The sequence below is a fragment of the Chlorocebus sabaeus genome, chromosome 2 (assembly GCF_047675955.1).
Source record: "Chlorocebus sabaeus isolate Y175 chromosome 2, mChlSab1.0.hap1, whole genome shotgun sequence".
Classification (NCBI taxonomy): domain Eukaryota; kingdom Metazoa; phylum Chordata; class Mammalia; order Primates; family Cercopithecidae; genus Chlorocebus; species Chlorocebus sabaeus.
Window position 1 is genome coordinate 6,556,697 of NC_132905.1, and position 70,859 is coordinate 6,627,555.

Consider the following 70,859-nt stretch of genomic DNA (forward strand, 5'->3'; position numbering starts at 1 on the left):
AATTTGCTCCAGGAGTTGGAAATGATTTTCTGAAACCACCAACCTGCTCGCAGATGCAATTCTACGTTCTCATTCCAGCTGCTCTCCTCCTCTCTGGGTGACCTCAGACAGGACTCCTCACTTGTGGGATTTTACCAGCCAACCAAAAGCGGATGCTTAGAGCAGGAAGAAGAGTCTACAGAGGGACTCAAGGGCATTTTGGCTTTGAATGGCAGAAGCCTAGCTCCCCAGGCTCAGACACAATGGTGAATATATTTGCTCATGCAACTGGGGAATCAAGGGACACTCATGTTCAGAAATGCTTGGATCCAGAGGCTTAAGCCTTCCTTTCAGGTTCTTTCTCTCTATCCCTCTGATGAGGCTCTCTCCACAGGGCCCCAGCCACCAAAGGCTCACGGTCTGCCAATGTGGAAACCCTGGGAGAAAAAGCCGTCCTCAAACCAAATGCTGCTGGGAGTATGTTGCAAGGAGGATTCAGATTGGCTGTGCATGGGTCATATGCTGATCCTTGAACCAATCAGGAAGAATGCAGTTCCCTGATTGACTACTGTGGGGTCCAATGTGCTCTCTCATGGTAGAGGAGGGTGAGTTCCTCCATGTGGGATGTGTTCCCCAAGAAAGAGTGGTTCTGGGGTCAGAAAAGGGAAGCAGTGCTGTACCCACAAAAACCAAGTGTCTACTTCAGGGAATGGGGTATGTATGGGTGCTACTTTTCAGAATTCTTCAAACACAGAAAGTCTTTCTTTAGAGAAAGAAAGACAAAACATCCCTTCATTTGAAGGACAATTGTGATGTTGAGGAACTTCACAGATTAAAGGCTCTTCCAAGGTTCCTACAATGAGTGAGTGTCAGGCTCCCACCATCTTCCTTGGCTACAGGCTGGATGCATGGGATGGACAGTGGCCTTACACAGAGATGGCAGACGCCAGGGACAGGTGCAGCCCAGAGGATGGGTTCTGGTCTAGGTGCTGCCCAGCCCTCCTTGTGCCAGGGGCCCATCATTTGACCCTCCCTGTACGTCTGTCCCTACTTTGTGCAACACCAAGAATTTCTTCTCTGCCTCCCTCACAAAATGTGGGGGCAAGATGCAATTAACGGTCATGGTGGCTTTCACTTTGGAAGTGTGCAAGGTGGGGTGGACTGAGGGGTCACTAGTAGCCTGTTAGTTCCAGAAAACCCTACTCAAATGAACTTCTTTATGTAAAAAGGTGTTTTCGCAAGACATTTGAAGAAAGTTTTTAATATGAAGGTCAGACAAAAGCAAGCAAACATACAAGAGAAATTAGGAGGAAGAAGAGAAAATGCAGTGAACAGAAGAAAACATCAAAGCTCAGTCACTAACACCCTCCAAGGGAGGCGAGGTTATCACAACCAGAAAGCAAGAGTGATTTGTTGAATAAAGGACGTTTAGGAGAACCAGGACATGCTCCTTGACATTGGAAGCATGAAAGCTGAAAAAATGTTAAAAAGGAATAGTATGGTGGTTGGAAAAAAAAAGTTGAAAAAAAGCTTCCCAGATGTAAAGATTTGTTTGTAAGATGGAAAATAACAGGGGAAAAAGGAAATTACTGGATAAATGAAGTAAGTCCTACATTTCATAAGTAGAAAGTATGAGGAAAGTGGGAAGTATATATTATCTTAAAAATACAAAAGTCCTAAAATGAAAGACCATGAATTTCAAGATGGAAAGGCCCTCCTAATAGTTGGCACAATGAATACAAAAGCCCCAATCAAGGCATCCGTTATGAGGAAATTTTAGAAAACTAGAAATAAAGAGAAGATTCTAAAAGCCTTTGGAGACAAGATAAAAATGGCCACACACCAGGAAAAACTATTGGAACTTAAATGGCATAAGATGGCTCAGTGGCAACATGGTGGGTGGAGGAAAATGCCTTCGGAATCCTCAGGGAGATGCCTCCACCCTGGCTTTGCTATCCCCCTGCAAAGTGCTCACTGGGAGAACGGATTGACAAGAATATTATCCAATAAAATGGCTCAAAAACTTTCTGATATGGTTTGGCTGTGTCCCCACCCAATTCTCATTTTGAATTGCAGTTCCCATAATCCCTATGTGTCGTGGGAGGGACCTGATGGGAGGTAATTGAATCGTGGGGGTGGTTACCCCCATGCTGCTGTTCTCATGATATTAAGTGAGTTCTCACAAGATCTGATAGTTTTATAAGGGGCTTTTCCCCCTTCTGCTTGGCACTTCTCCTTGCTGCCGCCATGTGAAGGTGGACATGTTTGCTTCCCCTTCCACCATGATTTTAAGTTTCCTGAGGTCTCCCCAGCCATGCTGAACTGGGAGTCAATTAAACCTCTCTCCTTTATGATTACTGAGTCTCAGGTATGTCTTCATTGGCAGCATGAGAATGGACGAATACACTTACCTTCCATGCCCCATTTCTCAGGAAAAGACTGGTGGATGATCTCTCTGAAAAAAAGGAGACATGCCAGGAAAGACCACACAGAAAATCAAACAAACAAAACAAAACAAAAAAACCAACAACCCTGCCTGAGGAGTTGTGAGAATCTGAAGCCTCACACTGCACAGAAAACCTACGAAGCCACTGGGTGTGGCCTGGAATGGAAGGCTGAGTGAATGTGGGAATAAAGTTTCAAGTGGGAAAAATGAAACCAATAAGATTTTTAAAAATACAGTCAGTTACGTATGTGTGGGTTCTGAGGATTGAAAATATCTGAAAAACAAGATGACTGCATCTGTACTAAACACGTGTAGACTTTTTTGGTCATTATTCCCTAAATGATACAGTATAACAACCATTTACATAGCATGTACATTGCTTTAGGTATTATAAGTAATCTGGAGATGATTTAAAGTATACAGGAGGATGTGCACAGGTTATATGCAAATACTATATCATCTCATATCCGGCACTTGAGCATCCATGGATTTTGTATCCACAGGGAGTCCTGGAGCCAATCCCCTGGGATGCCAGGGGATGACTGTATGTTTAGGCATCTGTTAAATATTGTAGGTGGGATATTGCAGACCTATTGGTACTTTTGAATCAAAACCAAGAAGAGTGTTTTTTTTTTTTTTTTTAGTGTGTTTATTGACTCTTGCAAACTATCAGAGTTCAGGAAAGGCCTCATCCAGAAGCTCAAACAATGTGGTTCAGGACCCACCGTCCCGCCACCTCTCTGCATGGCTTCCCACAGACTCAGCTTTTTCAGGCTCCACACCAAGACTTTCCAGCCACTAAGAGTTCCTCCTTGCTGGTGACAAAGTGGCTGCAGTGGTTCCAGACCTCACATTCCCACAGGGGACAAAAGCAATTTCTAAACCGCCCCAGTATTTACCACCTCCAATTGGGCATGGGGATGAGAGTCATTAGCTGTAGCCAATCCAGACTCACCACTGAATTTAGGGGTGCTTAGAATGGTGGGGACCTTCTGTGATGGGGGCATTTTCTAAGCATTCTTTAATCCTACTCTTAAGTACATGATGACACTGGGACCAAGGGAGGCTTGCCCAAAGCCACATGGCTGACAAGTGAGACCCACGTTCAAAATTTCAGATTGAAAACCAGATTTTCCCAGTCCTGGTGGTCAATCCATCACGGAGGAGTTAACACTCCCATCCGCCAGGGTGCTAGCTCCCATGGATGAAAGCAGACTGGCACCCACCCACAGGCAGCCACACCGCCTCAGCTGGGGAGGGGCCAGCAGGACCAGGATTTTGCATTCCATGAAATCCCTCCTTCTGCAAGAGCTCCTGTGAAACAGGGGTTCCTTGGACAGCTGCGGATACGCAGCACGATGCAGCCACCCCTGCATGATTCGCAGGCAGCCCACTCAGGGAGGTTAAACTACTGCCCCAGGACAGAGATAGGATTCAAACCTAGCCATCAGGCAGGCTTGCAAGCCAGTGCTCTTAAACATGTTACTGAAAAAGCTGCCTAGGACATATCACTGCGGCCTGGCTGGTCAGCTCCCCCACTATGTCTCGTTCACCTGCTCCCCCATGCCCACCCCGGGGCACAGTGACCTTTGCCACAATCAGCTGAGTGCCACCAGCTGCTGGAGAAACAGCCCAGCAGGGCCAATGCCAGCAAAGCCCTGAAGGCGGGAGTGTCTGTTGGGGGGCCGGGGGTGGTGGCAGGAGGGGAGGGGTTGTGACGCCCCTGGCTGCAGAGCTCGGGACAGGCCTGGCCCACCCAGCTCTGCCTGCAGGTCGGGGGCGTGGGGGGTGAACTGCGTGGCTGGGAGATCCTGGAGGTGAATCTTGGACCCGCCCTATTTTTGTGACTCCTCTCCGCCCCCAGCACCGGTTTACCGGCTCTGAACCTTCGCCTTTCCCTCTCACCTCCTCCTTCCTCTTAGATGGACCCCTGTGATGACATCAAGGCCACCCTGATAATGCAGGATGACCCCCCACCTCACGATCTTTAACTTAATCACCCCTGCAAAGTCTGTTTCTCCATGTAAGGTAACATGTTCCAGGTTCTGGGATTAGAACACGGGCATTGTCCTCGGAAGCCTCACGCAGCCCGCACTGCTGAGCGTGCTTCAATGTGCAGGGTACCCCATGCCCTTCAATGAGCAGCGCACCCCATGTCCCTCACACAGACGTCCAGCTCAGAGTGCCAGCAGGGCCCAGACTGAGAAGGTCCGTCACAGGCGCTGCTGCTGCTGCTGCTGTTAATATCACCAATATAAAAGAATAAATGGAAAAAAAATAATGGGGCTTGGCATCACAGCCCCTTGTGTGTGTAATCTGACTGTAATCTCAGCCAAGTCCCGCCACCTCCGAGCCTCAGTTTCCTACTCTGTAAAATGGGCAGAAATAGGGACAGACCCTGCCTGGTCGGAGCTCATGCTAAGGATGAAGGGAGTCCTTGCCCAGTGGTTCCCAGACCTGGGGGCTGAAGCCTAGGCCCTCCCAGGGATTGATTGACAGCCGTCTGTACAGGTGGGGTTAGGCCGGGAAATTGTCAAAACTCACTCTGTGACACCCGCCCCGGGCTGAGATGTCTGGGGCGGCTTCCGGCTGGGCACTGGTGGGCTGCTGCCCCAGCTGTGGCCCCAGCGGCCCCATTCGGGCTCCCGGAGGCTTAAGGCCGAGCCAGCCCCCGCCCGCGCCCTCCGCAGGTCTCAGCGCACGGGCGGCCTGGAGGGGAGGAGCGCGGAGCCGGCCTCGCAGGCGCTCGGCGCTTTCACAGCCTTGGCCCGAGCGCCCCCTGCTGGCCGCACGCCGCCGGCCGCCACTCACCAGGCTGGGCTCGGAAACTTCCAAGGCCTGAGGTGGAGTCAGGCGGGGTAGGGGATCCGGTGTGACCCCTCCTGTTCCTTCCCCACAAAGCAGCCAGACACACGCGTTTCCCCGACGGTTCCGGGGTGGTGCACAAGGTCTGCAGCCCGTCCACAGACCCCAGGTGAAGTTCCTGCTCTGCCCTCCCCCGGGGGGGCCTCCTTTCCAGCTGATGCCAGTGCCCCAAATTTGGGGGAAGGAGCACAAACCCAGCACCCTTCAGAGGCTGATTTTCTTCTATCCTGGGGAGCACCCCTGCAACCTGGGTACCCCGCTCAAGTCCCCAGTCCAGCTCCTGCATGACTCCCAAGGACGCTGCCTGCGAGCCCTCCTGTGGCATCGAAGTCCGGACCCCTGCAGGAGCTGATGCTCTCTGGACTCCCGCAGGCAGTCACTCACTTCATCCCTCCACGGACTCCACGAAGAAAGGAATCTTTATCTCGTTTCACATGGAGAAAAACAGGCACAGAGAGGTTAAGCTACTTGCCCAAGGTCACACAGCCAGTGAATGGCCCTCTAGGATTAAACCCAGGGCACAAAATGAGTACAGACAACCTCCAAGTGTGGAAGAAAACCCACATCATCAACCCTCCTGTCTGGGACGTAGGGAGGTGGGGCGGCGCCTCATTTGCAGGACCTGAAGAGAGAGCCCATTTGAGCTCACAGTCGGCCCACAGGCCCCTCTGGCTCACCATGCGGGTGGATGCCTCCCAGGTCTACACAACAGCATAGGGCCAAAGACACAAACTTGGTCCACCCCAGACCCAAGGTTTTGCCCAACCAGTTTCTAGTTGTGTGACCTTGGGCAAGTACCTAGTCCCCCTGTGCCTCCGCTTCCACATGTGCAAAATGGGGTGATCATCTGTGTTCAGGATGAAACTAGCAGGGGCCTGGCTCGTTGAAGTGGCCGCATCAGTGCTGTGGGTGATGTACCTTCACCACGCCGCACCCTGAGCCGCCCCCTCCTCTCCATCCGGCCCCTCCTTCTCTGACTCCTAGTCTAGCCCCTGTTTTGGATCTAACTATGTGCTCAGGTAGGATGGATTCAGAAGCCATATCTGCCCCAAGCCTGGTGGACAGCAGGTTTACCCTCTGTGCTGTGACATGCCCAAGTGACCCACTACCTTGAACCTCAGCACCCCTCCACCAGGATGCACACACACATACACAGCTCAGTGCCCGGGTAGGGCCCAGGCCTCCAGACAGGCTCCCATCTCACACACACAGCACCACAGCCACAATCTGCTGAATGTCACCTCCTCCCACTCTGCCCAGAGGTCCTGGAGTCACTGACTAAGGAGAGAGGCCCCAACAAGACCTCCCCGAGTGGCAGCCAGGCCTGGGCCCCAGAGGCTCCGCCACTGACCAGGTGTGAGGTGTTACAGGTTTCACGGAATCCCTGAGCCCCGGTTTTCCCATCTGCAAAACAGGGGGTTAAATGAGATCATCAGCGGAGAGCCCCAGAACAGGGACATCAGTGGATGTCAGGGGATGTGGCTGTGTTGTCACAGCGCCTGCGGTTCCTGGCACAGCCACAGCCTCATGAATAGCAAAGGGTGATCTAACTCGGTACCCACTAAGTCAGGCCCCACCATGACTCCCAAGGAGGCATTCCAGCCCTTCAGCAGGTGACGAGAACAGGCCCCCATCCCACAGCCAGTGACGAGAACACAGGCCTGGGGGGCCGCAGTGCTCTTGTCCCACACCCTGTGGTCCCTTGGATGGTAACAAAGCTGACAGTTACCAAGGGCTGACCACAGGCTGAGCGCTGCGTGGAGTGCTTTACGAAGACCACCTGGGGAACACAAAACAGCCCTGTGAGGCGTATGATGTGCCTGTGCGTCCACTTCAGGCGGTGTAAACCCTCAGGCTACCAGAGGGGCCAGGGCAGTTCACAGCGTGAGTGGCAGGTGCCCCAATGCTCCCAGCTTCAGACACAGGGAGGCGGCAGGGGTTGGACCCTGGCCCCATGAAGTTTAGCCCCAAATGTGGATTTGTCAAAACCCGTTTTGCACCAGAGAAATGAGGGCTTTGAAGTTCCTATCTTCCCCAAGGGAGTCAAAAACAAAGCGCAAAAACTCCAGAAAACTCACTTTGCTCCAAAGAAATCCAACCTACAGGGGCTCAGTTGGCCTCAGTCACTTTCTGGCCACACCCGAAGGGCGTGCACAGCTGCAGGAATGATGCTGTAAAAGCAGGTTCATTGGCACGAAAGAGAGCCACGATCTAGCGGTGAGTGGGAAACAACTTGGCAGGTTACAGACTCTCTGTGGGGTATGATTCACTTTTTGTATGAAAATGCCTGGATAGATAAAGAAAAGCCTAGAAAGAAATCCGTGCACACGTGAAGAAGGGTTTGTTCTGGGTGCGAAATTCCAGGTGGTTGCTTTCTTTCAGCTTTATCTGGGTTTTCTACTGTATCTTCAAGGTACGCATATTAATTGTGCAACCACAAACATCTACAAAATCAGAAGTGACCTAAAGGGACCGGCCTCCTGAGCCCTGGCCACCCTGGACCCCGGCCTGGGCTGAAGCGGCCACGGCCTCAGCTCTAGCCACCAGGTGGCGCCCCTGATCTGCTTTTGCAAACAAAGCCCGCACTTGAATTCGCAGGGCAGGAGGGCGCGGGGGCGTGGATGCAGCCCTCTGCCTCAATTTGGTTCAGGACCCCTGGGCCAGGGGCTGGTCCCCGAGGTCTCACCCAGGGTCAGAGTTTCTGATTCTGAGACCCCCTACACCCATCCCATCTCTGCAGACCCTCAAATCCCAAGTCAGGCCATTCATCTGCAGAACACAGGTGGTGCCCTGCGCATGACCATCTGCCCAGAGGTGATGGCCTCGATGCATCCGTCAGCGGCTTTGTGTCCAGTCCCTGCAGGGGCTGCCAGCGTCCATCTGTTCTGTTCTGGGGGCTTCCCACCCACTTCTGAGATTTCTCCTCTGGCTCATCTCAAGGAATCGTTTCAAATGGCCCCTCTCCCAGCTCAGGCACTCTCTACTGTGTCCTGGTCTATTTGCCTCTGAGCACCCGGAGGGATCTGCCGTTATTTTATATGCTGTTTCTTTAATTACAGTCTCTGTCCTCTGATGACGCTTCTGTCTCCACCAGGGTAGAGGTCTCATCCATCAGCTCCCCCCGGGCTCCCCAGGGCTGAGAACTATGTCTGGCCCACAGTCGCACTCAGTATGCACCTCTTGAATGAGTGAGGGAATGAACTCCCGCAGGTGACCCTAATGCCCAGTGGGTCTGGAAACCTGGCCGATTAACCTGTCCCTCGGGGCCTTTCAGGGTCTGGTCCGACCCACCCACCTTCCTTCTCTTATATCTTCTTTCTCATTCGCCCCCGGGATCTAATTACTGCAGCCAGGAACACCCCTCTCCAGCTTCCGGGCCTCTGTTTGGGCAGTGCCTTCCGCCTGGACGTCCTGCCTCTTAACTTGGCCCTTTGCCCTCCTCCTCCACCCTGTAGCCCTCCCGGGCCTTTCTCTGAGTTGGAGTTTCTCTCTGTGTCCTGTAAACTCTGTCCCACATCTTATGGGCCCCTTATGCTCTGCTTGAGACGCTTGTGTCTTCTCAAATGAGCAGCACCATTTCGGGGCCAGGCCTGCACTCAGACCCCAGTGTGAGTGGTAGCTGACATCCACCAAGGGACTGGATACAAATCACAGCTCCAAGGCCCCGGCCCCAGGCACTGTGCGGGGAAGTCGGGTGTGACCAGGGGTTCAGCAGCCCCTCCCCAGGAGGCTCCGACACAGGCTGTGGCTGGCAGCCTTGAGGACTCACCTCTTACTTGGCCCAGGTCCTGGCGTGAGATTAAGGACAGAGAAGGGGCAGTTCCTGATCTTGGCCCTTTGTGGGACCGAGGCTGAAGGGTAAATCGAGGCCTCCTGGTCCTCCTTGTTCCGGGGCATGCGCTCTGCCCTGGAGCTGTCTGGGTAGCTGAGCCCTCTCCCAGGCTGCCTGGCTCCGGGCAAGTGCCCACCCACCCTGTGCCTGGTTTCGCATCAGCACTGGCCACAGGGTTATTGTGGGAGTTTTAGGGAGTGGACACTTGTCGCGCTTGGACAGGCCTGACACACAGCAAGTAAGTGTTTGTTGGACAAGAAAAAGTCAGCCTCACGCAGAGAGCAAGCCCCGAGTGAAGCACATTCCCACCCAGAGAGGTGGCGGCTGCAGCAGGCTCCCCCTGCTTCGCATCCCTGCCCTGCCACCTGCCTGCGAGCCACCCTCCCAGCCTGGGTTTCTGCTTTTGTCATGGGGATCCCTCATTCCGCTTGTTCTCCCACAGCACCATGAGCTCCCCAAGGCCCAGTGTCCTCTTCCCTTTGTGCCCTTAGCTGGAGGCCCCTGGATGCCATCTCTTCCCTTCCTTTCTCTGGTCCCTGTGACCAGCCAGGCTGGTCCCATCACCCCAGCCCACTGTGATTCCTGGACCGGGGCCATGGCAGCGAGGATGCATCTCAGATTCCCTGGGGGCCACAGTTGGGCCCAGAAAGATCAAGGTGCCTGGTAAGCCCTATGGCCTCTGAACCCACTTCCTTGGCTGCCACGCACCCCCACGCAGAACCAAGTGCACGATCTCTGGACCTCAGCTGGGGTTTGAATCCCACTAACCAGTGGGGGACTTTGAACAAGGACTTCACTCCAAGCCGGGGTATTTACGAAAACGCAGGTCTGGGTCCAGGTTCCGAGGTGGTGGCCGATGTTCCTCTTGAAGTCACCAGATTAAGCATTGATTTTCTGGCTGATTCCAGTTTCGGACAGGGGATATCTAAGGCCAGGGCTGGAGGTGTCATAGACCATCCAGAGACTTTCTGCCTGAGATGAGGGGCTGCAGGATGGGTCTGGAAGTGCCAAGCTCCCTCCCACCTCCTCTGCTGACTGTCAACGTCCAGACAGAACTGCCTTTCTGCCCCCACCCAAACCCCGAACCTCAATCCCAGCCCGCACATCCAGAGGGGCCTCCCGGCTGGCCCACTCCTTCCCCGCCAGCTTGTCCTCCCCTGGTAGGGGGTGATAAGGCCCAGCACAGCTCCTGTGTCCTCCTTGCCCTTCTCATTGCTCTGAGGGCTTCCAGCTGCTCCTTGGTGAAACGGGAAGAGCCTGTCTCCCCAAAGAGGGGGCAGGAGCCCTCAGAGCAATGAGAAGCGCAACAGGCCCCCTCCTGGCACCCCAGCAGCAGGGTAGGGTCCCCACATCTTCCCTTGGGACTCAGGAAGACCTTCTCTGCTTCTGGTGAAGCCTCCTTGGGGAGGGTCCCATCAAACCCCACTTGTAGAATCTTCCACTCACCCATTCTCCCCAATTCCAAAACCACCTCCAGCCAAGCCACCACATCTCTCTTGGCTACGGAAGGACTCTCTCCACTGGCCTCCCATGTCCCTCTGGCCCCTCCGTCCATTCTCTCAGCATTCAGGAGATCCTGGGAGCTACAACTCCAGTCCTGTTACTCCCTGGCCCTAACCTTCAGTGGCTCCCTATCGCCCCCAGGATCAGAACACTGAACTCCTGAACTCAGCCTTCAGTTCGCCAGACCCAGCCCTCTGCTCCTCCTCCTCCTCCTCCTCCTCCTCCTCCTGCTCCCCAGCCAGAACTCAGCACACCGTACGCACCCATGCAGGCAGTTCCAGGCGCACCTGGCCTGGCCCTTGCCTCTGAGCCCCTCCATAATGCTATTCCCTCTCATGGAGCTCCCTTCCCGCTTCTTCACACACTCGTGCCCTCAGGCCCCCAGGCCTCTTTCAGGTGCCCTGTTCCGGGCAACCTTTGCTCATGGGCCTGTAGTGTAGGCTGCTTTCCTAGGAGAACCACCCCGGCCCCATGAATAGCTGCTCAGTTGGAGGCAGGTGTGTTGGGCAGACGTGGGCCTGGAGCGACAGAGGCTGTGGGTGTCACTGTGAGAGAGGACAGAACAAAACAGAGGGAGAAGCAGAGGAGTCAGTGGGTGCAGCTGCCCACCTGGCTTGGTCCCTGCTGGGCCCTCATGGGGCCACACTGCACCCACTGCCCCAGGTCCCTGCCAGTGACGTCCCCTCCACTCCAGCTGGTGGCGGTAGGTCTGGGTCCTGGCCTTGGGGTCTGTGATCCCAGGATCTAAGAGTTTACAGCCACTCCTACACCACATCATGGGGAACTGGCTGTTGGACCGGGGTCTCTGAGGGGACATGTGGACCTCGCCCCTCTCCACCCAGGCCTGCTCCACACCTGGCTCAGAAGTAGGTCCAGCCTGCTCCGCCATTTCTTACCATGGGGCCTGGGCAAAGGTCTAACCCGATGGAGCCTCAGTGTTCCTCCTGAGAAGTGGATACAGTGACAGTCCTTACTTCTCGCATGGCGGGAGCATTAGACAGGTGGCTCCTGGGCGCTGGGTGTGGTGCCTGGCATGCAGTGTGTGCCCAGTAGGCCTGAGCCTCTCCTTATTGATTTCATGCACCTGTTACCATGCTTCTCTTTTCTTTCTCATGTCTGAATCCGGCATATTCCACTCCGCAAAGTACGCATGGGTGTTTAGGAATACACAGAAGCCTGCTCTGTGGGCTGCAGGAGGGCGTCTCTGCAGCTGTCCAGGGTCAGTTTCCCAGTCCCATTTCTCATCTTATCCCGTCCCACCCCTCTGACTCTGGAAGGAGCATGGTGAAGGAGGTGTGAGCAAGCCCAGGGGAGCACTCCTCCAGCATCACAGCAGGGCCTCCCTTGGCTCTGTCCAGCCACAGGGTGGGCGTTCACTCTCCCCACCCCTGCCCCTGCCCCTGCCCCTTCCCTGGGCAAGTCACCAGAGCACCCCCACTGGAATGTTGGTGCCCGTCCTCATGCTGGGCCCAGGCCATCCTGAGGCCTGAAAACTCTATCCAGGCTGAGTCCCGAATCCACGGAGAATGATTAACGGAGTTGGCTCGGGCTAGATTTCTTGCTGGAAACTTCCAGCTCTCAGAGACTCTGGCTATGGGTTAGTTGGGAGCAGCCCCAGCCCATCTGAGCTCGTCCCCTCTGCTCAGGACTTTGGTCAAGAAAAACAAGGCCTTGCAAAGCCACCTGGGAGGGAGGTGGATGTTGAAGGGAACACACGGGGGACACCCCCACTGCCGGGACAGCAAAATCCCTGGTGCTGGTTGGTGCTCACTGGGGGCAGGGGGCCTGGTATTTTTCTCAGCACACGGGTGTGTTTAAATCTGGAGGCATTTCTGGGGGAGAGGGCTATTTGCAAGCCAGGAGTCCAGCAGGCCAGAGGCTCACAGAGGGCCACCTCCCAGACTTGGTACCTCTTCCCTGGATACCTCCTCTCTCCTGGGGAGCCAGGCCCTGGTCAGAACACAGCCCAGAGCAGAGGGTGGGCAGCAGGGGTGTCCGTGGCACACAGCAGGAGTGGGGCTTGTGAGGAACCTGCTGTGTGCCCAGCGGTGCTAAGAGCCTTACATGCTTGACCTGGAGGCAGTGGGTAGCAAGAAGTTGGGATGGACTGAGAGCCACACTGACTGGGTTCAATCCCAGCTGTGCTATGTGCTCTTCTCTAGTTATCCAACTCTGAGCCGGGTTCAGAGCAGCAGACACAGGCTGGGATCACACAGGTGGCAAGTGGCTGTGCAGGACGCCAGCCCAGGCGGTGAAGCTGTGGGGTCCTTATGCTCCCCATGACACCCTCCGGCCACCAACAGCCTTGAAACTGTGGCCACCTCCAGGTGTGTCCTTGGGGTGTCAGCAGAAACGGTGCAGCCTTTGGGAGCCTGCCTCAGGGGGATCCTGCCTTTCTGCCTGTGAGAAGGAACCAGTAGGGATGGTAGTGTTAAGCCCTCATCCTCTGCTGTTTGAGAGACCTGAATTCAAATTCTGCCTCCCTGTGTGGCCTCAGGCAAAAAGGTCTGGTCTCCCCATCTATACAATGAGAGCACCGACAGCCCTTCCCTAATAGGGCATGCTGGGAAAACACCACTGTCTCCACGTGCACAGCCTCATTTTCATCCTCCTTACTGGTGCCCTGATTCCCTGGACACGTGTTCGGGGTCTGGGCGGCATCCAGCATTCAAGTCCACAAGGAGCATGGGATTAGGGCTCCAGAGGATCAGTCATAAACCCAGCTTGGTCACTTATCCTCTCTGGCTTCAGTTTCCCCATCTGTAAAGTGGGACTCAGGAGAAGCTTGCACCTGTCACAGATTGCCAGTCACAGGGCCCCATGCTAAGCCCTTCACATGTGTTTTCTCATTTAATTCTTACCGTGACCCAAAGAGCCAGCTGTGGGCATGGGAGGTGGCCCCCACCTCCCATGGCTGCAGGGATGAGAGCACGGGCAGAGCTTTCAAGGGCTGGAGATGCAGTATGAGTGGCTCTATCACCACCCTGAAGACAGTGAGGCGGAACCTCCCCCCAGGCCTTCCCAGGACACAGTGGGGTCTGCAGGGCCAGCTTGAGGGTCCAAGCACACTCAGGTGGGTGCCCCTTTTCCATCTTGCTTCCTCTTCACTTCTGCTTAATGTTGGGCAACATCAACCTCAAAAGCCTCCTTAAAAGACCAGGGCTGTTCAGGACAAATCAGGGGAGCCCTGCAGGCTGGTGGGGGCTCTCTCCCTGTCTGTGTCGCTGAGGTGGCGTGTTCTAAGAGGCTGGACTGGGCAGCTCCCTAAGGCAGCAGTTTCACAATGGAAGCCAAATGAGCTCATCCTGGTTGAGCATTTAACACAGTCCCTGGCTCGTAGCACCTGAAACACATTGGTTATTTTTTAGAGATCCCTTCTGGTCCTAAATCGTATGATTCTGTGGTGGCTTTGTATATGTGCATAGCATGAAGAAAGGACACCCAGGTGAGAAAGTGCTGAAGGCTTAGCATTAAGTGAGAGACCAATTAAGAAGTGAGTCTAGATGCTCCCTGGCCCCAGCTGCTTCATTGCTGAGACGTCTGTGGGAGTGTGATGAGATGGAGAAATTCACATTTATCCAATCCCCTCTCAGAGTTAGTGTGTTTATGGTTGCAAGGAATTCCAGGATAAATTACTTGAACTGGAGATGAGACCTCTTTCCTGAAGATGTGCCAGGACAACAGCAGATACCACCTCAGACATCTTCTAAGGAGGTACAGCCATGCCCCAAAGGGCTTTGGTTTGGCTAAGCAAGTTTGGGCTGAGCAGAATTGCCCAGGCCAAGAAAGGAGGCTGAAAATTCTGACAGCTGCCTTCTCCACCCTTGGTCTAAATTTATTCCATGCCTCCTGTGAATTCAGGATACATGCTTAGGATGCCCGAGGAGCAGTCTGCCTGGGGGGCACCCTCCCCTCGGTCTGTCTGAGATTCAGCCCCAAATTGAGAGACCCCTTTCAGTATGGAGAAATATGGCAGAAAAGTAGGTTCCTTGTGGCTAAAGTTCCACCAGCAGCAAGAAAACATATCTTTTCTTTCCAGAAGAATCCACAGGGTAGAGAGTTCACTACCCTCTGCTGAAGCTGCTCACGAGGGCACTGGGGCCACCTGGTGCACCCACAGTGTGTTCCCAGGAGTCCCTGCTCAAGGACAGGCTGAAAGGCACTGGGCTGGCAGTCAGGGCCTGGGACTCTGATCCAGCCCTGTGTGACCTTGGCAGGTCCCTCACCCCATCAGGCCACACCAACACAACATCACGTGATGCTCTCTAAGCTGTCACCCTCGGAGTGTGTGCTCTATGGACAGGGCCATGTCTGTCTGGTTCACCATTGTATCTTCATGCGTACAACTGTGCCTATACGTGGTAGGTGCACAATTAATATATGTTGGATCAGATTGAGTAAAATCAAAGATTTTATCCCCTTCCAGAAACAAGTGTCTGTTTTCCTTCTCTACCTGCCAGCCCTGAGAAATCATACTCCTGTGCTCAGTGAATCCGCACCTGTCTTTCCAGTCAGACCTGCTTCTTTACCTGGCCCATCACAGGTATCTCCTACTGAGCTCAGAGGGCCATCTTGCCAGCTGATGACCAGACACGGTCATTCCCACCACCATCCCTTTCTCTGTGGCAGTCCTCCTGCCTGATATGCCATCTCTTCAGATCCTTTCCATTCTACAGCTCTCCACTGAACTCCATATTTCTGCAAATCCTAAGCATTCCCCTTTCCCCCACCACCCAATCCTTGCCCATGCATCCTTGTGTTGTAATGGAGATTGCTTTTCTGGGCATATGAATACTGCACACAATTAAATGATGAAAATATTTTAAAATGCTGTTTTGAAAGAATTGCCTACTTCTTAAATCAGTTGCTGATGTTAGGATAACTCTGTTCTCCAATGTGACCATTCACAGGGAGCCCACTGATGTCCCAGCCAAAGCCCTTTTTGCACAGCAGGGTGACCTGCCTTGGGGGCTTCCATCTTTGGGTGGCAACCATTGTCTGAAAGCTTTGAAATGCAATGGTGAAATGCGGCTATCTTTTTTTTTCCCTTGAGCTTTAGATGTTTTGGAGTCAGGACATCACAGCTGGGGTGTGGGGTGAGCTAGCCTCTGCCTGATCATCCCTTCCAGGAACAGAGGTTCCTCAGGTACCACAGTTGTTGCTCCCTTCACAGGCCACAGGACTGGACTTTGCAGTGTGTCCTCCTGCACCACCCCTCCCCCCTCACCACCACCCAGTGGCCCCGGCTCCTGCCCCAACCCACTCCTCCCAAAGCTGCTCAGCCAGGCTTGTTCTCAGAGGGAGTCAGATTCCCAGAAAGAGTCTTGCTTCTGGAAAATGCAGGGTTGAGGAGAAGGGCAGCCCCCCTTCAATGCATACCACCCCCTCATTTTCACATGGACCCCTCAGCCCTGGCCAGCCAGCTTCCCCTGGTGTTCCCCACTCTGGGGATGTTGCTGAGATCCATTTGCTGGCAGAAGCCAAACATCTAGGGGTCATGTTTGGTTTTTTCCTCCCCTCACCCCCAACACCCCATCTACCTCCAAGTCTGTCGGCTCAACCCCCAACGTGGCCTGAATCTGACCCCTTTCCACCCCCCTGAACCTCTTCTCTCCCCTGAAGCCTCTCCTCCCTGGGATGGAGACCCCTCTGCTGCTTCCCATTCCTCTCCTGCAGGTCATGTCTACACCACTCTCCTACACCAATGGTTTTCAAACTTGAGCGTGCACCAGAACCTCCTGGGCCCACCTCAAGACCCACAGAATCGAGCTCTGGGGGTGAGCCACCCAAATCACTCTTTCAGACAAATTCCCAGGTGCTGCTGCTGTCGCTAGGGAAGAACCACAGCTGAAGAACCGCTGGTCTGCATGGAACCCCCGCCTACCTCAAGTCAAAGTCAGGACCAAATATAAATGATGCTGCAGACGGGGTGGTCAACACACAGACTCAGAGCCTCCATGGAGTTCAAGTCCCAGCTCTGCCATTTCCTGTGTGTCCTGGAGCAAATGACTTAATGTCTGTGTGCCTCGGTTTGATTTTCTTCTCTGCAATGGGAGCAATGATAGTGCCTCCTCTCTGGGATCACCATGAGGACCAATGAGCAAATTCTGTGTTTCAGGTTGGGTTGTCCCGGGAGCAGACTGGGAGACAAGAACACGAGCGATCCCAGGAAGCCCTAGCACAGGAGAGGAGAAAGTGAGCCAGGGAAGGGGAAGGCAGGCAGCAACACAGGGCATCTTAGCTGGTAGGTTGTCTCTGTGGGCTCAACTCTTCTTGGGAACTTTGGGAGCCAGTGAAGAGTGCACCATCAATAACCCTGAGATCAAGTTTATTCCAGCCAGGAGGTGAGGGAGCTGAGGTATTTATCCACCCATCTTGGCAGACATTGGTTGCAGGATGCTTCTAGCCAGGGAGTGTGTGAACAGCCTGCCAGTGCATGGGAAGAGCAACTGCAGTGGTCTGAGAAAGTCTCCAAGCCCAGAAGTCATGGGTGTTTGCTGCTGGTCACCACTGGATGAATGGTAAGGGCACACAAGTCGGTACCAAAATATCAGCTATGACATGCAAAGCACTGAGTAAGAGCCTGTGTAGTACCAGCTCTTCTTATAATTCCCTGACCAGGGTCCACATGGTCTGATCCCCTCACCAAAAATTATTCAAGACTGGCCCCTCCCATTCCAGCCTCCCCATCCCCTGATCTGCCTGGGCCACCCGCAGCCTATAACTTTTGCACTGGCTGTTCCCTCTCCCTGGAGCACCGTTACCAGCTCTCACAGCCCTCAGTCCCCACTTCTTCACTTCTCAACCTCACTTCCCCTGATCAGAGCATACTTTCCCATCTCTTCTCTCTGAAGCCACCCTACTAGTCACTTTCAATTCCATCTCCCCTTTTGACTCGCTGCCCAGTGCTTTGTAATCTCCATGTCTGTTTCTCTGTCTGGTGGCTTACAGTCTATCTCCACCTACTAGTCTGTTTCACTCCAGGATTCTAGAAGCTGTAGTGTTTACTACCCTGTCCCCAGCATTTAGCAAGCATAGTGTGAACACTCATTGAGTGAATGAAGAAATGGATGGATGGATGGATGCATGGGCATGACTGAAGGTCAGAGGCAGCAGTGTCATCTAAGGAACACAGGTCCAGGATCTGGTACCACAGGAGTTGAATCCTAGCTCATTACTTCCCCTCACATCCCTGTGACCCTCAGCACCGCACCTGTCGCCTGGGGGCACAAATGATCCCCTGACCTTGGGAGATGGGCAGATTAGCCTCAACAGTGCATATGCGAGCTCCTTCTATAATAATTAAAGAACCTCATGGGACCCACTTATTTGAGAACAGCCTGGGCAGAACCAACATCTGCTCCCTTTTCCATCCTGGGCAGTCTCAGAGCCTAGAGGACTGGTTAGGGTTTAGTGTGGTGCATGGAGCAGAGACCTAGGGGCAGCATGGCTTAAATGAAACAGAAGATGACTTCACCCTCATGTAACAGAAGCCCAGCTCGGCATGGTAAGGCAACTTCTAGAAGTCTCCAAAGACCAGATCCCTTCTACCGTGTTGACCCTCCATCCTCAACACAGAGCTTCTACCTCGTTGTCCAAGGCAGCTGCTTGTGCTCCAGCCATCACATCCCACCTTCAGTCATCAGGAAAGAGAAAGGGATAAGCAGGGGCTTGCTTATTCCTGTAAGGACACTTCCCAAAAGACTTCACACAAGACTTCTACTTACATCTTACTGGCCAGCACTTGGTCACACTTCCATATGACCAGGAGCTAAAAATCCGGGGCCTTGTTAGCAAAAAATATGTGGAGAATGAATGGTGTGGTGCAGCCAGCAGCCTTGCCTTGGGAACCTTTCCAGTGAGCCATTTGATTGCTCTGTGATTCGTCTGCTTTGCGCCAAGGCCTGGAGCAACAGCAGGGAGCACATTCAGGAACCCCCCACCTTGAGGGGCCCACAGGTCAGTGGGGGACAGTGAAGTGGACAAGTCAATACGCACACAGTCACGATGCTTGCTAGGCCAAGTCCTGTGAGGGACACGGCAGAGGGGTAAGAAAGAGCATCAGAAGAGCAGGGCCAAGAGCCTACCCTAGCACAGGGAGACAGGCAGGGCCCTTCTGAGGAGGTGACATTGGGACAGAGACTCGAGGGATGAGAAGGGGCCACTGAGCATTCCAAGGACTTGGAAGGGCCTTGCGTACCCCAGGTCAGCTGCGGGTGCTGTGTACCCCTGGGCAAGTCGCTGTGCCTCTCTGAATCAAAGTTTTCTCAGCTCTGCCATGTGAGCAGCAGCTGTGCTCTCACCGGGTTGTGGGATAGAACCCCTGCTCATGAGAATGTGTGTCTCCATGAAGAAATGGGGCTCAGAGAACCTGAGAACCCTGCGCTACATCAGGAGATCTCAGCTGGGGGAGATTTTGCCCACCCGGGGCCATGTGCCAGTGTCTGGAGACATTTCTGATTGTCACAGCTGGGGAGGGGGCTGCTGCTGCTGACATCTAGTGGACAGAGATGGGGGTGAGGCTGAACATTGTCCGGTGCGCAGAGCAGCCCCCACTCTGGACAGGCACGCAGACCCTCAAGACCGCAGCCCCGGGGCAGAGAAACCCTGCCCTCCACAGCCAGGGGTAGACACAGGGTCGTTCACTGGAAGCCCACTCTTCCCTGTGTTCCAGAGCCCCCACCCCAGACCCCTCAGCCTGTGCCCTGGGTAACAGGATCTGTCTGCTTTGTAAACAAACATCTCCAATGACTCAGACATCCACTGAAGTTTAAGGAGAACTAAACTTCTTTGTGTTTATCAAGTGCCAGGCACGTAGTAGCCACCACCTCCCACCAAACCAAAATCCATTACAAGTTTAAAGTACAGCTATTATTTTTACAGCATTGCTTAGAAATGGCTTGCGATCTCTAATTTGCTAAATTGATGTGTATATTGACTAAATAAATATTCGGCACGAAGCCCGAGTTCCCCTCCACACTTATTAATCCTCAGGAAATGGAAACACAGGACACAAAATGAGCTTTTGCTCAGAGCTGCAGACAGGAATACATTATGTTGTTTTTCAAGCGTTCAGGGACTTGACTCTGCAGCAGAGGCGGCCCAATCACCAACCTCCAAGTTTTCCATGACGCACGCCTCTGCCCAGGAGACGTGCCTGTGTTGCTAAGGTTTGTTCTCGGACTTTAGAAGTCTGGGAAAAGAAACTTTTACTTCAACGGGGAGAATCTGAGGTGACTGTTTTTTGGGGAGTTGATTTGAGGGGCGCTGATGAATGACAGCAATATTAGATATCAGTAGAATGATTTCTATTTCTATCAGTAGAAATCAGGGCTGCTGGCAGGATCTAGAAAGTGAAGACCCTGGGACAGGTCCCTTTCTTCAACAATTAAGGCTATCAGTGCTCTCGGCTCTGGGGAGAGAAGGCAGGGCTACCTGGGCTGGGTGGGGGTCACCGTGTCTTCTGTCACCAGCCTGCCCCCGGACAGAACAGCATACAAAGGGACTAGAGTTCGTGGGACAAGATTTGCTCTGGGTTGTCCCACCTGTGGAGACTTTGACCTCCAGGATGTTGATGAGTCCTGGGGGCTGGTCGTGTACCAGGATGGACAGGGGCTCCAGATAGTAGGGGAAACCCAGTGGTGCTGGCCACCTCTCTCCTGTGTTAACTTTTTAAGCCTCACCATCCCACGGAACACTTGTCTGTGGTAGGGTCTAATGGAGGTGAAGCAATATGGCCCAGAATTAGGAAAGAAGTTGATGCTGAGTTGGGAAATGGGGAAATGTTCTCCAGAAGAGGAAGAGGCACGAGTGTGCCTTTTGCCCTACTGGGGGAGTGTGGATCCCAAGAGGGGCTGACATTTCATATCATCTAGCCTGTGCCCGAGGCCAGCCCAGAGCTTCCTTCTCAGACAAGATGCCAGGCCACTCCGGAGGAGAGGATGGTTCCACAGGCTTGAGATGCAGGTGGGTCTCCTCTCTGCCCCTGACCTGTGGCATGACCTTGAGCAGTTCCAGTGACCTTGCTGGGCCTCAGTTTCCTTGTCTGGAGGATGAGGTTGGTGATGGGACCCCCTGGTGAGCGTGCCCAGCATCTCACCCACAGCAATCTCATCACTGTCAGAGGCAGTGACCGTTCCTTCCACCTGGACACAGCTATCAACAGAAGGGGCTGGAGAATAGAGTCCAGGCAGAAGGAATAGCCAGGACAAAGGTCCTAGGTGGGACCTGATCCCAGGCAGTAGACCATGGTTAGCAGGTGGGATGGTGGCCTGGGGTGGCGGCAGAGAGGTGGCCAGGGTCAGATGACACTGGCCCTCGTGACCACCGGAAGGAGAGTGCATTGCCTCCTGAGAGCAGTGGGCAGCCATGGGAGGGTTCTTAAAAAGGCAGCTCTGAGTCCCAGCCTCGGCAGCCCCAGGAACATGCGGCAGCCCGGTGGGGAGGGCAGATCCTGGGGACTCGGCTCCTGAACTCAGCCACAAAGATGAGCTACCTTCCCCAAAGGCTCGTAAGAGGACAGCAAAGGCTGTGTCCCAGGACCAGTGGATACTTGGTGAATTGAGCAAAGGATGGGGGGGTCTCCTGGTGAGCTGCCACTGCACTCACCTGAACAGGTGTCATAAACACCGCTGGCAAGGATGAGGACAGAGTGCCAGAACTCTGGTCCACTGCTGGCAGGAATGCAGAGGCATAGTCACTTGGAAATCTGTCTGGCAGTTCCTTAAAACGGTAAAGCTATGTCTGCTCTGGTACCCAGCCCTTCCACTCAGCCCTTCCACTCACAGGTGTTTACCCGAAGAAAAGCACCCAGAAAAACCCTTGCAGGAACTCACAGCAGACTTTCAGAACGGCAAAAGTGGAAACAGCCCAGGTGGCCATGAAGGGTGGAATGGCCCATACCATGGTGGCAGATGCTTGCCATGGGGGACCGTACAGCGGAGCAGGACAGGGAGCTGCTCCCAGCTCAGCCACGCAGACAAAGCTGAGCAAAACAGGCAGACAAGTCCACGTCCTCAACAAAAGTCCACATACTCCAGTGAGAGAAAGAGGAGCAGTGGCTGCGTGGGGCTCGGGATGGGGGGTGAGCAGGGAAGAGTACAAGGGAACTTTCTGGGGTGATGATGGGGTGTTCTAGACTTTGATCTGGGTGATGATTACACACAGGTGTCCAAACTCCTCCCACGTTCCACTTAAGACCTCTGCATTTTACGGCAAGTAAATGATGCCTCAATAAAACATAATCCTCAACATAGGGTCCACGTTTGGGTCTGGGGTCCATGATCTGCTCTCCTCCCTCTTCTGAGCTGCCCAAATTTCCCAGGCAGATGCAGAAGTTCTGAGCAAGTGCGGTGCCTCATTCCGGGGCCAAGGGCTTCTGAGGCCACCACGCCTGCCTTCCTGCCCACATCCATCTTGTTACTGTCGGAGCCAGGGAATTGCTCCCGAGGCGGAATCTTGAATATTCATTTGATTTACGGCCCGCAGCCGACAGCTTTATGAATCCACCCACCAATACCTGCAGCCGGTCATCAATCTTCCCTGGAGATTGTGCTTCTGCCAGTAACTCATGAATTAAAGAGGCCCCTGACGGCCCCCACGCCTGCCTCCCCTCCCTTGCTGGGGCGTCGTGATGGAAGGAGGACCTGACCAGAAGTCAGAACATTGTTGTCTTGCCGCCGCGGCAGCTCTGATGACCTTGGGTGACTCTCTTAGTCTGTCTGCGAGAGGAAGAGAAACTTGGGAGCCCTCAGATCTGCCTCCTCCCGGCCCCGAGCCTCAGTTTCCCCATCCATAGAGATGCAGGGCGCAGCACCACGTCCCTCTGCTTATCTGGGCTGGGGGCCAAGGCAGGATGGACTGCCAGCTTGTATGAATGTGGAATGCCTGCCACTATTGTTATGATTATCTGACTTGGAGATGTTCGAAGGGACAAGAAAGATGGTGGTGCTCACGGCTAATTCCCTATGGTTTTCTCATTAACAACATGCGAACGAAGGCAGCATTTCCCTCAGGGGCTTTCAGGGGAGACCGTGGGAAGGGGCTCAGCACAGCCCCTGGCACCTGGGGCAAACTCCACAGGGAGTAAATACTCTGATTTTACTCCACAAGGAGCAGTGGGGCAGACTTTCTTTCTGGCCTTGGGAAGCAGCTCCAAAGTGTTTCCATAGTTGACTCCCAGGCAGGTACCCCTGACAGAAAACCATAGCAGGCGCAGTGTCCTCAGAAGCCCTCAGCCCCGGTTGGGCTGTGTCTGGCTTTCCCGTGAGTCCCCCAGCCCCTGCCATGGAGACAGCACTCAGTAGATGCTCCTGGGTTGAGCAAGCCTTTGCCACCAGTAGACACTGGTAACATTTGCAAAGCAGTTGGGGGTCAGCAGATGGAGAAAGTGGCGGAGGCAGTGCCTCTGGGGCGGAGCAGACACACCGGGGTTCAAATCCCACTCTGTCCCTTAGGATCCCAGTGACCTTGGTTATCTTGGCCCCCTAAGCCCGGTGAGCAGGACACAGGCAATGGCTGCCTTAGAGAGTAGACTGGGCTTGGAGAGGCAGCCTGTTGGAAATGCCTTCTCTGCTGGTACACAGGAGCCCTTGGGAGGGTCAGCTCCAGTGGGTATCACCAGGCAGTGTGCTGGGCACCAGAGTCAGAGGAGATAAGGACAAGACAGCTCCTGCTCCTAGGAGGTTCACTCAACAAATGTTCATTAGATGGATGACAAACAGCTCTTAACACCTGTCCCTGGGTTTTGCCTGTGAAGAGGGTTGTGGAGGGGAACCACCCGCCCCCAGGGACCGGCTCCCACCCACCCCCTCAGCAAGGTGGCAGCCTCTCCCGGGACTGCAGTCTGCCACAGTGGTGGAGGAGCTGCCATGCCTCGGGGTGCCCTTGTTGGGGCCGAATGACAGCAGATCGATCCTCTCCTCTCCCGGTGTTTCAGCCTCCGCGATGTGCAGCTGCAGCCTTTCAGCCAGCATGCAGCTGTGGGACTCTTCTGCGCAACGAACTTCTCCCTGCAGAACTCCAGTACACATGGGAGACAGTTACCACATAGAACCTGCATTTACTGAGTGCCCAGAGTATCCAAAGCATTGGTGTATACCCCTTCTGTGAGTCTTCTCAACCCTGTAAGTAGAAAGAGGGAGATGAGGCACAGAGAGGTTAAGGGACTCACTTAGGGTCACCCAGCTCAGAAGTGACTGGCTTACAGTGGAGCCCACTTACTCACCCCCAGGCCCACTACAGTCTGGCTCCAGCTGCTGCCTGCTGATATCAGGGTTCAAGGTGAGACTTCTCTCCCTGAAACTAACCGTGTGACCTGGGGAGAGTTACTTTGCCACTACGAACCTCAGTCTCCTTCTCTGCAAAATGAGAAGACTGAGACCTGCCCCCAGTTGGGATGTTGACTGAATTGACTAGGAAGAAGCAAGCGCCTGAAGCCCCAGCACAGTGCAGCACTGGGCCATGGGGTGCTCAGCTGCTCACCCCTCTCTCCCCGCCCCCCAACCCCTTTGATGTGAACCTGGACTCCCTGTGCACGGGGAGTCAGGGCCAGAAAGAAGGAGGCCAAAGTTTACTGGAAGAAAGGTCTCAGCTTCTGGGAACAGCACTTCCCAGGGGGGCCCGGTTTCTGATCCATGGACTTTTCACCTTGGCACCAGCAACCTGACCACGCTGGCAGTGTTTACCCCATGGGAAGAGGAAAGGCCTAGAAAAGTGCAGAAAGGTGTGCTAGGGCAGGAGGTCAGGGCCAAGGCAGTTGGATCTGGGTCACCGAGAGCCCCTGGCCCCTGGAGCCTGAGACACAGGTCTCTTTCCCAGTGCTTCAGCCAAGCTCTCTGTCCCCACCCCCCTTCACATCTTGTTCTCCGGGCTCAAAGATGCAGAGATAGATGATGGTAAAACCCACTGCCCCTCTCCTAGGAATCTGCACCCAGGGTGCAGACAAGAGTTAAAATCCAAGCTCTCACCTTTGCTAGCTGTAAGAACCTCTCTACTGCCTCATTTCTGGAATGGAAATAATAACTCAAGTCACAGTGTTGAGGAAAGGATCTAAAGAGATTGTGCCTGGAAAGGCTTTGACATACCTTATCACTCAGTGAGTGGGAGATGTTGTCACTATAATTATGGATGCTTAGGAAATGTTTACTTACTAGATGGATGGGTAGGGGATGAACTGATAGATGGTCGGATGGAGGATGGATGACGAATAGATGATGGATGTATGGATGTGTAGGTGGGTGGCTGCATAGATAGGTAAATGGAGATAGGTGGACAGATGGATGGTAGCTATGCACTCATCCACTATCCGTCTGTCTATTCTCTGTCCACTCATTCACCCCTCCCATTATTCATCCATCCATCCACGCACCCATACATCCATCCTTCCATTCATTGATATGCCCATCCATCCAGCTGTGTATGTGGGGAGAGTGGGTAGATGGATGAACAGGTGAACAGATAGATGGATGAGTGGATAAACAAATACATGGGTGGATGGCTGACTTGGTGGGTGGATAGATGATGGGTAGATGGATGTTCAGATGGACAGTTCGATGAATGAACAGATAGAGAGATAGATGAATAGACAGATGGATTGCTGGATGGCTGGGACCACAAACTAAATGCTAAATTGCCTCCTTCCCGAAGGTGGCAGAAAACAATTGCTGAAGCTCTCTCCTGATACCACATACATTAACCTGGCCACAGGGGGCCAGAACACTGTAGCCTTCCCGATCTGCTCATTAACTGACTCATGGAGCTTTCACCTATTCGAAACCAACAGGGTAGCAGCGTGACATTTCAGATTTGCTTTCCGTGGCCTTTCACTGAGCACGGCTCACAGCTGTTTGCTGGTCTGCCTTCTCCTCCAAAGGTGCCTTCAAGGGCCCCACATGCAGTAATGGATGTAGCTTCCCCAGAGCTAAGGGGGTTGTGTGCCCTAAAAAGTTGGGGGCTCCTTCTCTCCGGCTGCGTTGCCACATTCTCTCTGCAGCGGTGCCACCAATTACCTTAATTACCTTTCAGTTAGGGGCTTAATTTACAACATGGTGGCAAGGAAATATTGGAGAGAGAGTTTCCTTGGCAACCCAAGTTTTTAAACATAAGATTCTCCATGTTTTAAAAGCCACTTCTCATCTAATTTCCTCCCTGAAAATTAGCTTGGAACTTTTCAAATACTGGAAATTTTAGCCTAACAGCAGGGCAGCACTTACATCTGAAACCATCAAAGACCTCAATTTCTCCCCTGCCAGAGGCGAGACCCTGGGAAGGTGTTTGGTTGCCTCTGCCCCTTTGTTCTGAAACGGCCATTAAGAAATGACCATGGGGAAACTTTTTCTGAGCTCCAAACCATCAGTCAAACTCTTGACAACAGCCTGTTTTCTAGACTTGTGCTGTTCAAGTTCCTTGTTGGCTGGAGTTTTAGCCATGAGCACTCGATTGATGGCAGACTGCAGAACAACCAGAGGGTTGGGGCCTGTACTCCACGGTGTCTCTGGCCCCCATATCCCCAAGTTGAGAAGAACAACACTGATCACCACCCCCGTGCAGAGGGTGTAGAATACCAGAGGAGGTTTTGGACAAGGCCACTCTCCCTGGGAGCTCGCTCGTCATCAACAAGCTTCTCTACCTCCTTGTCTAATAAAATCAACCTTTGCTCAGTTACACGGCCTGGTTTTTCATAATCTGCCCTAGCATGGGAGGGGTCTACACTACCTTTCTCTGTTCCCACTCCCACACCCTTTAATCTGACCAAACCACTCATCCATCCCTTCAACCTCCAGCCGTCTACACAGCATCTACCTTTCTACTTACCCTTTGTTCATTCTCCAACCACTCTACCTCCATCCACCCAATCTTCACTCAGATCCCATAACCCCCTGGAATGCCTACACTTTTCCAGTTATATCTTGACTTTCCAAATATGATGTTATTTTATGATAGTACTCAAACACTGCTTCCTCTGAGGAGCTTTCCCTGATGCTCTTTTCCTTCCTCTGAAACTTTGAAACAACCTGTCTACACCTCTCAGGGCACCCAGCTGGTCTGCTATGTCCAGGTGCGGTTATTTGTATCCTGAAGGCATGTGGAAAAGCCACGCAGGGCTAATTCAAACTCTGGCTCTCACAGATGGGGAGCTATGTGTCCTTAGTGATAAGATGAAAGGATGGATTGAGGATGGATGCAGGGTTGCTGATTGATGAACTGAATGGAGATCAGAAGAGTGACTTATTGGAGGTTGATGGACCATTAGATGGATGTACAGATGGATGACAAGCATCCAGAGGCATAGGTAGTTGGAGAATATGAGAAAGAATAATTACATGGAAGAATAAAGGGTTGTAACAACGAATAGAAGGATGGATGAATGAATGGATGGATAAATGGATGGAAGGAAGGAAGGAAGGATGGCTGGATGGACAGATGGATAGATAGATGGACAGATGGACAGATGGATGCATGGACAGTGGATGGATGGATAGATGAATAAATGGATCAATGGACAAAAGCATGGATGGATTGATGAATCAAATGAACAGAAGGATGGATGGATGGGAGAATGGGTGGGTGGGTGGGTGGGTGGGTGGATGGATGGATGGATGGATGGATGGATGGATAGATGGATGGATGGATGGATGGATAGATGGATGGATGGATGAATGAATGAACAGACAAATGGATGGATGGATGGATGGATGGATGGATGGATGGATGGATGGACAAAAGGATGGATGGATGGATGGATGGATGGATGGATAGATGGATGAATGGATGAATCAATGGATAGAAGGATGAATGGATGGATTGATGGACAGAAGAATGGATGGATGGAAAGAAGGAAGGAAGGAAGGAAGGAAGGAAGGAAGGAAGGAAGGAAGGAAGGAAGGAAAGAAGGAAGGAAGGAAGGAAGGAAGGAAGGGAGAATGCAAATGCACCTTCCCTCACTGCCCAAGCAGAATTCCAAAATGTGAGGGGATGGAACAGAAGACTGACCATCAGGCAATTCTGAATGGGGCAGAATAGTAACGTAGATTCTCCTTAGAGAAAATATTACTCCTTATACTTTGAGGCTTGAAGTTTTTCAGTGACCCTGGGAAAAGGACAGGGCCCCCTGTGGGGCCAATTCATTACGAAAGACAGTCCTGATCAGCTCACCTAAGCACTTGGGCTGACTCTAAGTGCCAGGCAGTCAGAGGCTGTTCGATAACTATTCATTGGAAAGTGACAGATTGATCTTGGAGAATTGCCATTCTAGGGAAGCATCCGCCAGCTGGGAACAGAACAAAAATGTCACTCCTCAGAGCACATTCTCTCATGCTCAGCAACACGAAAAGTTGACCCTGCTGTTACCAGCACAGACTTGAATCAGTAGTTTTCTCCACACTTATGCAGTGACTGTAACCCCCACGTTAGAGGGGCCCCAGGGAACATCACTTCACAGATAGAACCAATACCCGCAGCACAAGGAGGTCTGACCACTTCTGACGCATCTCGGGGCAGGACATGAAGGGCATGAGGTTGCATCAAGTGAACCCACAGAAAGTTGAGTTACATGTAACCCAGTTCCTGGGAGTCAGTTTGTCCATGAGGCCAGGAAGACCCAGTAGAAAGAGAACCCCTGTTCCCACAGCCTGAGTTGTTGGGGAGTTGACAGCAGATCGAGGATGGATGCAGGGTTGCTGATTGATGGACTGAACACAGGAAGTCTGTTCTAAACCAAGTTAGAAGGGCATCTGGACTAAGTCCCTTTCCAGGAAGGAAACTCTCACTAGCAGCTGATCACAGACAAACTCCGAGGCCAAAGGAAGATGGAAAGAGCTTCACCTTTCCTCCTGAGTCCCCATCCCAGCCTGCAAGGCTGGACTCAGAATAGCTGTGAAGTCTCTCGTCTGGGCTCCGAGAGGAGAGGTACAATGCACACCTCCAGGGGGTGCCGTCCACAGGGCCCCTGGGACAGAGCAGCAGGTTTCATTGTGCATTGTGGTCACAGGAGGCTTTAGGGACTCAGATTCCCAAATGCTGCCTCTAAAAGACCCAGCAGACTCTTCCTAACATAACTCAACACTTTGTGTTGTTCATAAAACTCGTTCTCTCTGCTTCTCTCATCAGACCCCTCAGGAATGCGGGTTGGGAAAACAAAGAAGGGGAAAGACAAAGACAAATTCACTTCTGCCTTATCTATAAAGTGTTTAGTTAAGTGCTGGGCACATAATAAGCGTTCAATAAATAACCATTATTAGGAGAGGGTGAGTTGGAGGAAATCGGACAGATCTGAATTTAATTCTGCCATGCTGATTTATTGTGCTTCTGTCCAAGGAAAACAGAGAAAAAGAGTAACTCCACTTTCTCTCTCCCTCTCTCTTTAAGACTGACTTCACAGCAGCGTCCTCCTGTCCCCTTTGCCTGCAGCCTGTTGAAAAAATGAAAAGAAAAAGTCAATCCGGCATGCTTGGCTGAGCCCCCACCCCTCCTGCCCACAGTTCCCTCCAACTTGATGTTTAATTTCCCTAGGTCGAGATGAAGCATTCTGATGATCCGAGTTAATTCAAAATGTAAATTTCATCTCCTATCGGCTAATGGCTCTGAGCTCCGCTTTACATAACAGGGGAGCAGCTGCTGAGTGAGTCACCGGCCCCCCGGCTCCCTGGTCTCTGTCCTTAATGGTGATGAACCCTTGTTGAGGCTTCAAACAGACAGCCGCAGCCTCCGCACCCATAGAGGCCAGACCTGAGTTCACCTCTGTGGGCAGAGTATTCTATTAACCAGGGAGACTATGGGGCAGGGGGCTAATGCCAACTCCAGGGGATGGGCTCAGCCCAGGAGGCTCCAACTGAGCTAGACTTGTCTCCCAGGGCCAGTCTTGGGCAGCCCAGGCTCATGGGTCCGCTCACCTAGATTTGGGAGCCTTGGCCTTGGCAGAGAATTTCACAAACTCTTCCAGCTTCCACTGGGTGCAAGGAGCTATCTTCACCTATCCTTGAAAAATAACCTTGAACCCTCCAGAGGTTGGCAGCTGGCATGGCAGACAAGGTCTTCCAGATGCTGGCTTTACTGGGATGAGGGTCCTCATGCTGCCCTCTGGGCCATAGAACAGGTCCAATTTCATCTCCCTGGGAGAAGCCAGGGGCTTCTCTTAAAGAATTGTCTTGAGGTCTGAGCTAAACAGCTCACACATGCCCCTGTAGACAAACAACCAGCAGCAGGTTGGGGATTTCTAGCTGACCTTTGTGGCCTGTGGATGAACCAGGCTTTGGGCCAGAACGGAGGGGATATGGGGTTATGCCTATGAGTCTAAACCCCGTGTTCCCCACTGTCCTTTCCCAGGTCTTGGGACTGGAAAAACTCAGGAGCAGGTGGGGATAGATGGTGTCATCAAGTGGGGCAAACAGGGGAGTGGGAGGCGTCCCTAGTGGTGGGATTTCAGACACGCTGCTAAGCTGCAGTGAACTACTTGGGGTGGAATTGTTCCCATCATGTCTTCGTGAAGTCAGCCACACTCTCTGCCTTGTCACTCTCCCCACGCCTAGACCTGGACTCACTAAATCCTAATTCTAAGAGTCCCACCAAAGAACCATATGACTCCAACCTCATGGCAGGGAAGACTTCCAGGGACCAAGGCAGAGTGCTCATTGTACAGCTGGGGAAATAGACTTGGAGAGGAAGGGACTGTCTTCAGGCCACGCCAGGAGCTTAGTGGCCGGAGTGAATACTTCCATTCCAGAGATTTCTGCTGCTAGGGAGAGGGGAGAAGGAAATAGGACCCTCCTGCCATATTGGAGCCTCTGGGTCCAGGGCCCCTGCCCTGTGTCTAGACCCTCCCCTATGCAGTGACACGAGCCAAACCCTCCCTGCAGCTGCCTAAGCAGTTTGTGTGGGTCTCCTGATGGGCCGAGAGGCTAGGGTGGGGTTCTTGGTCTCCTGACTCAATGCCAGTGGGGTCAGCCTAGAAGCTGAGGCTCCTGGGGACTCCTACTCTCCCACCTGCTAGCCAAGTAACTTTTGCAGGTCTTTGCTCTCTGTGGCCTCAGTTTCTCATCCAGTTGTTGGTGACATGACATAATTTTATGGTATTCGTGGTAGTTTTAGGAGGATCATTGGCCTGGCATTAAGTGACATTGAATCTATAAGGAGAAAGTCCATCCTTTTTCCATTTTTTTTTTACTCCTCCAGATTCAAAGGAGAGGGTCTCAGTGGGGTGCACACACCTCTTCCTTCCTCAGTTCTCTTTTTAACAAGGCGAATGCAGGCCTCTAACTCAAAGCCTTTGGTATATTTTATCTTGGTTATATTTATTCTTTTACTTACAACTTTATGGAGCTATAATTTACCTATCATAAAACCCACCCATTTCAGGCTGGGCGCGGTGGCTCACGCCTGTAATCCCAGCACTTTGGGAGGCCGAGGCAGGCAGATCATGAGGTCAGGAGATCGAGACCATCCTGGCTAACATGGTGAAACCCCGTCTCTACTAAAAATACAAAAAATTAGCCGGGCTTGGTGGTGGGCGCCTGTGGTCCCAGCTACTCGGGAGGCTGAGGCAGGACAATGGTGTGAACCCGGGAGGCGGAGCTTGCTGTGAGTTGAGATGGCGCCACTGCACTGCAGCCTGGGCGACAGAGCTAGACTCTGTCTCAAAAAACAAACAAACAAACAACCTACCCATTTCAAATGCACAATTCAATGGTTTTTAATATATTCACAGGATTCTGGAAACTCTACTACAATCTAACTTTAGAATATTTTCATCACCCCCCACAAAACACCCTGCAGCTGTCAGGGTCAGGGGTCAGCAGTTCCTTCCCATTGCTTCCTTCCCTGACCTCCAGCAACCCCTTAACTACTTACTGTCTCTACAGCCTTCCCTATTCCAGACACTTCATATCAATGGACTCATGCAATACAGGGGCCTTGTGTAGCCTGCTTCTTTCACTTCGCCTTGTCTTTCTGTGGTTACCTTAGCAAGGAATGCTGGTTTTGAATCCAGTTGGGATCTAACGTCTTTTTAAGCAAATCTCTTTCAATCTACTAATATTTTTCCATTTGAGTGAATGAATCATTGGCTCAAGTTACCAGCTGTCCGTGGAATGTGGAATGTGTGTTGGACATTTGGAAGATAGCCCTAATCCTCAGGGAAGATCTGCGAGGCCCCACACTGGTGGTCCTCTGATTCTGGGACCTTTCCACACCCTCCTCTCCCCCACAGACAACCTCTTTCCAGTTCCTTTCTTCGTTCTCCCTGTGAAGAGACGGGGGCCAGAGAAAAGTCTCCGCAAACAGTCAGTCCCTCTATTGAAAAAGCTCTGAAGGGCAGCTGCAGGCTGGGCCCTCCTCTGCAGTTATTCTGTCCGGAAGCAACATCAACAACGAGTTTAATTATGCAATTAGAGTCATTTTCCCAGGCTGAACAAATATTTACAGCATATTTTGCTGCAAATTGCCTCGCCTGGAGAGGAGTTTTGCCATTCAGACTGGTGAACATTCACACATTTACATATCCCATTACCAAGGGGCTCACAGACGAAACAGCTCTGAGGCAGCCCAGGCTGCGTAGGCCCAGCGCCCCCAGGAATAAGTGTCCAACGCAAAGACACAAGCAGGTGTCAACAAGGCAAATGTGTTCTTGGTCCCACTACAGTGCTACTGTGGACCAAATGACGTCCGCTGCTTCTCTGCGGCATCCCTAAGCCCCGGCTCTGCGGCATCGGAGAAAGCTCTGAGCTTCGTCCTGGAGCTAAGAGAAGGCCCAGATGGTAGAGAGAACATAGTGCGTGGAAACAGTTCTGCAACAATCAGCCCTGCATCGACCCGGTGCCGGCCACTCTTCCTGTAATCTGCCTGGGGGTCCTGGGAGCGGGGCCTTCACAAGTGCCTGTGTTTTGAACCCCTCTCAAGGGCCCTCGCTGTGCTGAGCTTCCTGTGTGAGGAGGAGCAGAAAAACTCCAGACAAAACTTCAGGAAAGCAGAAACAAGTTCATCTGCTTGATAACCCATCTGAAATTCATCTCTGTCTCAAGCCCCCATTTCATCCCGTGGAAGAAACTTTATCTTAGATCATTGGGGTAAAGTCAGTTCCTTCAGGGTTTTCTCAATTTGGGGGCACCCCCTGCCTCTGCCAAGCTCCCTTTTTTGCAGCAAAGTTCTGGGGGGGAGTTCGTGTAGCCTGAATGACATGGTGAAAATATGAATGACGCAGTGCAGTTCCCCCAACCATCCAACCCGGGACCCAGCTGCTACTGTTACCATTGTATGGTATTTTTAAAGGTTTTTTTTTCTAAGCATAAATGTACAAATACTCGATACACTTTCATTATCTACCTTGACAGGTGAAGCAGGTGGCAAATATTGCATGTCAATAACTTATCTTTTGCAGAGTCATTTTAAATGACTGCCTAGTTGTCTGTTCTCGAAAGAACTACAATTTCTTTTAGGTAATCTCCTATTGTTGGGCATTTAGGTTGGTTCCTAAATTTGGCCTTGATAAACAACTCCATAATGAGCATCCTTGCAATGAAATCTATGCAGACTTTCATGATTTTTCTCTTAGGACACATTTCTTAAAGGTAGAATTCCTGGACCAAACTCTGAGTCTTTTGCTAAAATGTTTGAGAAGGGTGAAGGTGGCTCCCTACAGGGATGGGTTCACTACACCAGGAGAAAAAATGCTTCCGATATTCCTGATTGACTTCGCTCTCCAGCTCCTTTTCCTGAAATGCACGGTGAAAGTAGGAGTTGTGGAGGCTGCACCGAGGACAGATTTCAACTCCAGAGCCACAGCCGGTCATCAGTGGGACAGCGGCTTGGTGGGGGAGCGAGCTTCCGAGCTCCCATAGCCTGGAGAAGTGGGGTAAAATAAAAACAAGAACAGCCGCCCCCACCAGGCCCAGCTGTGTGCCAAGTTCCTGGCTGGTATCATCTCATGCTTTTCAACAACCCCCTGGAGAAAGTAATCATCACGCCCATTTTACAGTTGAGGAAACTGAAGCTCAGTATTTCGTGCACTCACCAAAGGGCACACTTCCAGGGAGATGTAGGGTTGTGGCTCACACACAGGCCTTCCTGACTGCAGATTCGGCACTGCCCTGGGCTAGTTTATTTCATCCTTATCGGACTCCACCAGAGGTATCATGACCCCAGTGGCACAGAGGAGACAGAAGAAGACCCCACTGGCCAGCGGCAGAGCTGTGATATGTTCAAGGTTGCCAGTGTTTACTGCCCCCAGGGAAGGAAAAAGGGCAGGAGGGAGGAAGCAGGTGGCCAGCTCTTTCTCATAGATGAATTCACTGGGGCCATTGCTGCAATTGCTGACAGTGAGGACAAAGCAGAGGCTACTCCCCTGGCTTGGTGCCCTCTGGCAGGGTTGCAGGTCAAGGGAGCTCAGTAGGGCCCATGCCCTGCGGTCTTAAAGCCAGAACCGTGCACTCTGGAAGGTGCAGGCTGTTGGCACCCAGAAGGCCGAGTGAGCAGCCCAGGGGGCTCCAGGTTAAGGTGGGCCCCAGCAGAGAGGGAGAGAAGAGAGAGAGCCCTGTAATTCCTGGCTCCCAAGTGTGCCCGGCTCCACCTAGCCACCCCACCCCACCTGCCTACCTGCCAGTGCCCCCTAAATGACTCGACTGGGAATAAGGGCAGGTTTGTTGTCCTGGTTCAATATTTGTTGCGTAACTATTGTTTTCTGGTCTTTAACCCAGACTCCAACACAGCTTCCTGGAGGTCAGGGGGCAGCTCTTACATTGGATTCCAGTAGAGGACGTCAGTTCCAGTGTTGGTTTTGGAGCCATGTGGTCCGGTGGTAGACCAGGAATCAGGAGACTCTGGGCTCTCCATCTCACTCCAACCGTATTTTCAAGTGATGAGCCAGTCGCCCTCTATGAGCTTCCTGCAAATGGGCTTAGCTTATATACTTTGAATCATCTGAAAGCACAACAAGAGGACAATGAAGAATGAGCTCATAGTATCCTGTTTATTGTAGACAGAGGTCCCCGCACAGAAACCAGGATTTGGAGACAGATGGAGCACTCAGGAGGCATGGCTTGGGGAAACTGAGTCAGGAGCCAATGGCATGTATTGAGTCCTTTTGGTCCCCTGAAAACTCTTATGCTGCGCATGTAAGTCACCTCCTCTAGGCTGTCCCCCAGGCTTGCAGGGCCTGCTGGCAAATGGTCCAACACGAGGCTGCTTGGCAGGTGGGTGACGCTGTGCAGGAGGGGAAGGAATTTGGGGATGGCCAGTGTCTTTGCCTGCTGGGGGAGTGAAGAGTACCAAAAGCCCATCATAGGACAGTGGGGCACGAGGCATGCATTTTAACAAACTTTATCCTGGTGGCCCCTTTCAGGGGTTCAAGGAGCTGCCCAAAGGCCCCCAAGGGGTGGGGAAATGGAGGCCAGGTGGCCTGCACTCTGGACTCCCTCCCCAGCCTCAGGTGGGCTGCCTTGAGCTCTTTCTTCTTTAGTCGTGGGACTCTGAGTCAAGTACATGTCAAGAACGTGTTCTGCAGTGAAAAGGAGAAAGTTTGAATGCCACTGATTTAAACTAATACAGCAGATAGCATTGAATTCCACTAAGTGGTTTTTCCCATCAGTGGTTTTGATATTAGAACAAGCCAATAAGTCTGGAGCTAGGACTCTCAGCTCCTTAATGGGGAAGAAAATCCTGGCAATTTCTCAGCCCTGATAGATACTCCTGGCCTCAGTTTCCTCGCCTGTAAAATTGGGGTGATCTCGGCTTCACCTTCCATGTGAAGCCATCGTAAGGAGCAGAGGAAGTGAGGAAAAGAGGCAAGTTTTCCAGTTGAGGAGACTGGAGGGGTGGAGTGTGACATGAGAACAAGCCTGTCCGCTGGGGTGTGGTAGGGGTGAAGCCAATTTCACAGCCTGGACCCAAGAAAGAAACTACAACTTGAAGATAATAGTATTTACACAGAATGAATCTGTAATATAAAGTTTATGGTTTGTTTGTACCGTTCTGGAATATCCAATAAACACTGGGAGTAGAGGAGAGCAGGTGAGGTTCAAGGCAGAGCTGGAGTCCAAACCACCCACCTCTCTTCTCGGGCAGCCCATGGTGTTGGCATGATGACCAGGACACAGAAGGCGTTCAATTAATGCTTGCTCAACCCAGATCCTGTCGGCTTTTCCTTCTCAAGAACACTTGTCTTCCCCCACTCCCCCGCGGGGATGACAGTTGAGAAAACTGTTGCTTTGAAGAGTTAAAAGGCAAAAGCCTATGAAACTGTCCACAAAGTAATTTTTCTGGAAGCCTAAGCCCCCTCCAGACCCAAATTGTCAAAAAGCAGACATTAAACCTTCCCAGTCCAGCCACAGAAGCCTCACCATCTAAAGGTTTGTAGAATTGTTAAAGGACGCCAACTAGTGGCTTCAACAAATTCAGAAAACCCCAACCACGGTTCCCTGCCTCATTCCTCCCCATCTGCTCCTTCCTTCTCCCTGGGACCAGACAACGCACCCGCTCTTCAAGTGTGATTCTGAACGTCCCCACCTTCTTGGGGAGGGGGCAGGGATTTAAATCACAAGATGCTTAATCAGAGTTCACTCTGCTTGGTAGCTCAAATAAGAAAAACCGAGTAAAGCAAATCCATCTTTTCTATAAAACTTTATTTTGTAATTTTTTTCCAAGAAGTAGTAAGGGGGAAATATTGCAATTATGTAAAGGTAAGGAACAATGGTGTATAAAAATAATTTAAGCACACTTATTAATAACAAAGCAACTTTTTTTCAAGGAAAACTAGTAGGTCATCTTGCCCAAGATTTTTCCAAAGGTATTAAATATATTTTCGATAACAGTACATACAAATACACATACACAAATATACCACACAGGCACATGTGGACGTACATGCACACACGTACACACACAGACATATATATACAGCTCAAGTATTTTTTGGTGTGCATTCTAGCTAATCCACATAGCTAAAGTGAAAAAACACTAAAAAGATCAAATGCCTGAGTAACCTTAAATTTGAACAAACTATGCATTGGGTGTGAATTTCTGGAGGCATGCCAAGATTTCCCTTCTCATTTTCATTAGCTACTAGCTGGTGTTCTGTGGTTCTTCCCCTTAAAAAAATCAAAGTGTGTCTTTCAGATCTGCGCACGGCAGTGATGATTATTATGGTGGCATCAATTTGGGAAAACTTGCCCTCTCTCGCTCCTATCGCACCTTATGGATGGGAAGGGGGATGATTTTAAAGGTAAAGCACTCAGGCTCTGATTACATCTGGCTTATTCTTTGTTTCAAGGCAAGGATCTGTCTCTCGATTTCACAGGGGAGGTCAGCATTGACCTGATCCTCCAGATACTTCTCAATGTCTTCCACCTCCTCCTCCCAGAATTCCTTGGAGATGCTGAAGAGCTCCATCACGTTGATGTGCCCCAGGCCTTTCAGGTTCAGGGCATCCTCCTTGGGGATGTAGCCTATGGGTGTGAGCTTGGCACCGGCTTTCCCATCGATCCGGTTGAACATCCACTCCAGCACCCTGGAGTTCTCTCCAAAGCCTGGCCAGAGGAATTTGCCTTCCTTGTCCTTCCGGAACCAGTTGACATGGAAGATCTTGGGCAACTTGGCTGCTGGGTGCTGGGCCATGCTAAGCCAGTGGGCCAGGTATTTGCCGAAGTTGTAGCCAAAGAAGGGCCGCATGGCAAAGGGGTCGTGCATGATGATTTTGCCTGTTAAACAGAGAGGGAGCTTCCATTGGTAAATGATGCTCTCCTAGGCAAAACTGGCCCCATTGATTGTTGACATCAGCATGCTTTGTTCTCCTCTTTCTCTATCTCTCCCCACACACAGACACAGAGAAGGAGAGAGATGTAAGAGTGAAGAAGAGCGCTCTAATCCCACTTCTCTGTGGTTTCAAATCAGGACTTTGACTTACCTTTATATTCTGCAGCTGCTGTGGCCTCTGATCTCATGGCCGCCCCCACAAAGACTCCATGTTGCCAGCTGAGAGCTTCATAGACTAGAGGGACACCTTTAGCAGGAAAAAAAAAAAAAGGAAACATTCATTAGAGGCTTTAAAATTCAGCCTCTACAACCGGTGGTGTTATTCACAACATGGAAAGACATGGAAAGACAATAACTTTGTAATCGAGCTAGTTTTGCATTCACCAAGCTAAACTGCAGAAAACTGCTAAGTCAAGGTTACATGACTGAGGTCACAAAGTAAAAAGTAAAATTTGATCAAGCTATGATAGATTAAGGATTCAGAAAGGTTCCAGGTGACCAGAAGGGCTGGTTCTACATTTGAACTTGCCAATTATTCTGGCTCTTTGGAAAGGAAACTCAAGAAAGGAAGCCCCTGGGCACCCTCTGACAAGGTCATGGAAAAGCAGAGATTTCACAGATGCCCTTCGGTACCCAGCACACCCATGTTCCCAGCCTAAATGAACGAGAACCTCACCAGCAGGTCTACGGCCTCCAAAGATAATGCCTTCAATGGGAACGCCTTCCGGAGACTCCCAGGCAGCATCAATGATGGGGCACTGGCTGGCAGGGGTGCAGAACCTCGAGTTGGGGTGGGCACAAGGTTCCCCTATAAGATGGAGAAAGGCCCATGAGTGCCTGACTCAAACAGGCAGTCCCTGCAGCCCAGCACACCGAGGCCTCTGGCAGGGACGCACCATCCTCTGGGCTCCACTCCTTATTCTTCCAGGAAGTGATGGTGACGCCTGAAGCTAGTGGCTCATCAATGCCTTCCCAGTAAACGCCCCCGTCGCTGGTCTCGGCCACGTTGGTAAAGATGGTGTTCTTCTGGATGGTCTTGATGGCATTGGGGTTGGTCTTCACAGAAGTCCCAGGAGCGACACCGAAAAAGCCATTTTCTGGATTGATAGCCCTTAAATTACCTGGAGATTTAAACCAGAGAAGTAGTTGTGAGTGCCAGGCAAAGCAGAACACATACTCTTATATCTTGCCGGACTAATTTCTATGCCAACTTCTCAAATCTTTTTTCCCTCCCTAGAATATACATTTATCTCTTTTCATCCAAGCATCATATGTAACTTTGAGATGTTTACAATTCTTGCTTCCTCCACAATTTTCCACCAATACCATTTAAACGAATGTGTGTATGTAAACAAACAGCAACATATGGCCCAGTTTCAATCCAGATTGAATATTAAATTGAAGAATTCTTACAGAATACATATTTCTAAGGTTTGGCCAACTCTGGACTAACAGAATTTAAAAATCCAAACACTGGATCAAGGAGAACGTGGCATGTTTTGAAGGCCGATAATTCACTTGAGTCCAATCGTTACCAACAGTTGGGTCTAAAAGAGTCACCTTGTGCGTCAAACTTCATCCAGGCGATGTCATCCCCAACACACTCAACCTTCCACCCGGGGAGGCTGGGGTTCATCATGGCCAGGTTGGTCTTCCCACAGGCGCTGGGAAATGCAGCTGCCAGGTACTTCTTCTCACCCTCAGGGTTAGTTATACCCAGGATCTGTTGGGGACAAGGTTCATTTTTTTTTTTTTTGAGACGGAGTCTGGCTTTGTTGCCCAGGCTGGAGTGCAGTGGCCAGATATCAGCTCACTGCAAGCTCCGCCTCCCAGGTTTATGCCATTCTCCTTCCTCAGCTTCCCGAGTAGCTGGGAGTACAGGCGCCCGCCACCTCGCCTGGCTAGTTTTTTGTATTTTTTAGTAGAGACAGGGTTTCACCATGTTAGCCAGGATGGTCTCGATCTCCTGACCTCGTGATCCGCCCGTCTCGCCCTCCCAAAGTGCTGGGATTACAGGCTTGAGCCACCGCGCCCGCCGGGGACAAGATTCTTTATTGTGATCTTTGTTTCCTTCTCCCCGAGGTTGGTACTTCAGCCCAGAGGTTGGAATGTAGGCCCTCAAGATCTATTTCTTCAGGTATCAGTGCAAACAAACATTCCCAGAATCACAAAGTCCAAAGGATCTCTATGGTCCCCTGGTGTTTGGGGCCCTTCAAAAGTGACGTATACATGTGCACTAATCATTACTGGTGGGGTTTCCCAACCTGTCTGGGAACCTGCACGCTCGGAAAGGTGTACTGGGTCTTGCTGGATGGGAACTGTAATGCTGTTTGTTTCTGCCACCCCCCGGGCCTCTCATCTGCACGTCAGGGCTTCCTGCAGACTCACCAGCATGTGCTCTGCCAGCCACCCTTCCTCCTTGGCCAGCCGGCTGGCTATCCTGAGAGCAAAGCACTTCTTCCCGAGCAGCGAGTTCCCGCCGTACCCACTGCCAAAGGAGATGATCTCTCTGCGGTCAGGCAGGTGGGCGATGAGCGTCAGCTCCGGGTTGCAGGGCCAGTTGTTGACCAAAGGCTCTGTGAACAAGGACCCCTCCCACGTCAGTGCGCCAGGGCCCTGCTTGGGGGTCCCCGAGGCACCCGCCGGGGTTTGTTGTTCAGCTTTCTTTTTTTATTTTGACTTTTGATTCTGAAATAATACACTTACTTTGTAAAGGCAGAGGGCATCCCACAGAATGGAGGCATTTGACAAACTCCCCATCGCCCAGTGCTTCCAGGACGGGCGTGCCCATCCGCGTCATGATCCGCATGCTGGCCACCACGTAGGGCGAATCCGTCAGCTCGATGCCGATCTTCGACAGAGGCGAGCCCAGCGGCCCCATGCTGAATGGGATGACGTACATGGTGCGACCTACAGGGTGCGATGGGTGGGCACTGGTGAGAAATGACCTTGGACTTCGAACACAACCCGCATTGTTTTCCCAGGTAGACCCATTTTCACAGTCTTCCACTAACACCACCACACCCTGCTGGCCACCAGCCCCCCAGGTTAGGAGGGGCCACTGGAGAGTGAAGAGCCTGCTGAAATTAAAGAGTTTTCATAAATGTGCAACCAGGTCCCACCAAGCTATTTAAAACCCACATGCGTGGAAATAGTTTCCACGTTTGTATAAGACAGTCTGTAAAAGCAGAAGAGGGATGTGCATTTTCCATACATTGCCAACTTCATGTATGGAACCGAAAGATGTCTGAGGTGGTGGGAGCTTCCATTACTGTTTGAATTACCATTAGGATAGATGTAATAAGAAAAGGTTCTCTGCTATTTTTCCCAATCAAATCAATGTTCCACTCACCTTTCATGCACCCTGGGAACCTGGCATTGAACGCTTTCTCAAAATCCTCCTCTGACATCCAGCGACCGAGCTGGCTGAGGCCTGTTTTGGGGATGGGCACTGTGTCTCTTTGCTCTTGGGTGACGATAACTGTCTTGCTTTCAATCCTGGCCACATCCCTGGGGTCAGTGAGAGCCAACCAGCTGCAAAAATCACAGGCTTCCTTTCAGCCAAGCACCACAGGCAGCGAACCATCTCCTTCAATACCGTGGCTTTCCATGCCTAGCAGAGTGCTGAGCATGCTAACAATAGTCCGTCCGTGTGAACACACAGACCATCTAAGACATGGCCAGGTGGGCATTTACTCAACTGGGAGCTGGTCTGTAGGAGAGGGGCTGTCTTTCGTTTTTATCAAGAATCTAGTTGGCAGAGCTTTTGTGCACACCACCTCATTTAAAACTTGGGCTAGCCCACTAATGTCACAAAACTCAAATCTGTATGGTTCTGACCATTGCATTCAACTTCTTAAGAGTCTGAAACTCCTGAGAGGCCTTCATTCACCTTTCTCCACCAACTCCCAGGAGACGCAGGGGAGCCCTGCCTACAGGGGGCTGGGGCAGGCAGTGGGGGCTGAGCTTACCAGTTGTCATACTTCTTCAGCCGCCTGAGGATGCCCTCCTCTTCCATCTGGCCCAGAAGCTGCGCATTCTCCTCCTCGGAGCCATCGCAGATGTGGATGTGATCAGGCTGACACAGCTCAGCACTGTTCTCAAGAAACTCCCTCACTGCCTTGGGCAGGCTGTCCAGGGTTCCCTGGATGACTTTGGCCGAGAGGTTCAGGCCATTTTGCAGTCGAGGAGGCATTTCTGCAGAGTGCTGCTAAGGGGCACGAATGTGAGGTCACCTGAAATAGAAAACGCAAGCGTCCTGAACAAAAACAACAATAGACATCTTCAAACACATTCGACGGCCTTTTGCTGGGGCCGTGCATTGCCAAATAGTTATTACTCTCAGGAAAAAAATGAGTTCATCTTTGTAATTTTTCGAAATGTAAATGCAAAGCTCTACTTACCTTTCTTCTCTTCGGATGATCTCGAAGGGAGATCCAAGGTTTCTTTCCGGGTTCTTCCTGCTGGCGAGTTTGTGTTCCCAGTGGGAAGGCCGTGCTCCGTGGCAGAACCTCCCAGCTTTAAATACCGTAGAAAAGAATAGTCCTGCCCCTCAGCGGCACCCAGGGAGGCTCGCCACTGACATCAGGGGGCAGGTCTCTGGATCATGGCCAGGGTCAGTTATGCTTTGAGCCAACTCACTGCAACACGCCCCGGGGAGATAATCATTGAACAATAGTTGTTAATGAATGCTGGGAGACTTCGGGCCCTCAACCAACCGTAGTGAGTTTTGACACAACTTCCAATTGACTAAACCTTGACCCATTTTACTGCTGATGCAAAACACAACACCCTTTTCTTAATAGGCAGATGGGGTCGAGGACAAGGTTGCCCAGGGCACCTACTGGACTTCAAGGGCTGCTGGCAGCACATTTTGTGTGCCAAGAGCTGCTGGTTGGCAAAACACCACAGCTATAAGATGTCATCCCACAGTCAAAGTTCACAGTCAAAGTGCATGGGAAGGATGCAACCTAACTTGGGCAAATATGTGGCTTATAGGCAAAGATTGGAAATACCTAACCTAACTGGGGGCTAATCACTCTATTGATTGTCTGCTGTGTGCCCCCAACCGCCCCAGATGTAAACTCCATTAGGGCAGGGATTTCTCCCTATTTCGTTCATTTTTCTATCTATAGTGCTTGGCGTAGAGTAGGCACAGAATGCACACATACTGAGCACTGTTCTAAGAGCTTGGCATCATTACTACCCTCTGAGGTGGAGACTATGAACAACCCATATACAGATAGGGAAACTGAGGCAGAGACTGTGTAGCTACTCCCAGCTGGCTGGTGGGTGGCAGAGTGAGTATCTGAACACGAGGAAGTTGGGGCCTAGAGCACCACGTCCCTCCCTGTGAGGTACCACCAACTTTCCAGAACCTTCCCTGTGTCCTCCAGGGAGTTCTGGGCTGAGTGCAGTTACTCCTGTAGTCCACTAGACACTGTTCACTTCCCTGGCAAGTCTTAGAGTTTAGGGAGTGGAGGGGGCATGGCAGTTTTGCTAGATTATATGCTTAAGCAATGAAACCTTTATAACAGTTATAAAGAATTTGCTTTGCAAGCCATCAGACTTTCAGTCCAATTTAATGAACTATAGAAGCTGCTTGCTGAAGTTTGGAGAACACGGGGTGAAATGTCAAAAGAGCAGGGCCAGGCCTAAACTCCCCACAGCCAGCCTACACTTCCGTGGAAGCCTCTCTGCCTAAGATGAGGTCAGGTGGGGACTTGGCGCATCTTCCCGCTGGGATGTGGGATGATCCCAGAGATAACCCCAGGACTGGGCTTAGAAAGAGCCGCTCTGCAAATGCAAGGCACTGTGAATGGCAGCCTCCAACCAAACTCACTTAGAGGACCCTCCCAGGGAGCTTGGGTCACACTGTGTTGGGCATGCACGCATCATCAAGTTCCACCAAAATTATCAACCCATTGCTAGGTTTCATTTAATCAGATTTTATTCAGCCAGTTGTGTCTTTCAGGGTAAATACGATATGAGGTGCATTTTGTTTCATTTGAAGTTATTCCCTGTTTAGGTCACTGGCATTCGTTATTAGTGGTGCTGTCATCCATACATAAGTTTGTGTCGTGTCTAAACCCAGCAGTGACATGATGCTCAGTAGCTGAGGCCACTTCCTTAGCATCAGACATCAGGGAATTAGCCATTCCAATGCACAACCACAATTCCATGACACACACATCACTCCCGGCAAGGCTCGTCCCACCAAATTAGTAGAAAGTCTCATTTTGCTGATAAAATGGTAACAGGTTTGAGTCCCTGAAAGAGCACATAGATTGAAAACAAAAATGGGAAAGCAGAACTTATTTGGAGTCTTAAATGCGACCCGTCCATTCAAGGTACTTATGTTCTGAGTCTTCTGGGAGAGAAACAGCTAGTTCAAGTAAAATGTCGGAGCAGTGAGTCACCACTGACCCTCATCCAATCCTTTCGTTACCTGCGTTTACAGCGTGGAAGGACGGTGTGACTCCCCCACAACTGTCCCTTGTCAAAATGTTAAAAAGCAAACATTGGTTTACAGACTTGCCTCAAAGGACAGAGGTCTCTGGAAGAAGAATCATGATAAAGTAGAGAGTTTTGAGGACACACAGGCAGAAGTATGGGTGCAGGTGCCTTAGGTCTCGGCAGATGATACCCTCGGGCCCCCATCTTTCCCTGTCCTTAGAGACTCCCTGCCCCAACGGGGACTCATTGACAACAGTTTCAAGGGGCTGGCCGGAGGCATGGGTCTTGCCCATCTGACCATCAGCTTATTTGTAAATAAACCTCAAAACTAAGTACCCTCTGTTGGTTTCAACAGGGACTTGAAGAAGCAGCAGAACAGGCACCTGCTGGTGGGATCCCTGAAGACCCCCGGTGAACCCCCCGAGTGGACTTTGCAGCGTGTGCTCAGTGGGTGGGGTGTGGAGGTGACTCACTATGCCTGTGAGTTGCGTTGGTTGTTTCAGGGGCAGATGCTATAGAGACCTCCTAGCTTTTTGGAGGCTCCTTAGGCTCAGATTTTCTTAGGTCCAAGGCTGCTCTTCTTTTGAAAAACGTATAAAAAGTGGAACCCAGGTACAAAATTAGGGAAGGAAGGAGAAAGAAAGACTGGACACTAAAAAAGTTTCAAACGAAAAGGGACTTCCTCCCTGCACCTTCCTGGGGCCACTCCATGTTTTGCTGTTACTCAGGGATATCAATTGCTTTTTCCCTGCTTTGTGACCACACCAGCTATATCCTGATACAAGATAATCAGACGGATTTAAAAAGGTAAAGAGAAGTTTTACATCCAATTTGCTGCAATCTCATATTCTCTAGGAAGCCTCAGCTCAAACGTTTATTAAATGCCTGCTATGTCTCTAGCACCGGGCATAATAATCTTGATAATACTGGGCTTTCTCTGCATGCCAGAAATGGGATGCATTCCACGATTTTCTCTGATGTACATACCTTTGTTATCGTTCCCATTTTGTAGATGAGGAAACTGAGGGTCTAAACCCAGCTGGGTGTAGATGAGGGTCGAGAAAGGAATCATTCATTCCTTCAACAGGAAATGAGCAGCTACTATCACCAGTTCTCTAGATGTGTCCTCAAACTGAGAGCCCTTCCCTCTCTATACCCCAGCGCCTAGTCATCAAGCACTTGCTGAGCACCTACTGTATACTGATCCCAGGTTCCACTTCATAGTCAAGAGCATGCCTCACTCTTGGAAGGGGGCTCTTCTCTTGGGGTTTCATGCTCTGGTGTCACTGTCTGAAATTCATAGTGATCTTCTAAGTTTGTGTCACTTCTACATTTGAAGGGATGATGGGACATGCGGCGTGGCTCTTGCACAGTTCTGCCTCCCTCAGCCTTTCTGCTTCTGAGGATGGAGTCTCAGCTGCCCGCTCCCCTGTCTCTTCCTGCTCAGTGACCACTGCCACCCTCCGCCCCAACAAGGGTCTAAGCACAAGCACAGGGAAGTTAGGTCAGGGTTGTGCGCCCGTGAGGGTCTGCACTGGTTTCCATGCGTATCCCCTGCCCAAGGGAGTGCAACATCAAACAGCAAATGCAAAATATGCCGCAACAGATAGACCATAGGAGAAAGAAATATGAGTTTTTGTCCTTTTTGAACAAGGGGCCCTACGTCTTTATTTTGCACATGATCCCACAAGTTATGGAGCTGTCCTGCATAAGAAACAATTTCCTTAAAGACTTAAGATGGGGAGTTGGGGAGACCCACACCCTGATGTTAGAATATTTGGTTTATCATCAGACCCACATGATAGTCCAATTAAAGAAGTTGTACATGGCCAAGCGCCACATAGACAGTTCCGGTGGGAGAGCCAGGGCCACCGTTCGCTATCTAAAATGTAATCAAGACATTGGTGCAGAGCTTTGCAGTTAGTGAGAAACTTCCTTGAGCTGCTCACACATGGCCCCTGCAGGAGGGGGCCAGACAGTCACGGCAGACCTAAGGAAGTAAAGGGAGTTCCAAACACAAGTCCTCTGGGTCTTCTGGGCCAGGGTGTGCCTGTCCACCACACTTGGTCTACTGAGCATGTGTTAGGGAAGAAGTGATCAGTGGCAGGGCCACCTCTCAGGTGTCATTTTGCACCTGTGATGGACTGTAGCCCAATTTCTCCCAGCAGGCTACCATGAAGGGTTCTGGAAGAGTGGGTGAACTGGACTTTGAAGAGCCTGTAGAATGTCGTGCAGGATGGAGCAGTGACAAAGACAGCAGAAAACACAGGCAGGGACAGCCAAGATGCAGCAGATGTGGCCAGGGGAGGTGAGTATGGGGAATGGCTGCGTTCCAGGTGAGCAACAGAAAACAAAGTCATGACTTTGGTGGGGTCTCACGGTGGAGGATTCAGGGGACAGTCTGATTGCAACACGATGGTGTTTCTTGGTTACCTGGAGGCCAATAAAAGATGAGAAATTCCGGGCCAGGTGCGGTGGCTCACACCTGTAATCCCAGGACTTTGGGAGGCTGAGGCAGGCGGATCACCTGAGGTTGAGAGTTTGAGACCAGCCTGACCAACATGGTGAAACCCCATCTCTGCTAAAAATATAAATAATTATCCAGACGTGGTGGCACATGCCTGTAATCCCAGCTACTCAGGAGGCTGAGGCAGGAGAATCACTTGAACCCGGGAGACGGAGGTTGTAGTGAGCTGAGATCTCACCACTGCACTCTAGCCTGGGCGATAGAGTGAAACTCTGTCTCAAAAAAAAAAAAAAAAAAAAAGAACAGAAATTCTAAAGACTCTCAACAGCAGTGTTTGGAGGTTATGTAAAGTCAAGGTCCATGTTTTCCCAACTGGGTTCTCAGTGATTTAGGGTGATTCCACTGACCCTTCACAGAGGAGAGAGAAAGGTTGCGGGAGACGGGCTCTAAGCCCTCCTCACCCATGGCATCTCTGATTTGACCTGTTGCACATTTTCAGCTTCTATATTGGATGTTTGTAGTACAAGGAATTTCACAGCTGGAACATGTTGAAAATCCACACAGCACAACCAAGTTGTGCTGAAGAGTCGAGAACCAGAGACGGCAAAGACACCATTTTCCCAAGCTAAGGCTCTCAAACACACAACCACGACCTCCTCATTTCACCGCAGCCACCGATGGCAGTGACAGGGACACCCAAGGGATGACCACAAAAATGCCCCTTGGTTCAGGAATCTGAATTTGCAGGAAAACCTGATTCTTATCCGGTAAAGAGAAAAAGGGACAGTGGTTTTCCTGAAGGTGATGAGAAACACACAGTGTAAATCCTGTGTCCTGGGACAAAAGGTATTTACGCAAATCCGCCTGGGTCTCTGTTGCCAAGGATACTACTCACTGGACACCCGACTGGCCCCATCGTGAAGCTTCTGACAGCAGGAAAACACCAGTCAGCCTTGTAATGATCAGCCACAGAGTCATCCACCAGGGCGATTCAGGTCATCCACCCCACCTCAATTGTGTTTGTTAGGGACAAATATTTAGAAGTTTCACATTTGTGGGGTTATCTCAACGTCTTTGCAGTCTGGAGGGTATCTTCACAGAGTTGAATGAGTCAAGTGCCTATTCTGATGTCATAAAACCCTATAATTGAAAATGTCCTTAAAAGATGACATTACTCCAGCTCAATGGGTAGGGATGTCTCCTCTGGGGATGATGAAATGTTTTGGATCTAGACAGAGGGGCATTACACAACATTGTGAATGTAGTAAATGCCACTAAATTATGCACCTGAAGATGGTTAATTTTATGTTGTGTGACTATCACCTCAATTTTTAAAAAAGATTTTATTGTCCAGTCTTTAATTTTGAAGATGTGAGAGCAAGGGGTTGGAGGATGGTATCCAAAGCCCACTTAGGGTGCAGACAGGTCCCTAACACACCCATCACCCTGTCCAGCCTTCAACCTAATCATTCCCATTTCACTACACAGCTTGTGCTGTCGTAAGACAGTGAGCTCAGGGCTGAATGTACCCGGCAGAGACAATTCACATCCTCAAGAACTCTTTCCCCAGAAGTGTTGTGATTTTGTTTGTTCTTGTATTTTTTTCCCACAATAAAGAAATAAAAATGAATCTAGACTTACACCACTTTGCTTGGTGCCTGTTATTAAAGCATGATTCTTGCTGCAAACATGTGCCCAGAAGACAAGTTAAATATCCAGGTGTTAGAACCTTTGGGAGGCCTGGGTGTCTCCTGTTTCAGTCACCACTGTTCCACAGCAAAGTGACTCTGTAAAAGCTGGCTTATTTTCTTTGGAGCTTTCTCTGTCAGATTTATGGGGAGGCCTAATGGCACCCCAGCCATGAGAAACCACGCCTGTGCCACAGCCCAACATTACACGCTACCTCCATCCCAGGAAGGATCTCGCCCTTCAGAGAGCAATGTCACCTCTCTGTGACGCTGACCATTCGCTTATATGAAGGCTGCAGCCCAGGGCAATAACAGGAGAATCAGCCTCAGAGTCAGGACGAGCAGATTCTAGAGCTACTCTCCTGTGTTAATCTTCTGGGTACTTCTTAGAGTATGAGATAGAAGCATCCCTTGTCCTTTAAGCTGTTTGGAGTTGGGTGGCCTTGCTGTTTGCAGCTAAAAGCATCTTAATGAAGACAAGATCCCATAGTCAGTTTACAAGGAACAAGACTCAAGAGACCTGGGTTGGTTCCAGTCTCAGCTCCCCCAGAAACCTGCCCAGGCCTCATTCTCCTCACTTGGGCGGTGCAGACGTGGATGAGATATGCTCTAAGGTCATAGCCACTGGGGATGTCCTGTCCCTTTATCGCACTGTACACATTCCCTGCCATAGATCCTGAAGCCCATGGTTGGTTTGATGTCTGCCTCACTCCCCTCTCACCTGCGCTGGACGACTGGCGGCCCAGTGTCTGCTAAGCGGCCCTTCCTGTTGGAAGCTCGGGAGGTCTTTGCTCCTATGCAGCATGTGCATATCAAAATGGGCTGCTGAAGAAACCTGCCAGGTAATTTAAGTCCACAGCTACCTCACGTGGAAAGGAATGACTAAGGAGGACAAGACGAAAAGCAGTGTGAAACTCAGGCTTGCCCCCATTTTTTATAGGCCTGCCTGAGTTCTCTCCTTCAGTTTGCATATCGTAGAGCATATCCAGATTTTTATTAACATCTTTCCCCATTCCTATTTTTTCCCAACCTTTGTTTGCATATGACTTTTAGAGTTGAGGGCACTAGGTGGCTACATGCGGTCTTTTAAAATGTGTGCACCATCTGTGTTAGACTCTAGAAGGACCGACGGAAGATCTGGGACACAAACAGATGGCTCCATCATGGCACTGCTGGGCATGAGGTGTCCGTTGGGCAGCTCACTAGGCTTTGGTTTCCGTTTCCTCCTCCCTAAAATGGAGACGGCCCTGGGGATCCACAGTGCCCTTGATTTCAGGTATTACAGAGTAAGCAAGTCCATTCTCTGAGTGAGAACAAATTTGCCACCAAATACTGTGTCAAACACACTCACAGAGAAAAGACAGCAGCACCAGGCAAGGCATGAGCAAAAAGAACTAATTGCATAGTTACCACAAAAACAATCCAATGCGCTTATTTTGCAGTGAGAAAATGGATCCACTTTGCAGTGCAGTTAACTCTATTGGAAATAAAGATAATTGCTTGAGAACGGAACGCTACCCTTCCCGGGAGCTCCCTGGTAACTATGCAAATTGTTCCGCTTGCCTGTAATAGTGCAGCGCGGAACAAAGATGTCTTTTCTGATCCACGCTGGGGACAATTCCAAAAACTCAGTAAATCTAAGTCACCCTGTCAGCTCCTCTACCAAGGAGGGTAGAATTCACATTTGTCAAGGCTTGGGCGATTGGACACATCTCCCAGGGTAGGGGTCCGGCCTCTGCATGTCTTGTCAGGGTCAGGGGCCTCTATCTTAACTATAGAAACCTGAAATATTTCCAAGTTGAAATCTAGTGGAAATTGAGCATCCTCAGGACTGCTGTTCTTGCAGCCTGGTGCAGAAGTAAAGTCCATTCTCCTTCACACAGAAAACACGATTTGTCTGAAAAATGGCCGCAGAGTCTGATGGAAAAAGGTGCCGGTTGACAAGCGTCCTTCCCAGAACTAGCCTACATTGCTTTGAAGAAGCAGCCTAGCAAGATCAACGGCAACGGGGAAAGAAATGTACATTTTGGTGTTTTGAATATTTAAAAAGCAAAATTGTGAAGCAGATGAAAAATCTGCTATGGGATAATAGAATCACAAGCCAACACAGATAGGGAGGGCTCATCTTCTCAGTAAGTTGGTGTTTCAAACAGGAACCTGGGAAGCAGGGTTCAGGGGCACCTGCACATTCTCATATATAAATTCTGTAATTCTTTAACTTTCGATTCCATGGATTTCCACCCTCCAGTTTTCTGCCGAAAGCTGGCCTAGGTTATACAAGTTTTCTTTCCCTGGCTTGGCACAAGGAAGCGATGATACAAGAGGCCTCTTTCCAAATTCCTCGCTGCCTGTCGGGAGCTGACACGGCAGGGCCAGCAGGGTGAGGACGTGACTATCTGTTGCAGGGGCTGGCCTCAGCTCCCAGGCCTTTGGAGCTCTCTCTGTAAGTACCAGAGTCAAGTGTTCATGAACTGGAAGGCAATGGGGTCCCTGGGCTTTTGGACACTAACTTCTATACGGTCTAATCAACCTTACTGAGCTGTTGATTCCACTTGGTCAGTAACAGCATCAGGAGTAAGGATTGGGCCAAGTGTGGTGGCTCATGCCTGTAATGCCAACATTTTGATAGGCTGAGGTGGGAAGATCACTGGAGTCCAGGAGTTCAAGATTAGCCTGGGCAACATAGCAAGACCCCATCTCTATGTTAAAAATAAAATCATTTTTTAGAAGAAATACAGATTGGCTCAGTATTTTTAATCTGTAGGGTCCATGGGGTGGTTTGGGGAGGCAGCGTCGTGTAGAGGCCAACAGTGTGGGTTCCGGAGGCAGGTGTTTCCTTTTACATCTTGACTGTGTAGCCCTAAGCCAAGGCACACCCTCTCTATGCTTCCTCGGTCTCCTCATCTGCAAAATGAAGATAATTATGGTACCTGCTTTTTCGCAAGGATTAGATTTGGGAACCCAAATAAACATATTTAACATAGTGCCAGGCACATCTGAGCAGGCACTCCTAAATTCTAGAAGGGGGAATTAAAAATCACAGTTCTTTTGGGGTGCAGATTTTTTTATTTATTTAACAATTGGCTTCTATGGAGTGCTAAGTATGGAGGGCACAAAAAGTCTAAGCAGAGTTGCCAACTTCTGGGAGTCTGTGTTCTCACTCCTCTTAGCATCCTCATTGCCCCAAACCACACCTGGCACATAGTAGGTGCTCAGCAAATGTCTGCTGCCCAGGCCCAGCCAGGAAGACGAGCTCCACACCCGTGGGAACTCAGCTGCACAAGGCTATGAATGACTAAGCAGCACGTGTGTTGTATGGACAGTAAACACACCCACTCCCCAATAAATCTCTAGACATAGAGTAATGGTGGTAGCAGCTTGGGTTTTTATTTAACTTTTTCCATATGCTTTCCTGCACTCCTCTTGTCTCTCACTTTTTAAAATCAGATTTATGTTATTATGTGCGTGGAATAAGCAGCTCGTTTTTCACTCCTGACGCCGCTGTGCCCCTTGCTTCTTCCCCTCCCCAGAGCACATACCACCTGGACTTCCTCAAAGGCTCCCGCCCTCACGGAGGCATTTTTCTGAACTGCGCTGGTAACTTTTCTGGAAGTCCCACTGTGCATTCTCGTAAGTGTCAGCATCAAGAGTCACAACACTTAGGCGAATTCAATAAAATAGGTATGCTAAGTCACCCAAGTCGTTTTCCAAGTCCTCTGAGTTACAGTTGAACGAGCTCCCATTAGCAGAACTCGGAAGCTTGTGGTGAACACTGGTAAACACTTCTGGTGAGAGACCCGTCCTGACAGCTTTGATGAATGGCCGAGTTCATTTTCCACCTGGCCCCACTCATTCCAATTGCACGCTGCTGCAAACACCTTTTTCATCTGCCCTTCGCTGCGTGCTGAGGCACGAACAAAAGTCCATTCGCTAGCTGGGTGCCTAATTTGTATTAATAATGTCTTTACTCTATCAATCATTGTTAACTAACGGGAACATCTGAAGAAATGAATTTAAGCCTGCCGAAAGGAAACACGGCAGCCGGTACACACCCTCCCAAGTGGATTCTGAGGCTCCGGCCACATCCCAAACGTGCACAGCAAGTCAGGCTCGCTGGGCCCGATTTTCCCCAACAGAGGACAGCCGTTCCCTCAGAGACAAGGTGCTCTGTACAAGCGGGCTGTGTCAGCAAAGCAATTTCTTAATTGCTTCCCGTACCCCACCTTATTCCCAGAAGCCTGGGGTGGCTGCAGCCCACTCATGATATCGAGGGCTGGCCCGAGCATGAGCGTGTGCTACTCACTCAAGTCAGCTCTCCACATTTTAACCCAGAGACAGAAAGTAGTAGACGAGGAAGGCATAGTCGAGGCTAAAGAGCTAAATGAATGACAGGTGCGGGAACAGCTGTAAGGGAGCCCCTGACTCCCTTGTATCCCTGAGTATCCATCCCCTAGACCTGCAACATCCATTCAACCTGAGACACTGCAAACCACAACAAGCCTAGCGTTTGTCTCCCTCTCCCCAGGTCTGGAACATCCTGGGAACAAGATGAGTGGCGATTACCTCATCTTTCAGGGGCTCGTGTTCATTTCTATCCGGTCAAATTCAACGTCCAGGACACAAGTTTAAGGAGGTACACAACCACCCCTGCACACTGAGTGCTTCTTTAACCAAACGGAATGTGTGCAGCCACAAAACAGGCCAGGCTGGATTTTCAATGAGCTGCCTCATGGTGGTAAATAAAATGTTCAGGTGCTTTGATTCAAGCATGTCTTTAAAATACATGTATTTTTCTATATGTGTCAAACACTTCTGTGTTTAGACATTCCTGCAAACATATTGAATGTGTGAAGCCTACTTAACAGCCTTAATGCATTGTTTTTTCATTTCAGGTGAAAAGCCCAAGTGTCCTTTATATTAAAATGGGTCTTCGCAGCCTCCACTTGCAGAAAAAGAGAAGGAGAGGGAGAGAGAGAGAAAAAGAGAAATTAAATAATTGCATTTAGTAGGCGACCACATATAAAGTAGCTTATGTGAATTAATGATAAATTCTTTGGAAGAAAAACTTCTTGACTTTTTTTGTTGTACTTTTAACAATTGAATGCAATACTCATCAGATGGCTTCTTGTGAGCTGTCAAATTATTTAAATGAGAGCATATCTGACATTTCCAGAGGAATGAGCTGGGTGAGTACTGAAAAGACAGTGTTCTCTGTGCTGCTTTGATGGGCACCGTTCGGGCTTTTCAAAATAAAGGTTTTGAGCACTTTAATTTTGGAGTGACTTGCCATAGTTCAACACAGAGATTTAAAATGCTCTCAACTACTTTGGCAAAGAATAGAGAAAAAGTTTTGTGCTTCACGACAAACAGACGAACACTCCACAAGTGACATTTGAAAGGCACTGATGGTGGGTAATAACTGCTCAAAATACACTCAGGAAAGCGCAGCTCCCTCATTGTTCTTTATGTATCTAATTATTCCAGGTATTGTCATGTCAAAAAAAAGTTTTATGTGACATGTGTTGTTCCTTAACAAAAAAAAGTCTAAGTCGGAGATGAAAACTAATTCTCCCCAGGAAGCCAAGGCCTGCACGGGCCATCTTGGTGAATGGAGAAAGCTGATCATCTGTGGCTACAGACACTTGCATTCTAACAAAAGTATTTAGCCATTGCAGGGTTGTCCACTCCACTCCACTCTGCTTTCTGCAGTGCCGTGACCATTTGTTAACATGTTTCTGAGTGCGGTCAGCAGTCCGGGCACCATGCCAACAGCTTTGAGGGGTGAGACAGCCATGGGAAATCACATAGAACAACCAGAGGAATCCTGAACATTTCAGTCCATTGCTTTATTAACCTGTTCCATCTGCTGATTCTCTGCTCTGTCTCAGACCATGGTCTGGCCTTGGAAGCTACAAGGATCTCCTTTGAATTTCACAATCAGCTCCCACTCTGTGAGTTGAACTTGATCGCATCCTTGAGCCACCCTCATCCCCAGTTCAAGGTCTTGCACCTGCTGTGCTTCTGCATGGAGCACCCTTCCTGGCCTGCACATGGACGGGCCTTCGGGTCATCCGGGTCTCAGCCTTTCCCAGCTCCTGCAACACACGCGCCTGTTGTGTTTCCTTTCTGACAGTTACTATTTGATATTTGCCTTCCTCACTTTTCTAGGGATTCAATCCCAGAATCTACGACTAACTAGAACTTAAGCTCCATGCTCGACAAAGGTGTTGTCTGTCTTGGTCACAGCCCTGAAAACAGTTGCTAGACCAGAGTAGGTGCTGACTAATATTTGTTGAATGAGTGAATTATTTCAGTTTCTGTAAACAGCACGTTTGCATGATTCCCTGGCCCTGAGCCCCTGGAATTGAGCTTTGGTTTCCAAAGGCCATGTGGATCCTGGAGACCAGAAGCTCTCGGAGCCAGCTCAACTCTGGTTTGAGCACAGATCAACATGTCAGCTTTCTTGTTCTAGACGTCGCTGTCTTGAGTTTGGTTAAGATGAACATCCCTTTAAGAGCAATGTCCTCCTAGGATATGAAAAGCTGGAGGTCATAACTCTGGGACCTGGAAAGATTAGGTAGACGTGAGTGTCTCCCCGATGCACTTGGGACACCTTGGCCAAGGCTCAGCCTCTGTGCACTACTCTACCTTGTTTGAGCCTCTAAACACATCTGGGTTTTATTTGCATGGAGCACTTTTACCTCTTTGTTTTCCTGAGACCTCCCAAGACTCTTTCTGCAATCATTCTTTATTTAGAAAACAAAATAAAATAAACAAATTGTGTCTTGCTGGATTTAAAAACAGCACTAAATTAGATTGATTACAAGTTAATCCAAGAGAGACAAATGGGCACTTCACAGCCTGTGCACATGGCATCTTTAGGACTTGGCAGAACCCTACTCTCTGAACATGTTCTGAACCTGAGGCAGAACCCTCATCACCACCTGCCAAGGGGCTGCCTTTGAAACTATGTGGGAGTTTGGGGGGTTGTCACAGAGTTGGGGAGAGCGCTACAGGCACGTGGTGGGTAGCAAATCCTCCACGTAGTGCAGAATGCTGAACAGGCCATGTCACGGTCCTGCCCTGCAGGGCGTCTCTGCACCTTTAGTCTCGGCGGAGGGCACTGAAGGTGAACCCTGCCCACAAGAGGTACTTTGCATCCTCCTGACACATGGGATGACCTCCCTCGGGCAGGCAAACCTGCTCCAAGCCCCATCTCCTTTCAAGTGCAGTTCCATGCAGTGAGTCACCTTAGACATCAAAGCATGAAGCAGGAGCACACTTTGTATTCATGATTGAGTTATGTTTTTGAAATTAAACAATAATTTCCCTCATGCTCTGCTCGTTTACATAACCATACCAGTAAAAACTCTTATGAGTCATAAGGAGACAGTTCAGGGGGCTTAAGTTCATCTTTCATCATAAGAGAGTCAGCCCCCATCCACTGAATGCCAGCTGAGCGTCCCAAACACATGCTGTTTTAATGAGACCCTTCTCTGGGCATTGTTAATTAATGTATTCATTTATTCATTAAACCTTTCAGGGCAATTTACCATCTGAAAAGAGAGACGATGGCAGAACTATAGGCTTGTTGCAAAAGGTCTACAGTATAAGCCTGAATGAGCCAGTTTAGAAGATGCTGAAAAGGTTTTCAATATTGAAAGTATAAAAATTAATTAAGAAAAGAAAAACAACATTTGTGGTGGTAAATCATAATATGCTAATATAAAAGAAAGGCAATTATATATTCATCATTTTCAGTAAAATGGTTATTATAGTGTGGTATTATAACAATGACACAGTTATTTTAAAATAATAGGAAACTTATCTTACCTTTTCTTGCATTAAGATATAATAAAATTATGCTCTGAAAACAAATGATGCCTTCTATTGTCCTCATGAAACATTAGGTAGGCCTGGACGGTACGCTAGGAACTTTCTTTATTTTGCTGAGTGTTTCTTTTAGTGTAAACCTGCTCAGGAAGTGCCCGGTCCATGGGCATTCCCTGAGGTCTTGCAGCAGGGAAGACAGGAAGAGCAAAGCAGGACCCTGCATGGGGGTGCAAGAGGCCCGCACTCAGTGTGGTGGCTCTGAGGATGGCATCAATTTCAAAGGAAGCATTCCTTTCTTCATTTGGGTATGACATTTGAAACTAGAGAGAAGCTTCTGGAAGGACAGAGAATCCTTCCTCAACCTGCAGAGGCCACTGTGGCTGAGCATGGTTACTGACCTCAAGATAGGCTCAAGAGCACAGGTGCAGGAGGAAACTCCCATCTCCCTAGATCCCACTCTTACCATGATCCCAGAGCTGAGCTGCTCCACAAACTTAAATCTTATCCAAACTTCAAGTCCACCAGGGCTGGCAAGGCACGGCTGGTGTTTGAGTGTGATGGAGTTCTCTGTGCAATGTGCTCCCATGACACAGCGAGGGTCACGTTTGTGCTTGGGCAATGCGTTATTTTGACTGAGAACCTGATAGAACTATTGCCAATGGAGGAGGGAAAAAAGGCAACCAAATGCCAAAGAAGAAAAAATGTTCAGAGTGGCCATGCCAGTTTCCTTTTTGGTGTCAGGACAAAGGAAAACAATGTAATCCAACTCCAGGTGGGCCCTGAAAACGCCTCCCTGTGGCTGCAAGTCACACACCCGCCCTCGTGGGAGATGCACATTCACGGTGATGCAGTGGCTTCAGGAGGCAACCTGGGCAGGCGGGTGTCAGGGAGATCAGAAGCAAGAGTCCTTGCTGCTCATGTAATCTTGAACAAGCTCCTGGCCTCAGTTTTCTCATCTGAACTAGAGGGATAAAACCAGCACCTACTGCATAGGGCCCTGGTGAAAATTCAATGAGAACACCGCATTGGCCCAGGGCCCTTAAGAATGTTAGCCATGTTCTTCTGCTCTTTTCTTTCTGAACAGAAGAATCAAAGAGATCCAATGAGCCCCCCGCATCCCCTCAGTCTTGCACTTCATCGCCACCTGCAAATGTTGGCAAGTCCTGGTCCTTCCCATGTCAGGTCAGAGCGAGCTACTCACAGGCACCTACAAGCCATGATCACTTCACCCAGGAGCACCCATCTCAGACTGTCTGATCATGTTTCCAAATGAAAGTACACTTATAATTTGTCTGCTTCTTAATTTCTCCTAAGACAAAGTGACAGACTCCTCTGCTCTCCCCCTCTGTGTTGGCTTTCATTATTCTCTCTTTATTTTTCCATCTCGCCCACTCCTTTCTGTGGCTCAGCCTCCCTGCTGCACTGCCGTTATCACTTCAGTATGAGCCCACTGTCTACCTGGCAACCCACTATTATGCACTTATTTTATTACTTGGTTTCCTACCCCGATCTTGTGATTCATTTCTAACCTTTACTGACTGCAACATAACTCCTTTGCCATTCTTTCTTTCCTCCTCACCCCGCTCCTCAACCCTCAACTTTCCGATGTCAGTATCTGTTCACACCTAGTGTCCTCATAGTACAGAAAAAAAGACTTATCACAGCTCCAGGTGGACAACCTTGTTGTTCACTCAGAGCAATCTACTTAATAAAATGAAGTGCTGTACTGGGCGTTTTCCTGTTCCTTTGAGTAGGAACAGGAGAGATAAACAGGAGTTAAGAGGGGAAATGAGGTGATAAATGGGTCCCAAGGGCAGATCCTGGACCCAAGACAAAAGTCAAGACACTCCTCTTTTTAACGTGAACTTCATTGCCTGATTACATAACCAAGTGATTATATAAATGTGGGTTAATGTTCACAATTCAGGCAGTCCATACATGGAGTTTCAGGGTATTTTCAGGATCATACAGGACAGTTTAAAAATAATGAGGAACATCCTGTGTTAAGGATGTCCCACTCAAAGAAATCCCAATGCAGTAAACATACAAAGTTATAGAACAAAATAAGTTCTTTTCATGTAAATACTGGAAAGTAGATGTCAGAATGGGGTTTTCTGGATAGATGCTGGGAAGGAAAATGACCAGAAGAAAATCGGAATCACAGGGTACTAAGAGCTGGAAAGGCAGCCAAGAGTCTCCACACTGAACTCCCTCCTATTTAGACAAGGAAACTGAGGCCCTGAGAGGTTAGGAGACTTGCCCAAGAACTAGAGCCTGGTCTCTTGACTCCAACACCCAAACTCTTTCCAGCAGTCACATTTATTTGTAAGTGTGAGGTTCAGATTGAGAATTTAGATAAAAATTCAAATCTGGCTGGGTCTGTTGCTGTCTAGTCCTATGAGCTCTCCAGTAGAGCCAGCACATGTGAAAATGAATTAAAATTTCCTTTCAAAAGTATTTATTTGCCAATTAAAAAATCAACAGATAAAACAGGACACAATTAAAATGGGGTGCATGGAATTAAATGATGTGAGGCATCTATAAAAACTGTCATCATGTGAACATTGCATATGCTGGAAATGTAGAATGTTCTGACATTTTGAGTAAGTTCAACAGAATGGAAGTGAGCCAACTAAAACTTCTTAATTCTGGATAACTCTAATTCATAGTGATTCTGACAGAGGCTGGGTGAAAGTTTACCTTTTAAGATCTTAAAGAAAGTCTTTGCTGAGCAAATTAACAGTGTCAACAGGATTTCGGGTGACTGTTGAAGCTACTTAAAAGCATAAGTTGTTTTTAAACACGGTAAGCACGGTGGGAGTTATAAATGAGCATTTCTCAGTGGGTATTTTATATGGACATAAAGTGAGTCATTAATACAGAGCTTACAAAACAGAGTTCTGAATCATTCTCTTCTGGTTACTTACTGTTTCCCTAAAGAATTTTTTTGTCATAGCTTCCTAGCCCCATTCTCACTGGGTTTGAAAGTCATAAAATATCTCTTTTTAATTGGAAAATAATTTGACCTTTTATTCATGCAGGCCTTCTCAGACATTAGTCCAAATTACAACGGGATGGGCTATTCTGGTCATGATACAGAGATTTGCAAACCACTAAGTTCTGTTGGTAAAGAACTTAACATTTTAAATCGGATAGTAATGCAGATAAATACAGGCATAGGGAGAACAGGATTCTCAAAAAACTTAAGTTTAAGCCCATTACGTTAACTTCTGTCCTTAAAAAGCTCTTATGGTAAATACCAAGAGGCCATGGTGAGGTGCCTTTGCAATTTAGAATAAAGTTATCATTGGAAAGGAGAGAACGGGGTAAGAGCCTACAGAATCTCAGTTAATCCACTTGCAAGCACCGCTGAAGGGAGCATATCATTATCCCCATTTTGCATAGGAACTTGAGGTCCAGGGTGGTTCATGCGTTCCCCCAAGGTTTTCATGCTAATAAATATCATGAGCATTTGCACAAGGAAAAAGGCGCACTCTTGGAAGAAGTATTAAATAATACACTACAGAGAAGTCCTGCCTTCAGAGAAGGGCTGAGCAGTGGCTTCCCACAGACGGCAGTGTCGTTTAGACAGCTGTGATCTAGTCAACAGCATTGTGCCTCACATAAGGAAGGGCAGTGCTAAAGAAGGGGCTGAAGGGAAAAGGTCTGTGAGGTGTCCCTGGGGGCAGAGGCCAAGCCTTGTTCTCCCACAGATTATGCCCAGGTGCTTGTTCATAGTGGCCACTCAGTCTTTGTCATCAAATGGACTAAATCTAGGAAAGAGAGAACTGAAGCAAAGCGTCTGGCAGGTAGGAGTGTGTGCAGGTGCAGGCACCGGGGCGTGCTTTGGAGAACCACAGGTTTCCCGGTCATCTGGGTGACGTATTCCCCCAGACCAGTGGTTCTCAGCTGGGGTGATTCTGCCCCTGCCCAGGGACAATGGCAGTGTCCAGAGACACCTTTGGTTGTCACAACTGGGTGGTGCTATTGGCACCTAGCGAGTAGAGGCCAGAGATGCTTCTAAACACCCTACAGGGCACGAGAACAATTTGTCTAGCCCCAAACATCGGTAGTGCCAGGGCTGAAAAACCCTCTACACAGTCCACCTCTGTTCCAATTTCATAGTCACCGACTGACCTGCACCTCCTGGCTGCTTGTGTTTCTTGCTGGTGGTGCCACAACAGCTGCTACTATTCTACCATCAGAACGATTAATTTTCCCAGTAACAATGAGAGCTCCCATTCATTTGAGCCCTTACTGTGTCTGGTCATCATGCTATGTGCTTTCTATAGAGCATCTTATTTGATACAACAACAGCAACAAACCCATGAAGTAGAGAACATTCTGATCCCAATTTAGTCTGTGGATCCCAAATGTTAGAAATATACAGGAGTTTATTTCAGGCCATGCAGTTGGAACAGGAATCCACACACTGGCTCCAGTCTGTATTCTGCATCTGCCTGTCCCATTTAAATGATTCAGTGCTTACTCCTGGACCCAGCAGTTTACATATGTGTTCCCCTTTTAGCTTTCCAACAACTCCCGTCATAGGAGGCATGATCACCACTTACACATGAGGAAACTGAGGCTCAGGAAGGTTGAGGCTTCTCCAAGGTCATTAGTGGAAGTGGGACAAGTCTTCTGTACCAGCTCTACCTTTCCACCCTATCATGGCTGTCTCTAACCTGTCATGACTGTCTCTAACAGTAGCTGCAAGGAGTGGGGCAACTTGGGTGGCAGACTTGGGGTCTGTCTCCCTAGAAAAGTGGTGCTTTTGCTGTAAACTAAGACATTGACCCCCTGGTTGATACACCAGTGCTTCTGAGTCTGTCTGGCTCTGCCATAGGGTCCTGACAGCACCAGGTTCCTGGCCTCCAAGGCTGCAAACCAGACCCCAAGCCCAAGCAACAGCTCCCAGATGACCCCCAGGCCTTCTGTGACATTGGTTACCACGTGACATCAAACCATGACAAGATGCAACAACTTAACCAAGCAAAATGTCACACAATTGCAGAAGAAAACACAAAAGCCACCTTATAAATATTACTGTGTATAAGTTTGACATTTCTGCAGAGAGCAACTGAGAGGAAAACTTTCACTTACAGATTAAAGTTCCTGTGAAAAAACGTCCCAGTGATATCTTTAGGCATTATTATCTAGAATAGGCGTCAATAGCTATTACATCTTTAACGTTTGTACTGACAATTCAGACTCAGAAGTGTTCCATCAAATGAAGATGAACATTTTGATATTGCTAAGAATGCAGACGTCCTTGAAGCGTGTTCCTTTCATCAGTTCTGCTAGCTTAACTTCCGCAGCTGGCCCTGTTTGAACTCCATTCTCAAGCAGCCAAACTCTTCCCAGCACTGTCCCCACATTAGCAAAAGAAGCAGAAAGTTAATTGGTTTTTAAGCTGCTTGTCTCCCTGCATTCATCACCAAGGCACAGGACCAGCTCCTGCTGTAGCGAGAACTCATTTCTGCCCAGGCAAAGACTCGGCAGTCTTTTGTCTCAGTTTATTTGACAACTGCTAGTAATTAGAAAATTACCTCTAAATTCATCTTTCAAAAACAACTAAAGTCCAGTCTAATTGCCGAAGGGTAGCTTAGTCTATAACTCCCTGACAGACTGCTGGAAAGAGGCCAGGGGAGAAAGTCTTAGGAAGAAAGCAGGCCTAGGGTGGCAAAGTCAGCTATAGATAAAAGGTGCGTTGGTACACATTAACCACGGAGCCCAGAGCCCTCTGCCTCATGCCTGTGCCATGGAGTCCATCTGCAAGAGCCGAACGCTCGCATGGGGCTGATGACTGAGGAGACTGAGGTTAGGGAGTCGCATGGGGCTGATAACTGAGGAGACTGAGGTTAGGGAGTTATGTGTGCTGTGTCTGTGGTTGTCAAGGTCAGAAACACCAGCAGTGCCCTGGCTCTGGTTCACAGCAGGAACTCAAGACTCAAACGTGCGTGTGGCATTTGGACTTTCTACGTCCATGCAGCAGATGAGTGCCAGACACTGCTCAAAGCTCTGTAGGAAAATGGAGAGCAAGACAGACAGGGCCCTGCTTTCCTGGGGTCTGCATGCTAAGGGAAACAAACAACCAACAGCCAAACACATCAACAAGAAAGCAGATGGGAAAGATCCAGAACATGGGATTGTGATAGAAATCGTGTCTGGTGAAGGGGAATATTTTAGAAAGCAGTTACTTTGGAGAAAGTGCAGTTTGGATAAGAAGGAATGGGCCACGTTTACATCTCAGGGAAGATCTCCTCCTCAAGTGTGCCTGAGCTGGGTGTTCACAAGGAAAGCTGAGGCTGGGGAGGCTGCAGCTCGGGAAGCAGTGTCACAGGAAGGGAAGGAGGCACCAGGCCGAAGGAGCCACTGGCGAGCTGGTGCACATGACCGATGTGGTGAGCTAAGGTAAAACGATGCTATCTGAGAAGAAGAAGCCAGCACCTCATCCTCCTTCTAGATCAAATTTTCAAGGTCACCAAACCAAAGGCTAATTCACTCATGCTTCAGCCCAGACTATTTAAAACAATAAAGACTAAACAAGTTCCAAGTGGGCATCTCCATTAAGAATAACCTGATGATAAAAATGTTTCAGTCATAACAATGTTTGTGTCACTCAGGCCTCGAGATGGGGATCAATTCACTCATGTTTCTGATCTTACAGCTGTAAGAAAATAATTACAGCCTCCTGACACAGACGGTGGCCGGCCTGCCCTGAGCTGTCACTGCCGCTCACCGAGTAAAGCACATGCCAGCAGCACCCTCAGTACAAGGACACCTTGATCGACTTCTCTTCTGCCCTGACATGAAGATACCACAGACATTCCAGCTGCAAAGATCACAACGATAATGATGAAGTCAAAAGCACCATCCTAGGTACTCTGGAGACAAGATAAGAAAGAACAAGAAAAGAATGTTCTAAAATATAAATGGTTTCAGCCAGGCACAATGGCTCACGCCTGTAATTCCAGCACTTTGGGAGGCCAAGGCAGGCGGATCCCTTGAGGTCAGGAGTGTGAGACCAGCCTGGCCAACATGGTGAAACCCTGTCTCTACTAAAAATACAAAAATTAGCCGGGCATGGTGGTGTGCACCTGTAATCCTAGCTACTCAGGAGGCTAAGCCAGGAGAATCGCTTGAACTGGGGATGTGGAGGTCGCAGTGAGCCGAGCTTGTGCCACTGCACTCCAGCCTGGGTGACAGAGTAAGACTCCATCTCAAAAAATAAAAAATAAATACATAAATGGTTTATGGCTTCATGTCACTCCCTCACTTAAACCCTCCAAAGACTTCCTGGGGAACATAAATAGAGTCAAACTCCTTACCGGGGTCTGTCTACATAGCTCTACAGGAGCTGGCCTCTGTCTCTTCCCCAGCCTCATCAGGGCTCTGAACACAGGGAAAAGAGAGGAGAAGGGGCTCAGAAGCAGCCAGTGGGACCCAGGGAGACACAGGGGAAGGGAGACTTGAAGGGGTCGTGAAGGATGCTTGGATTAGACTCAGATAAAGAGAAGGGCAAGTGAGAAAACAGCTTGGGGAGGAAATGTGTGTCAGTGTGTGTGTGTGTCTCAGTGTGTGTGTTTCTCCTTCTGTGAATGTGTGTGTGTTAGGGGCGGATGTCTATAATAAGGTGTGTTTGAAGGAGGTGAGATAAAATTTCCTATGGGAATTAGGTTCTGAACACAGTCAAAATTACATATGGTCTACATTCTACATGAAAATTCCTCAAAAAGGTGCAATAACCTCTCAGTTTCAACACAACAAGTTCAGCACAGCCAGCTGCTCCTCTGTGTTGGAAACACACACTATTTCTCTGACTGGCACCACTGAAGTAATCGTCATGTCCCTGGGAGCTCTGGCAAGACCGTTGTGTTGCCCCCACACCCTGCTTTTGTACGTACCTGTGGTGACAGCTCCGTGTGTGTTCAGGCTCCCCAAGCTCCAGTGTGGAGCCCAGAGTATCCTTCTCTGCCTAAGGGCCTTCCTCAGAGTGGGCATCCCTTTTAATCCATGTGCAAACATAGGAAGTGGGGGGACACCCCAAGAGCACCCCTTGACTGCAAGCATGAGAAGGAATGGTGAACACTCCTTGCCCACAGGCCCTCTGGCAGACAATCTGGGAAACATTCTGGAAGCTTTTCTGGCATTGAAGCATCCATGGACTACAGCAGTGGCCTAATAATTTGCCCTTATGCTGGCTTTCCCTTGTTCCCCATGTCATTTCCCTGCTCCCTCACTTCCTTCCAGAATCCTCTCCAAGTAAACTACCTGCACCCTAGCCCTGGACTCTTGGCGCTGCTTCTGGAGGAGCTCAAACTAGTACAGGGCTAAGACTTGAGGACAGTGCTGAACCCCTCAGACTGACTCACCCCAAAAAGAACATGGATCTGAAACTGACTGAGAGTGAGCTGCTGGTTCATGTCTTTGACTCCACACTCACTTGGGGGAGTGAGCATAGTTGGTGGGGCAGTGGCAGCTGAATTCTCCAGCTTGGGGCCAGAAGGGTCAGAAATGCCTGGCAAAGAAAACTGAGCTCTGCTACAGGCATACTGGTTTGGGGAGAGGAAGCCAAAAGAAAAGAGGATTGGGTATGGGATTGAAATAGAGCATGGGATCTGAAGTCAGTTTTGGGTTCAAGTCCTGGTTACGCCACCCACCTCCCCACTTTGAGACCTTACACAAACTATCCATGCCTTAGACAAACTATCCATTCCTCTCTAGGAGGAAAATCAAGGCAGTGTATTCCAACATGACTTTGGTAAGCCTTACAGCATTATGCAAATATTCATTATTATCCTTTCCACAGCTCTCATTTCAGAAAAGCAATGACTTAATAGGTTAGTAAGTGCTTACAAGTACTTTCAGGATGATTTCTTCCTTCTGTGTTTTCTTGTTCTGTGACTTAAAAATATGAAAGCAAGAAAGAGAGAGAGATAGGAAGAAAGAAATGAAAAGAAAGAGAAGGAAAGAAAGAAAGGAAGAAAGAAAGAAAGAGAGAGAGAAAGAAAGGAAGAAAGAAAGAAAGAAAGAGAAAGAAAGAAAGAGAAAGAAAGAAAGAGAAAGAAAGAAAAAGAAAGAAAGAAAGAAAGAAAGAAAGAAAGAAAGAAAGAAAGAAAGAAAGAAAGAAAGAAAGAAAGAGAGAGAGAGAAAGAAAGGAAGAAAGAGAGAGAAGAAGGAAGGAAGGAAGGAAGGAAGGAAGGAAGGAAGGAAGGGAAGGAAGAGAGGGAAGGAAGGGAAGGAAGGGAAAGAAGGGAAAGAAGGGAAGGGAAGGAAGGGAAGGAAGGGAAGGAAAGGAAGGAAATCAGTGAAGAAATATCCAGGATAAAGGTCACCAGCTGGCAGTGACCAAAACTAGTTCACACATATATTTTGTCTGGTTGACAAGAGAATTTGAAATTTCTATTAATTAATTGCCACTGTTTGAAAATCAGAACGTACCTGGGACAGAGGACACCTGTCCCTCTCCAGTTGCCAAAGTCATTGACTTGCCTGGTTCCTGCAGGCAAATCACTCTGCAACTTTTGTCCTACATTTTAAAATATATCATTTATTCATAATGTAGGAACCTGTGATGTCTCATTTATGCAATCAGTGTCACTGCACTGAGTAGAATTTGGGGCTGATGAAAAAGATGAACCCCCCGCCCATGCTCACCACCTCCTTGATGCCTTCTTCTCCCTATCCATGGATACCCCTTATGCTCAAGGACCCAGACTCAGCATGGCTCCTGTACAGCATCCTGCCCTTCACCAGAGACCGTCTACCAATGCAGAAAGGGGTTGGGCACCACTGTTTTTGTGAAATGAAAGGACTTTGGAGTGTGAGCTATTCAGGATTAAAATCAATAAATGTCCTTTTCAGTATTATCAGCATAGTTTCAGCATTACAGTACAGCAACCCAGATGGCCCTTCATATCCAGATAAGATAGGCATGAACCTCCCACACAAGCCTTGTGGAAAATGCCAATGTCCTTCCCAAGACTTCTGCCAGTTTCCAAAGGGTTAAATTCTTACAGTCATCTGGGTGGGGTGAAGGAAGAGGGTGGATGTGGCTATAAATGGGTAGCTTAAGGGATCCATGTGGTAATTCGCTGTTTTGCATCCTGATTATGGTGGTTTCACATGTGATAGACACACACACACACACAAGTGCAGGGAAAATTGGTGAAAGTCTAAACAAACTCTGGATTGTGCCAATGTCAGTTTCCTGGCTTTGATACTGTACAATAACACATAAGAAGTGCCCGTTAGGAGAAATTGAGGGAAGGATACATGGAACTTCCCTGCATACTTTTTGTTTTTGTTTTGTTTTGTTTTGGTTTTGGTTTTGGTTTTTGCAATATCCTGTGAATCTATAATTATTTTCAAAACAAAACACAGCACAAAAGCTTGTGTTTTTTTGAAAAAACACAAGCAAAATCCCAGTTGTAGACATTGTGCCCAAGCTCCCCACTCTGGGTTGATTCTGTGTGCTGATCAGTCTCCCCTTCCCACAGTGCTATCCTGCCTTGCATGCACTCCATGAACAGGGAACTGTAAGAATCAAAGAAAGAGGAAAGAAACATGAAAGGTAGCTTGACTGTCAAGACAGGATTATTTTAAAGAAAACAAACCTGAGAGGGGCATCTGGCAACGTTAGGTCAGAGGCACACTTTCTTACAGACTAAGAGTTTTTAAGGATTTAGGGTGGGAGAGTTTATCAGAGGCTTGGACTGCTTCTGTGTCTCTTTGTTGTGCTTATCTGGGAGGGAGAGTTGTGTGTCTGTTCCCATACATCTTTCTGCAGCTGCAGGCATACCCCCTGAGTCTGCTTTTACATTCCCTATCTTAGTGCACCTGAACGGAAAGGAATGTGCTTATTAAGGCCACCCCCCACTGTTTCACTGGGGCCCATGGTATGAGGGTAAAGTTTGGCAGTTACCCAAGAGAGTTTCCCCCACCTCCCTTCTGGGCCCGAGCTGTCTTATCCGTGTTTTACTGTCTACTCTTTCTGGCTACTTGTAGTTAGAAGAGAAGTGATTTCCTTGAAATACATGAGGCTAGAAAGGGAGTTGGAACTTAAAGTGGCAGTGTTTGTCCGAGATGACGGTGCTTCTGCTCTGTCAGTAATCAGCCTCTTTGCTACACCACACCACAAGCACACACACAAGAAACCACTCCCCAAGGCTTTTGAGAGTGCTGCAGAGCATGCTGACAGCTTGAAGAAGACACGCACAACCGGTCCTTTAGTAAGATACATCTTTAAACGATATTTTGGCCATTTTGCAGGATGGTTTGGTCATCCTCTTTCCCCATTTCCTCTCTGCTCTTTTCATGTCCCACCTCTTTGAAATCATACACACAAACAACAAAAAGCAAAAATGAGGAGTTCTCCCTTCCTAACGCGGAGTCCTTTGGCTTTCTTCCTTCGTGTCTTGATCAGGGTCTTTCCTTCCACCCTCAAGTAAACTGTCAAGGTGATTTCCTGAATCAGGACAGTTCTGCTGTCAAGAGAAGAATGGGGCAAGCTGCAGCAAACAACGTCCTCTCCCCTGGTCCCTGGCTCCGAGAGTGTGTTTCTGGCTGGAGCCGCACCCTTTGGGAGTCCTGCTTTATCTGCCTTCTCCAGCCTCCCTCTGACCCACGGTGGGCTGCTTGTTCACTGCCAACATGCTCTGTCCTTTCCTTCCTTCCCTTTGCAGATACTTGGTCAGCCTCTCCCCAGGGCAGCCCTGAAGACCCAGAATTGAGGAGGAGCCCCTCAGCATATGGAAGACAAAGCAGTCTCTTCCCATGAGTTCTCTTATTGACCTAAATGTAGCCCTTGTTCCAAATGAAAATTGTTGCTTCCCTGTCTAGGTCAATGATTCTGAATTTTAATTCTGGAGAAAATATATTTTGGAACCTGTATCAAGAAGAAGCCAGAGGTAATTTGAGCAGGAAAGGTAAACCATGAATATATTTTCAGCTTCAGTTTAGGGATTCTGTTTTATATTGTTTTATCACAGTAAGCAGCCTTTATAATTTCTACAAATAGAGCTGTTAAAGAAGTGCTAAGGTGCATATTATGTTAAACTTAAATATAGACAACTAATCTTAGAGATAAACCAAACCCACTGCAAATTTATTTTGAATACACAGCTCTTAGAACCAGGTAAACTTATTGTACAATTATACTTTCATGTTCATTCATTCAACAGACATCTGTTGATTGGCTGGCATGTGCTGTGCACTGATCTGGTATTGAGGAGAGAACCACGGAAGAAAGAACCCTCACCTTGTCCTAGGGCAGGCACGTTGTACATTTTAATTACATTTACCCATAGCAGACCACAAGCACCCAATTTTTTTGGAGGAGATATCAGCAACCTTTTTTTTTTTTTTTTTTTGAGACAAGATCTTACTCTTTCACACAGGTTGGAATGCAGTGATGTCATCACGGTTCACTGCAGCCTCTGCCTCCCGGGCTCAAGCCATTCTCCCACATCAGCCTCCCAAGTAACTGGAACACAGGCATGTGTCACTACACCCAGATAATTTTTGCTTTTTTTTTTTTTTTTTGGTAGAGATGGAGTTTTGCTATGTTGCCCAGGATGGTCAACTCATGGGCTCAAGTGATCTGCCCACCTCAGCCTCCCAAAGTGCTGGGATTACAAAAGTGAGCCACTGTGCCTGGCCCCAGCAACTTTTAATCCTGGGGAAAATAAAGGAGACAAGGAAAACTGGGGTTGCAATTTTTAAATTTTTTTTTATTTTTTGAGACAGGGTCTCATTCTGTTGCCCAGACCAGAGTTCAGTGACACAATCATAGCTCACTGTAGCCTTGACCTCCTGGGCTCAAGCAATCCTCCTGTGGTTGTAGTTTTTAATAGGGAGGACTGGGAAGACCTCGGAGACAGAGCAGTTGAACAAAGACTTGCAGAAAGTGAAAAAACAAATATTGCTACTGGGGGGAAGAGCATCCCCACAGAGGGAACAACAAATGCAAAGTCCCTGGGGTGACAGCAAGCGTGGGGTGTCTGAGCAACAGCAAGAGGCCACGAGGTGGGAGCAGGTGGAAGATAGGGTAACCCACTGTGATGTCTGAGAGAAGGGCACCGTGGAAGGGTCCTTCCTGGGCGTAGTGGCGTTGGGCGTGGTGGTGTTTGGAGTGGTGGGGTTTGGAGTGATGGCGTGATAGATGGATCAGGGTGGGGGCCTGGAGATAAGGAGAGGTGGCCAGATTCTGTAGACCCTTTTGAGGTAGATGCATTTGCTGATGGAATAGATTCAGCTGTGAGAGAAAGAGGAACCTCTAAGGTGTTCAGCCAGTGCATCTAGAAGGATCCCCATTAGCTGCGATGGGAAGACTAGGTAAAACAGCATTCCAGTGGAGGGAGCAAATGTTCTGCTTTGGACAAGTTACATTTGCCCATTAGACACTTCGACAGGGATGATGGGGGACAGATGGGTCCCAGGGTCTGGAGTCAGGGAAGCAGTCCCCATTGGAGAGGGGAAGCCATCATGCATACACAGTTCACTGAAAACATTGAAACTGGATGAGATCCCCAAGGGAGAGTGCAGGGAGACAAAAGATCCAAGGGCTATGCCTGGGTTCCCCCATCTCTTCTTGAGAAGCCAGGAGGAGAAACCAAAAGCAGCACCAAGATGAGGGGGTAGCCATGAGGAGGGAGAAGCAGAGGTGTGGGGCATGTTGGACGCAGGAAACTCCTGTACCAATTTCCCCCAGCTGCTCTAATAAATGACCACAGACTGAGTGGCTTAAAGTCCTGGAGGTCAGGAGTCTAAAATGGGTCAGCAGAGTGGTGTCCCTTTTGGAGGCTCTAGGGGAAACTCTCTTTCTTTGCCTTTTCCAGCTTCTAGAGGCCACCACCATTCCTTGGCTTGTGGCCCCTTCCTCATCTCAAAGCCAGCAGCCTCTGATCTTCCAATCTCTGTCTCTCTGCTTCCTTTTCACATCTCCTTCTGACTCGGATTCTCCTGCCTCCCTTTTATCAACCCTTGGAATGACATTAGGCCCACCTGAAGAATCCAGGATAATCTTCCCACCTCAAGATTCTTACCTTTCTCTTTGTACTATTAATGTGTACTTTTTAAAGCAATTATGCAAGAGAGAAAAAGTCGTCCTTCACATCAGTGCCTTCGCCATCCACCACCCAAATGACCATTTGTGGGTTAAAATGCACTTTCCAGATTCTTCTCCCCCAAGATGCTCGCTTTAAGAACCCATTTAGCCGGGCGTGGTGGCTCAAGCCTGTAATCCCAGCACTTTGGGAGGCCGAGACGGGCGGATCACGAGGTCAGGAGATCAAGACCATCCTGGCTAACACAGTGAAACCCCGTCTCTACTAAAAAATACAAAAAACTAGCCGGGCGAGGTGGCGGGCGCCTGTAGTCCCAGCTACTCGGGAGGCTGAGGCAGGAGAATGGCGTAAACCCAGGAGGCGGAGTTTGCAGTGAGCTGAGATCCGGCCACTGCACTCCAGCGCGGGCGACAGACCAAGACTCCGTCTCAAAAAAAAAAAAAAAAAAAAAAAGAACCCATTTAATGTGGGCAGGAAGGAGACCTCCAGTTGAGTATACTAAGCACATGACATGAGTTACTTCTCAAATATTCCAGAAAGTCCTATGGGGGGCAGTATCATAATCCTCTTTTCACGGAGAAAGAAATAGAAAGGTTAAGAAGCTTGCTCAAGGCCAGGCAGGGTGGCTCACACCTGCAATCCAAGGAGGGAAGGTAGGAAGTTTATAAAGCTTTTATTTGCTTATTTACCAAATGCTTCTTCATGAATAAGTAGGAGAAGGAAGAGGTTTTAATGATAAAGTTCTGGAAGGTTCCAGAACACCTGGCACACTTGTACATAACCGTTCTTTACTCCACCTCTTCCTCTTCACAAAATTACAAACAATCTTAAAAATTCTCTCTTGGGCCTCATGTGTCCCAAAACTGCTCACATCTGTGGCCAATTCCATGAGCAAAGCTGAAATGCTTGTTCAGTAAGGGTACACCCTCTCTGTGTTCATATCAAAGTTCAAAGTATAGTGCTCTGTATATAAACAACATTTGCC

General features: G+C 49.5%; 1 protein-coding gene and 1 long non-coding RNA gene across 4 annotated transcripts; one reads left to right on the plus strand and one right to left on the minus strand.

Moving 5' to 3' along the window:
* The first annotated feature begins 19,570 nt into the window (after positions 1-19,570).
* Positions 19,571-26,288, plus strand: LOC103243705 (uncharacterized). Of its 3 annotated transcripts, none has more exons than XR_012089013.1 (3): positions 19,571-19,795; positions 20,501-20,591; positions 21,413-26,288. It is a non-coding gene; the product is annotated as an uncharacterized lncRNA (long non-coding RNA). The 3 variants fall into 3 exon arrangements; XR_005234890.2 differs by lacking the exon at positions 19,571-19,795 and adding an exon at positions 19,796-19,858; XR_005234889.1 differs by lacking the exon at positions 19,571-19,795 and having other exon boundaries at positions 19,865-20,591.
* A 9,927-nt stretch (positions 26,289-36,215) lies between these two features.
* On the minus strand, positions 36,216-41,890 carry PCK1 (phosphoenolpyruvate carboxykinase 1). Its single transcript, XM_008013224.3, has 10 exons — positions 41,765-41,890; positions 41,333-41,596; positions 40,714-40,895; positions 40,068-40,271; positions 39,750-39,937; positions 38,922-39,084; positions 38,258-38,482; positions 38,038-38,169; positions 37,513-37,608; positions 36,216-37,306 (listed from the first exon to the last, which is right to left on the minus strand). Exons 2-10 carry the CDS (start codon positions 41,554-41,556, stop codon positions 36,852-36,854), a joined length of 1,869 nt encoding a protein of 622 aa, XP_008011415.3. The 5' UTR covers positions 41,557-41,596; positions 41,765-41,890; the 3' UTR covers positions 36,216-36,851.
* Between the last annotated feature and the right edge of the window lie 28,969 nt (positions 41,891-70,859).

Excerpts from the sequence above, each read along its gene's own strand:
- PCK1 (XM_008013224.3), bottom strand. The coding sequence starts at position 41,556 with ATGCCTCCTCGACTGCAAAATGGCCTGAACCTCTCGGCCAAAGTCATC. Across the intron at positions 40,896-41,332 it reads CTGAAGAAGTATGACAACTG|CTGGTTGGCTCTCACTGACC; the intron begins GTAAGCTCAGCC and ends TGATTTTTGCAG. Across the intron at positions 38,170-38,257 it reads GGAGTGGAGCCCAGAGGATG|GGGAACCTTGTGCCCACCCC; the intron begins GTGCGTCCCTGC and ends TCCATCTTATAG.